Source organism: Mus caroli, unplaced genomic scaffold (genome assembly GCF_978045245.1).
Source record: "Mus caroli unplaced genomic scaffold, Mus_caroli_1 scaffold_8, whole genome shotgun sequence".
Taxonomy (NCBI): Eukaryota; Metazoa; Chordata; class Mammalia; order Rodentia; family Muridae; genus Mus; species Mus caroli.
The window spans coordinates 139990596-140062684 of record NW_028227263.1 but is presented as its reverse complement, the minus strand read 5'-3'; the positions used below and the strand labels follow the sequence as shown (position 1 = coordinate 140062684).

General features: G+C 40.5%; 1 protein-coding gene and 3 pseudogenes across 1 annotated transcript; 1 reads left to right on the top strand and 3 right to left on the bottom strand.

The window, feature by feature from the left end:
* Positions 1 to 4687: 4687 nt before the first annotated feature.
* Positions 4688 to 5599, bottom strand: LOC110288390 (vomeronasal type-1 receptor 4-like; annotated as a pseudogene).
* A 10942-nt stretch (positions 5600 to 16541) lies between these two features.
* LOC110287727 (vomeronasal type-1 receptor 4-like) lies at positions 16542 to 19531 on the bottom strand. The gene is made up of 2 exons (XM_085841080.1): positions 19350 to 19531; positions 16542 to 19235 (listed from the first exon to the last, which is right to left on the bottom strand). The coding sequence occupies exon 2, from the start codon at positions 18116 to 18118 to the stop codon at positions 17120 to 17122; it is 999 nt and encodes a 332-aa protein (XP_085697206.1). The 5' UTR covers positions 18119 to 19235; positions 19350 to 19531; the 3' UTR covers positions 16542 to 17119.
* A 194-nt stretch (positions 19532 to 19725) lies between these two features.
* LOC110287726 (small ribosomal subunit protein uS13 pseudogene) lies at positions 19726 to 23623 on the top strand (annotated as a pseudogene).
* A 23940-nt stretch (positions 23624 to 47563) lies between these two features.
* Positions 47564 to 48100, bottom strand: LOC110288363 (protein tyrosine phosphatase type IVA 1 pseudogene; annotated as a pseudogene).
* Positions 48101 to 72089: the final 23989 nt, after the last annotated feature.

Sequence of the window (72089 nt, the reverse complement as noted above, 5' to 3'; positions counted from 1 at the left end):
TCCATCCCACATACAGTCACCAAATCGGGATGCTACTGTGGATGCTGGAATGTGCTCACTGATGGGAGCCTGATATGGTAATCTCTCGAGATGCTCTGCCAGAGCCTGACAAATACATTGGGGGATGCTAGCATGCAACCATTGGACTGAGAGCAGCGTCCCCTATAGAGAAGTTGGAGAAGGAAATGAAGGAACTGAGTGGGTTTGCAGTCCCATAGGGGGAGCAACAGTGTCCACTAGCCAGACCCTCCTGGAACTCCCAGGGACTGGACCACCAACCAAAGAGTACACATGTAGGGACCTATGGCTATGGTCACAAATGAGGCAGAGGATGGCTTAGTAGCATGTCAGTGGGAGGAGCAGCCCTTGGGCCTGAGGATGTTAGATTCCCCATTGTAGGGGAATGCCAGGGCAGGAAGACTAAAGTGGGTGGGTGGGTGGGGGATCACCTTCACAGAGGCAGGGGAGATGGGATGGGATAGGTGGTTTCCAAAGGGGAGACCTGGAAAGGGGAAAACAAAATATAAATAAAGAAAGTATCCAATAAAGAATAAAAATAGTTAAAGGTCAATATGAACATCTAAAATGTCTTGAGTTAGAGATGACCACTGAGCAGTACTTCCTGTACCTCTGTGTGGGGCAACGGGCTATGCACAGACAGCCTGGTTTCTAGTCGAGGCTAGATCTTGAACCCCTGAACCCGTGATAATTCACCTAAATGGGACGGCAGGCGTTCGACCATGTCTGCCCTGGCTCTTGTGAAGTTGCAACTCCCAAAACCCCCACAGGAGAGGTGTGGCTATCAGCCCTGTAGAAACAGCACCAAGCCTTCCCACATGCAATAAGGTTTCCCCCAAGCTCTCAGTCCAAGCCAATGAGAGGTGCCTGCTGTCAAGCCCTGAATCACCTCCAGAAGTGTACATATATCCATGCAGGGAATTAAAGGTATGCAAGAACTATTCCTTCGTCTGAGTCTTTTGTTCCAAAAGCTGTCTGTAACACTTGGGAAGAGATCTCTGCTGAAGAGCTGCCTGAGGTCCCACCGCACCCCTCACTGGATTGTCGAATTTTCATCGGCCCAGCCTGAGACTGGACTCAGTTCAGAGAGGCTCTGAGATACCCAGTAACCTGGAAGGTATGGCAGAGAATTTGTCTCCCTGCCTGCACTCACTTCCCTTCGCTGGAACCTTCCCACCCGGCCTGGACAGAGATCTCACTGGAAAACCTCTGGTACCTAGGCCCACACCTCTGTATGTGCTCACTGTGGTTTTCAAGGTTTTAGACATTATAAGAATACAGGGAATGGTGTTTGAGGCCTTACCCTAAATCCCTGAATTCTGATCTACAGCCCTGTATGATCAGTTTTAGGGTGTGCATTCAGTAATCAATACCCATGTGACTGAGATTGGTGTTTGTGTGGTTTGTGAGGCAAATCCTGTACCACAACAGTCTGCCTTCAGATGTTATTTAGTCTTTTCCCCTCGCATCTTTTAAATATTCCTTCTTTGTTTAGTTTTTGATTATTATGCATGGAAGAGATTTTCTTCTCTGGTTCAGTTTATTGGTGTTCTATACATTTATTGTACCTTGATAAGGATTTTGTTCTTTAGGTTATAAAACTTTTTTTCTGTAATTTTTTGATAACACTTCAGGGCCTATAAAATTAACTTTTATTATCCTAGAAATAATTTCCATCTTGGGGGCTTACTGCCTCTATCTGCTAAGATGGGCCTAGTCCTTTAAGCTTTTAGGCTCCATATAATCTAATCTCGGCCTAGAATGATTTTAACTTTTGAGAATTACTGCTCAATAAACTCATCCTGTCTTATTCCTTCTCATCTCTGCCTCACTGATTCAACTCAGCTGTTCCAGCTCAAACTACCTTCCCAAGGAACTGATTCAAACTTGCTTCTCTCAGCCTCTCCTAAATTTCTGTTTGACCTCATACTAACTTTGGCAATATATCTAATCTTCTCTTTCCTTCTCTATCTCTGTTTCATTTTATTTTCACTTTTGTTCAGCTTGTTTTCTCTCTCTCTCTCTCTCTCTCTCTCTCTCTCTCTCTCTCTCTCTCTCTCTCTCTCTCTCTCTCTCTCTCTGAAACCTCTTTCTGTAAAGCCATTTCAGCAAAACTACCTCTTCTTTTTCTCTGCCCTGCCCATCAAGTAGCTCCTGATTGTTGTCTTTTCTCATGAGAATTGGGCACATCCTAATCTGTCAGATCGGTCTGATTTGTTTCTTTGTTTACCACCCAGTTGCACATCACATTCAAGCATGAGTGCTTCCTTCTACAAACTAAATTTACCTTCATTGTTAGGTACTTTAGGTGTGATCTAAGGGCAAGTCTGTATTATAGCCAGAGGGACTAAAGGTTTGTGCTAAGGTCTGAGTCACCCAATAATTAGAAAGCCAATCTCAGAGTTTACAGTGTGAACAAATGTCCTGCACAAGGGCCTTTAAGTTTGCATCTGTCACCTTACTCCATTCTTATAATCTTACTTTTGGTATTTTAATAGTATGCCATGTTTCCTAGATGTTTCATGTCAGGATTTATTTAGATTTAACATTTTCTTTGGAAAATGTATTCTTTTCTTTTATGGTGCCTTCAGAGAGTTCTGTTCTCTGTCCCAGTTCTTGTATTCTGTTGGCAAACCTTGCCTCTGTAGCTCCTGTACCACTTCTATATTTTCATTTACACATTTCCCTCTTTGGGGATTCTGTATTGGTTTTATTTCCACCTTCAGGTCTTGAACAGATTTATTCATTTCTTTCCTCTGCTTGTTTGTGTTTTTGTAGATTTCTTTAAGGGATTTATTTATTTCTGTATAGGACCTCTAAAATATTCACACAATGTCTTTCAAGGTCTTTTATTTGTGCTTTAGTTATGTTGGAATATTTGGCACCTGCTCTGGTAGGGTATCTAGGTACTAATGGAAACATTGTTCTTGCTGTTATGGATTTTGTTTTTATGCTGTCACCTAGGTATCTGGCACTGAAAAGATTGTAATTCTAGGTATTGATATCTGATCTTACCTATGTTTGGTGGGTATTTAGTTTATTTGTTTTGGTTGTCCTATCTGGATCTTAGGAATGCCTCCTGGAGTTGGAGGCTGATACAAAGCAAAGATTCAGGGAAGGTAATTTTGGAGATAAGTATTTGTGCGAACCTCTGCACAGGAGTACAGTGAGTCTGCAGCAGGTGTTCTGAAGCAGAGCTAAGAACAAGACCGGGTGACAATTCTACTTGGCAGAATGGAGGGAGATTGGAGATCTACGGTGAGCTTTCCTGCTAATTTGGTAGGAGTGGTCTGTGTGTTTCCAAAGAGTGTGTGCTGGGTTAGGATTTGGAACAAATTTTAAGGGCGCATGGACTGGTTAGAAGGGAAAGATGTGTATGATACACTGTAAATAGGGAAGTAGGAGGAAGGAAGATTGCAGCAGGTGTTGTGCTGCAGATCTGGGGATGAGACTCTGGGATTATATTTGGAGTAGCAGAAGGAGATATGAAGGAATTATTTATCCTACCAACTTCTAGGGCTACAGTCTACAATTATTTTATTTTTTATCACATAAAATATGAAAAAACTGAACTGCCATCAATTAAAATTTTAATATTATAAATTCTAATGTGTGCTAAAATAAGACAATAAGAATAGCATTAGGAGAATGGCAGAATAAAGAAGGAAATATAGGTAAAAGAGAAAATTATAATCTTAGGCTTGATTTTCAGTGTTGAAAAGTAAAAACTCATATGATAAGCACAAAAGATGAAGTTTCTATCCCTTCATTTACATTCTAACCTGAAGAAAGACTTTCTTGGGCATATTCAATGATCCCAGATTTGTGATGATCAAGCTATCACTAAGCAATATTTGTCCTAGTCCATATGCCAGCATGTGGGAAGAATATATGCAGAAATAAGACAGAAAGGGGATAATAAAATATCATTTCTTGTTCAGGTATCTTATGCTGCTCTAGGATAAGAACACATCCCTGTTTTCAAATAAAATTAATGTTGGCCAATTGACAATTACATATGGGATATTAACCGCATGGATTTGAGGTAACATTTCTAGAATTTCTTCAACTAAGAATAATTTTGTGGGCTGGTAAGATGGCTCAGTGGTTAAGAGCACTAACTGCTCTTCTGAAGGTCCCAAGTTCAAATCCCAGAAACCACATGGTGGCTCACAACCATCTGTTACGAAATCTGATGCCCTCTTCTGGACTATCTGAAGACAGCTATAGTGTACTTACATATAATAAATAAATAAATCTAAAAATAAAAAAAAGAAGAAGAATTTTTATGGACATTGGTAGAAACAAAAGATAAAAATTGTAGTGTATTTTATTCACTAACACATCAAAAATAACGCAATTATTTCCTAAATTAATTAGAATTTTTGGTGATTGGCTTTCTTTCTTTGTTCCTTTTTATATTCTCAGGGGGCAGGGAGCTGTGAGACAGGTTCTCGGCCTCACAGGCTCAGCTTTATATCCTGCTATAATATGAGATACTATAATTTGCCTGGGAATTTACCCAATTCAACCTTCATGGTGCTGAGATTACAGTCATGAGCTTCCATGCTTGGTTCATAAGGGAAGATGCTTAACATATTTTGGAGGAACAGAATATTGATGGATGATAGCAAAGCTATCACTTGTGTTTGTCATTTGGATGGTAATCTTAGCTTCTGAAGAGCAGAGAACAAGGATTATTAGGATCCCTAAAGATCAACAGGAAGGGAGAAATGGTGGGGAAGCTTGCATTTAAAATGTCCTTGATACATCTCAACAAGAGACGAGGGTCCACAAAAGAAATGTGAAAGAAAGTACAAAAACAATCTAGAAGATAAAAGCTCACAAACGTGACCACTAGCATCAGGATGGTGTGGGCTGCTCTGGTGACCAGAGGGTCCGTGGTTCTGATTGGAGGAGTGAATGTGTTGCATTCTGTGGTGGTGTCTGTTCAGGAGAATCGCCATGGAGATATTGTTCTAGATCATGATGCTGATGAATACTGTGTCGTGGGCAAACCTCAAGAAGCTCATGCCTACACTGAAACCAGAAGTGGAGCAGAACCATTTGTCTTTAAAATCAGTGTCATTGTGTGTTTTCTGTGGATCATTCACTTCCATTGGAATGTAAGCATTATGTAAGACACTGAAAATCCAGCAACTCTAACAAGAATTACTCACTATCTTGGGGATTCTTCCTCTGAGCAGGGCTCTGTTCCATTTACCAGGAAGAAGTATGACAAAGTGGTAGATACTCAAGACACAGCTGGAAGACAAGTTTGTGCTTCGAGCCACCAGGCAAATGAAGTACCAAAGTTTACATGAGAGGTCACTGGGGGCCTTCCATGCAAGAAGTACTGTACTGCTCTTTGGAATTGCCAAGAGGAGGAGATTGAATGCACTGGCCACAGCTAAGTTTGTTACTAAGACATGCATGGGTGTCAGTTGACAGTCAAAATTACAGGGAAATTATGGATGAACAGAAGGAAGTTTGCCACAGTACCAACCCCAACCTGACAAAGCAAAAATATATTTAGAGCCATTTCCTCCTTGGTTTTCAGGGTTTTATTATGGGACAGCATGGAGATGGCTTCATTAGACAATGGAATAATGATCAAGTTTGACAATCCTGTCTTCCATTGTCTCCTCAATTGTCCATGTCTTTGAACTGATTTGGAGTCTTTTTCCCCAAGAAGGATGGAACAACTATATGACACTGCAGGAGCTATGTCTGGAAGACAATTTGTAGACATTGATCTAGAATGACAATTTTACACTGAGTTTACTTTAAATTCCTTCATGAAGGTGATGTGTATATAATGCAACTCCATCTCTGTTGATCAACAACAGGACATAAATTTTATGGTCTCTGCATATTGATACATGAACATTTATAGACAGTAATGCATTTTTGCTTCATTAGCATTCAACATGTTTCCTCATGTTATAACAGTATATTAAGAAATACAAATTAGTTGTTGGAGAGTTGGTTCTGGAGCTAATGTCTTCTTCTCATGTTTGTGACACTGAATTCATATATTCCAATCATACAGGCAAGAAAAACAGTCATACATATGAAATAAAATGAGCACATCGTTAAAAATATAGCCTGGGCCTGGAGAAATGGTGCTGGCTGCTCTTCCAGAAGGACCTGGGTTCTATTTTCAGCATTCAAGTGGCAGATCATAACTGTCTGTAGCTCCAATACCAAGGTATCTGGCACCATCATTGTCATACATGCAGGCAAAACACCAATGTAATATGATTAAACATAAATAAATCTTTATAAATATAATACTAATTAAAAATAATACTTTATAAAAAATATGATTGAAGCAGCATGTCTCCCAAAAATAATCCATCTAATCTTAATATATCTTACACTACTCATCATAGTGGTTGAATATGACAGATTTAAGAAAACATCACTAGTGTTCTGTGCATATGGAAGAACCTTTATTTACACATATATCAACTATGTGGAAACAAATCCAAGGGATCCCAGCATATGAATGCATAAATTCCTGCATTTTATGATTTTCTAAGGTATCAGGTGCTGGACACTTGTGTTACTCATCTGTGGCTTCTCACCCACAATCACAACAAATAAGACATCATTAAAGTCTTTGAATTTATAGATTATTTGAACCTCAGATTTTGAAAGCTCATGTTAATCTGCAACTTACTTGGTTTATTTTGTTTTCCATAGGAACAATAAACCTCCATCCAAAACTAAAGTGCTATCCTCTCACATATAGAAGTTACATTAAGGAACATTTTCATCCGACCACCTCCCCAGCCAGAGGACAGGTGTCCATTTGGCCCGGAAGGTTTTTGCCTCAGGAACGGCAGGAGCCATCTTGGTTCTGGAACTCCAACGAAAAGTAGTCTGCACAGGTGAGAGTGTGCACACAGAAGTGGACAGCTTCTGGGAGAGGCGGGAGCCACAGAGCTTCTGAGGCAGCACCCTTTTCGGATTCCAGACATCCGACCACCTTCCGGTTCTCTGCAGCACCAGGGTTCCTGACCCGGGGAGTTTCAGAACACCCACAAGGACCCACTCAGGATCCCCCACGGGATCCTAAGACCTCTGGTGATTGGAAAACAGCATCTGCTCCAATCCAATCGCGTGGAACCTGAGACTGCATTAACTAGGGAAGCATATAACCCAGCCTGATTAGGGGCACAAGTCCCTTCCGGTCCAATCCAGCACAAGGTTTCCTTGTGCGCTGAGTTTCTGGACACCCCCAAATTCCTCACAGGACCCTGCATGGGATCTTAAGACCTCTGATGAGTGGAACACAATGTCTGCCAGGAGGCAGGCTCGAACACCAAATATCTGGGCACCTTCCCTGCAAGAGGAGAGCTTGCCTGCAGAGTACTCTGACCACTGAAACTAAGGATAGAGCTAGTCTCCCAGGTCTGCTGATAGAGGCTAACATAATCACCTGAGCAACAAGCTCTAACCAGAGACAACTATAACAACTAGCCCGAGAGATTACCAGATGACGAAAGGCAAATGTAAGAATCCTACTAACAGAAATTAAGACCGCTCACCATCATCCGAACGCAGCACTCCCACAGCACCTATTCCTGGTCACCCCAACACAACCGAAAAGCTAGACCCGGATTTAAAAGCATATTTCATGATGATGGTAGAGGACATCAAGAAGGACTTTATTAACTCATTTAAAGAAATACAGGACAACACTGCTAAAGAGTTACAAGTCCTTAAAGAAAAACAAGAAAACACAACCAAACAGGTAGAAGTCCTTAAAGAAAAACAGGAAAACACATCCAAACAGGTGATGGCAATGAACAAAACCATACTAGACCTAAAAAGGGAAGTAGACACAATAAAGAAACCCAAAATGAGGCAACGCTGGAGATAGAAAACCTAGGAAAGAAATCTGGAACCATAGATTCGAGCATCAGCAACAGAATACAAGAGATGGAAGAGAGAATTTCAGGTACAGAAGATTCCATAGAGAACATCGGCACAACAATTAAAGAAAATACAAAACGCAGAAGGATCCTAACTCAAAACATCCAGGAAATACAGGACACAATGAGAAGACCAAACCTACGGATAATAGGAGATGATGAGAATGAACATTTTCAACTCAAAGGGCCAGCGAATATCTTCAACAAAATTATACAAGAAAACTTCCCAAACCTAAAGAAAGAGATGCCCATGAACATACAAGAAGCCCACAGAACTCCAAATAGACTAGACCAGAAAAGAAATTCTTCTCGGCACATAATAATCAGAACAACAAATGCACTAAATAAAGATAGAATATTAAAAGCGGTAAGGGAGAAACATCAAGTAACATATAAAGGCAGGCCTATCAAAATTATACCAGACTTTTCACCAGAGACTATGAAAGCCAGAAGATCCTGGACAGATGTTATACAGACACTAAGAGAACACAAATGCCAGCCCAGGCTACTATACCTGGCCAAACTCTCAATTACCATAGATGGAGAAACCAAAGTATTCCACGACAAAAGCAAATTCATACATTGTCTTTCCACGAATCCAGCCCTTCAAAGGATAATAACAGAAAAAAAACCAATACAAGGACAGAAACCACGCCTTAGAAAAAGCAAGAAAGTAATCCTTCAACAAACCTAAAAGAAGACAGCCACAAGAACAGAATGCCAACTCTAACAACAAAAATAAAAGGAAGCAACAATTACTTTTCCTTAAAATCTCTTAATATCAATGGACTCAATTCCACAATAAAAAGACATAGACTAAAAGACTGGCTACACAAACATGACCCAACATTCTGCTGCTTACAGGAAACCCATCTCAGGGAAAAAGACAGACACTACCTCAGAGTGAAAGGCTGGAAAACAATTTTCCAAGCAAATGGTTTGAAGAAACAAGCTGGAGTAGCCATTCTAATATCGAATAAAATCGACTTCCAACCCAAAGTTATCAAAAAAGAAAAGGAGGGACACTTCATACTCACCAAAGGTAAAATCCTGCAAGAGGAACTCTCAATTCTGAATATCTATGCTCCAAATGCAAGGGCAGCCACATGCATTAAAGGCACTTTAGTAAAGCTCAAAGCACACATTGCACCTCACACAATAATAGTGGGAGACTTCAACACACCACATTCATCAATGGACAGATCATGGAAACAGAAACTAAACAGGGACACAGTGAAACTAACAAAAGTTATGAAACAAATGGACTTAACAGATATCTACAGAACATTTTATCCTAAAACAAAAGGATATACCTTCTATTCAGCACCTCACAGGACCTTCTCCAAAATTGACCATATAATTGGTCACAAAACAGGCCTCAACAGATACAAAAATATTGAAATTGTCCCATGCATCCTATCAGAGCACCATGGACTAAGGCTGATCTTCAATAACAACATAAATAATGGAAAGCCAACATTCACGTGAAAACTGAACAACACTCTTCTCAATGATACCTTGCTCAAGGAAGGAATAAAGAAATTAAAGACTTTTTAGAGTTTAATGAAAATGAAGCCACAACATACCCAAACCTATGGGACACAATGAAAGCATTTCTAAGAGGGAAACTCATAGCTCTGAATGCCTCCAAAAAGAAACTAGAGAGAGCACACACTAGCAGCTTTACAACACATCTAAAAGCTCTAGAAAAAAAGGAAGAAAATTCACCCAAGAGGAGTAGACGGCAGGAAATAATCAAACTCAGTGGTGAAATCAACCAAGTGGAAACAAGAAGAACTATTCAAAGATTTAACCAAACTCAGAGTTGGTTCTTCGAGAAAATCAACAAGATAGATAAACCCTTAGCTAGACTCACTAGAGGGCACAGGGACAACATCCTAATTAACAAAATCAGAAATGAAAAGGGAAACATAACAACAGATCCTGAAGAAATCCAAAACACCATCAGATCCTTCTACAAAAGGCTATACTCAACAAAACTGGACAACCTGGACGAAATGGACAAATTTCTAGACAGATACCAGGTACCAAAGTTAAATCAGGATAAAGTTGACGATCTAAACAGTCCCATATCCCCTAAGGAAATAGAAGCAGTCATTAATAGTCTCCCAGCCAAAAAAAAAAAAAAAAAGCCCAGGACCAGATGGGTTTAGTGCAGAGTTCTACCAGACCTTCAAAGAAGATCTAATTCCAGTTCTGCACAAACTATTCCACAAAATAGAAGTAGAGGGAACTCTACCCAACTCATTCTATGAAGCCACAATTACTCTGATACCTAAACCACAGAAAGATCCAACAAAGATAGAGAACTTGAGACCAATTTCCCTTATGAATATAGATGCAAAAATACTCAATAAAATTCTCGCTAACCGAATCCAAAGACACATTAAAGCAATCATCCATCCTGACCAAGTAGGTTTTATTCCAGGGATGCAGGGATGGTTTAATATACGGAAATCCATTGGCGTAATCCATTATATAAACAAACTCAAAGACCAAAGCCACATGATCATCTCGTTAGATGCTGAAAAAGCATTCGACATGATCCAACACCCATTCATGATAAAAGTCTTGGAAAGATCAGTAATTCAAGGCCCATACCTAACCATGATAAAAGCAATCTACAGCAAACCAGTAGCCAACATCAAAGTAAATGGTGAGAAGCTTGAGGCAATCCCTCTAAAATCAGGGACTAGACAAGGCTGCCCACTTTCTCCCTACCTATTCAACATAGTACTTGAAGTCCTAGCCAGAGCAATTCGACAAGAAAAGGAGATCAAGGGGATACAAATTGGAAAGAATGAAGTCAAAATATCACTTTTTGCAGATGATATGTTAATATATATAAGTCGCCCTAAAAAATTCCACCAGAGAACTCCTAAACCTGATAAACAGCTTCAGTGAAGTAGCTGGATATAAAATTAACTCAAACAAGTCAATGGCCTTTCTCTACACAAAGAATAAACAGGCTGAGAAAGAAATTAGGGAAACAACACCCTTCTCAATAATCACAAATAATATAAAATATCTTGGTGTGACTCTAACTAAGGAAGTGAAAGATCTGTATGATAAAAACTTCAAGTCTCTGAAGAAAGAAATTAAAGAAGATCTCAGAAGATGGAAAGATCTCCCATGCTCATGGATTGGCAGGATCAACATTTTAAAAATGGCTATCTTGCCAAAAGCAATCTACAAATTCAATGCAATCCCCATCAAAATTCCAAATCAATTCTTCACCGAATTAGAAAGAGCAATCTCCAAATTCATTTGGAATAACAAAAAACCTAGGATAGCAAAAACTCTTCTCAAGGATAAAAGAACCTCTGGTGGAATCACCATGCCTGACCTAAAGCTGTACTACAGAGGAATTGTGATAAAAACTGCATGGTACTGGTACAGTGACATACAAGTAGACCAATGGAATAGAATTGAAGACCCAGAAATGAACCCACACACCTATGGTCACTTGATCTTCGACAAGAGAGCTAAAACCATCCAGTGGAAGAAAGACAGCATTTTCAACAAATGGTGCTGGCACAACTGGTTGTTATCATGTAGAAGAATGTGAATTGATCCATTCCTATCTCCTTGTACTAAGGTCAAAACTAAGTGGATCAAAGAACTTCACATAAAACCAGAGACACTGGAACTTATAGAGGAGAAAGTGGGGGAAAGCCTCGAAAATATGGGCACAGAGGAAAAATTCCTGAATAGAACTGCAATGGCTTGTGCTGTAAGATCGAGGATTGACAAATGGGACCTCATGAAACTGCAAAGCTTCTGCAAGGCAAAAGACACCGTCAATAAGACAAAAAGGCCACCAACAGATTGGGAAAGGATCTTTACCTATCTTAAATCAGATAGGGGACTAATATCCAATATATATAAAGAACTCAGAAGTGGACTCCAGAAAATCAAATAACCCCATTAAAAATGGGGCTCAGAGCTAAACAAAGATTTCTCACCTGAGGAATACCGAATGGCTGAGAAACACCTGAAAAAATGTTCAACATCCTTAATCATCAGGGAAATGCAAATCAAAACAACCCTGAGATTCCATCTCACACCAGTCAGAATGGCTAAGATCAAAAATTCAGGTGACAGCAGATGCTGGTGAGGATGTGGAGAAAGAGTAACACTCCTCCATTGTTGGTGGGATTACAAGATTGTACAACCACTCTGGAAATCAGTCTGGTGGTTCCTCAGATAATTGGACATAGTACTACCGGAGGATCCAGCAATACCTCTCCTGGACATATATCCAGAAGATGTCCCAACTGGTAAGAAGGACACATGCTCCACTATGCTCATAGCAGCCTCATTTATAATAGCCAGAAGCTGGAAAGAACCCAGATGCCCCTCAACAGAGGAATGGATACAAAAAATGTGGTACATTTACACAATGGAGTACTACTCAGCTATTAAAAAGAATGAATTTATGAAATTTCTAGGCAAATGGTTGGACCTGGAGGGCATCATCCTGAGTGAGGTAACACAATTACAAAAGAACTCAAATGATATGTACTCACTAATAAGTGGATATTAGCCCAACAACTTAGTATACCCGAGATATAAGATACAATTTGTAAAACACATGAAACTGAAGAAGAACGAAGACCAAAGTGTGGACACTTTGCCCCTTCTTAGAATTGGAAACAATCACCCATGGAAGGAGTTACAGAGACAAAGTTTGGAGCTGAGACAAAAGGATGGACCATCTAGAGACTGCCATATCCAGGGATCCATCCCATAATTAGCCTCCAAACGATGACACCATTGCATACACTAGCAAGCGTTTGCTGAAAGGACCCTGATATAACTGTCTCTTGTGAGACTAGTCCGGGGCCTAGCAAACACAGAAGTGGATGCTCACAGTCAGCTATGGATGGATCACAGTGCCCCCAATGGAGGAGCTAGAGATAGTATCCAAGGAGCTAAAGAGATCTGCAACCCTGTAGGTGCAACAACATTATGAACTAACCAGTACCCCGGAGCTCTTGACTCTAGCTGCATATGTATCAAAAGATGGCCTAGTTGGCCATCACTGGAAAGAGAGGCCCATTGGACATGCAAACTTTATATGCCCCAGTACAGGGGAACGCCAGGGCCAAAAACTCAGAATGAGTGGGTAGGTAAATAGAGGGGAGGGTATGAGGGACTTTTGGGATAGCATTGGAAATGTAATTGAGGAAAATACGTAATAAATTTTTTTTAAAATAAGAAATGTAAATGAAGAAAATTCAAATAAATTAATAAATAATAAATAAATAAATAAATAAATAAATAAATAAATAAATAAATAAATTGAGTAAGGAACCAAAGAAATTCTCAAGTGAGGAATCTTGAATGGCCAAGAAGCATGTAAAGAAATGGTCAACAGAGTTACTCATCAGGGAGATGCAAATCAAAACAAACCTGAGATTCCACCTTATACCCATCAGAATGGCTAAGGTCAAAAACTAAGGTGACAGCAGATGCTGGCATGGTTGTGAAAAAAGAACAGTCCTCCATTTCTGTCGGGATTGCCAGCTGGTACAACCACTCTGGGCATCAGTCTGGTTGTTCCTCAGAAATTTTGAAATATTTCTACCTGAGGACCAAACTATACCACTCTTTTTCATATACCCAAAACATGCTCCAACATATAACATGGACACAAGCTCCATTATGTTTGTCATAGCCTTATTTATAAAACCCTGAACCTGGAAACAATCCAGATGTCCCTCAATGGAAGAATAAATACATAAAATTGGTATGTTTACACAATGGAGTAATATGCAGCTGTTAAAAACAATGACTTCATTGCCTTCACAAGAAAATGGATGGAACTAGAAAATATCCTGAGTGAGGTAACCCAGACACCAAATAATACAGATGGTATGTACTCACTGATAAGTGGATATTAGCCCAAATACTCATAATAAGAAGCCTTAGAAGGAGGAAGACAAAAGTGTGAATGCTTCAATCCTACTCAGAAGGGGGAACAAAATAATCACAGGAGGGAGAGGGAAAGAAGACAGGGAGGGAAAATGGGAGGCAAGATCAGGTTTGGGAGGAGATGAGTAGAAATACAGAGGGTCAGTAATTTGAACAGAGGTGCATAGCAGTGGGTAATGGGTCACTGGGGGTAACCACTAGAATATCCCAGATGCCTGGGAAGGAAGAGGTTCCCAGGACCCAAGGATGATGACATTAGCTAAAACACACAGCAAAGTGGAGGCAGAACCTGTAGAGACCATATCCAGTGGATAGGCATGGTCCCCAGTTAAGGGATGGGGCCACCCACCCATCTCAAAATGTTAACACAAAATTCCTGTCTAAAGGAAATACAGGGACAGAGAGTGGAGCAGAGACTGAAGAAAAAGCCATCCAGGGACTGCCCCACCTATGGTTCTATCCCGTCTGAAGTCACCAAACCCAGACACTATTGCTGATGCCAAGAATTGATCGCTCACAGGAGCCTGGTATAGCTGTCACCTGAGAAGCTCTACCAGCACCTGACCAATACAACCAATCTTTAGACTGAGCATGAGAACCCCAGTGGGAGAGTTAGGGGAAGGACTGAAGTAGTTGACAGGGATTACAACCCCATTTTAAGAACAATATCAACTAATACTAACCCTCCAAGCTCCCAAGGACCAACCAAAGTGAATACATGAAGGGACCCATGTCTCTAACTTCATATGTAGCAGAGGATTGCCTTATCTGGCATCAATGGGAAGGAAGGTCCTTTGTTCTGTGACAGCTCGATGCACCAGCATAAGTGGGTGCTAGCATGGTGAGGCAGGAATGAGTGGGAGGGTGCATGGGGGAGCACCTTCACAGAAGAGGGGATGCGATAGGGTATTTGTGGAGGGGAAACTGGGAAGGGGGACAACGTTTGAAATGTAAATAAATAAAATAACTAACAACAAAAAAAACCTCTTATGCCCTAGTAGATCAACAACCTTAGTGAAAAGGAGGATACACTAAATCTAAAAGAACAGAAAGCAGGAAATATCCTTGAACCCATCTGCTCAGAGCAGAAGGGAAGGACGGATGGTGATGGACTGTTAGTAGTTATAGCTAAGTTTTGCAAAAAGTCAATGAAAGATTCACTTAAAGCCTGAGATATCTTTGTAGATGATTCATCTCACCCCTGTTACTCAACTTTGTCTCAAACAGTTAAGTTTATTGTATTACATTGTTGTAGGATGGCATCATCAAGGGTAATCTATAACCTTAATTCAGAATATTTACCCCCACCTACTAAATGACACTTGACAATATCAATGCCTCTAGTCCTCTTTCATTTCCACATGATTAAAGACTCATCTTTCCACCATGTATGGCCAGTATAATGGAAAGCCGGGCTCTAAGGTGGTTGTCATCTAATCTCTTCAATCTTTTGGAATTATATGATTTTTGTGGTCCAGTTATTAATTATCTGATCTATATATGGTGAATGTCAGCCATATGTCACTTCTACTTCTTGCAATCTTTTTTAATCGTGTGCCTCTGTGGGCTGCCACTCATAACTCATACCCTAGTCAATCCTATTTATTTGGTGAAAATTCCCTTATCGAGGCTGGAAAAGCCATTTTAGGTTTTCTAACAAATTCAGACTATCTTTTGCAGTCTTGTTACAATATAGAGCTATAGGCTATTAATTTAATTCATTTGAAATTTCTTATTTTTGGATTTATTATGATTACTCAATTTTAAGTATATTATCTATTCATATTTTTCTTGTTATTTTTTGACAATTTACTTTTCTATTTGTATTATATCCTAATTATAGCCCTCCTTCTGTCCTTCCAGTCCGGTCATTACAAATTCCAACCCTGACCACCCCATCCCCTTCTCCTCAGAGAAGGGGAAGCCTCAGTCAGGTAGCACCCACCCTGGGCATCTAGTACCAGAACGACTAAGTACATCCTCTCCCACTGAGTCTAACCAGACCGAAAAAGTAGGGAAGAGGATCCTTCCATAAGTTAGGCTTATTCCCACCAACTCATAATTCAGTTATCCTATTTATACTAATCTAAGTTCAGCCACATGCCTGGTTATCCCTTCTCAATTTTGTAAGTCAGAATTCCTGAGTGTCTCAGAAGCAAATCTCCCTACACCAGACTCTTCCCCAGACTTCCTCTCTCTGTCCAGAAGTCCCACCTTACAAATCTGCTCTTTGATACAGGTCATAGGCTTTTTATTTTAACAAATTTATATTAATGTCAGGGGATGTGAACTGTCAGGGGATTCCATAGTGTCTCAAAATATCACCATGACTGCAGGCTTAAGAGCTCAGGTAACTACCCTAGCAGTATTTCTTGGCTGCTTTGTAATTGTTTATTTTTCCCTTTTGAGGAGAAAAAGTTAGGAGGTTTTTGCCAGTGCCTATGTGGATTGTTGGAGTTCAGGCAGAGGTTTGGGGACCTTCTACCAATACCAGGCAATACCATGGCTGGTTGATTTCAGTTGTCCTTTCAATACCTCTGAAACAGACTTGATTGCATAAATCAAAACAAAATAGAAAAATTAGACTGTGAGCTCTCAGATTATGGAGGTTAGGACTTTTGGGATAATGTCAAAGGTTGGGATGGACTCATCCAGTCCTGCTTGAACCAGATATTCTGTTGAATCCTCATTGTGTGCCAGTTTCTGCCCCAAGTCTGCTTCTGCCCTTGGGATATCATGGTACCACTGACCACCTGCTTTATTTGAAGGAATGAAGCTTAGACTGGTAGGTGGTTTAACAGGATCTCAGCCAATGTGACTGCAGGGTAAACAACCTTTCTGGAGACAATTTTTTAGTGAATTAGCTCTCTTTATTAGGGGGTGAATGAAGACAATTATAACTTGGTGTGTGGGGAGTGTTTTGGGATAAGTGTACATCATTGCCAGAGGCTGAGGTGCTTGAAATTCTTCAGTTGCGTGAAGAAAAACTTCAACTGATAGCTGGGTTTGTCTTAATAAGGGTATATATAGGAAGTTTAATGAAAAACCTGGCCACCAGGATTCATGAATATGTTAAGTGTGGAGGACGTGGAAGTTGTACAGTCTACATACAAGTGTATATCCAGACCCAGAAAGGAGAGAACAAGTATACTCCTTCCAGTCTCAGGCTTAGATTCTCAGGTCTTGGACCCATCTTGACCTCACTCTTGCTCCAGACTGGATATCCCAGTGACATGGCTTTGTAGCCCCACAATGAAGGGTACAGAACAAGGACCCCTGGGATCCCTAAAGATCAGAATTAAGGGAGAAATGGTGGGGAAGCTCAGAGTCAGAACTTCTTTGACATGCCTCAACCAGAAACGAGTGTTCACAAAAGAAATGTGAAAGAAAGTGCAAATGCAGTCTAGAAGATAAAAGCTCACAAATGTGACTACCAGCATCAGGACAGTATGGGCTGCTCTGGTCTCAGCACAGGTTCTGAACTTCTGACTAGTATTATGTATGCAGTGCATTCTCTGGTGGTGTCTGTTCAGGTGAAGCACTATGGAGACACTGGTCCAGATCATGGTGCTGATAAATATAATATCCTGGGCAAACCGTAAGAAGCTCATGCCAACATTGAAACCAGAAGTTGAGCAGACCCACTTACCTTTAGAATCAGTGCCATTATGTGTTTTCTGAGGACCACTAACATTCATTGGGATGTAAGCATTATTTAAGACACTGAACAACCAGCAACTGTAACAAGAATAGCTCACAACCTTGGGGGATATTTCTCTGAACATGACCCTAGCCCAGGTACCAGGAACAAGAGTGACAAACTGGTAGGTGCTGAGGACACAGGTGGAACACATGTTTGTGCTTCGAGCCACCATGTGAAAGAAGTATGCAAGTTTACATTTGAGGTCAGTTGGAGGCTTCCTTGGAGCCAAAACTGCCATATGGTTTGGAAATGTCAAGAAGAGGAGAATGAAGGTATTGGCCACAGCTAAGTTTGTTTGTATGATCTGAATGGGCTTCAGTTGTGAGTCAGTCAAAATTGGAGAGAAATTATGAAGAAACAGTAGGATGTTGCCCAGAATTCCAACCCCAGATTGGCAAAGCAAAAGAATCTGAAGAGCCACTTCTTCTTTTGTTCTAATGATTTTATTTTGAGACAACATGGAGATGGCTTCTTTGCACAATGGAGTAATGACCATGTAGGACAGTGCTGTCTTGCAGAGTCTTCCCAATTATTTGAGATTTTCAATTGTTTTGGAGTCTTTTTATGCCAAGAAAGGTTGCACTGCTTTTTCACATTACAGGAGTTTTCTGTGAAAAAAAAAAAAAACCCTATGGGGACATTAACCTAGAATATTAAGTTCACACTTATTTAATTAAACATGTTTACACTTATTTAACACATACAATGTGTTAAAAATACAGATTTGCTGCTGGAGATCTAGATGTTTTCCACTCCCATTTGTGGCACTGTTTTCATGTATTTTCAATCATCAAAGCAAGAAGAGCAGTCATATGCATAAAACAAATTTATATTCAAACGTATAATTATGAGATGCAGAGATAGCTCAGTGGCTAAAAGGACTGGCTACTCTTCCAGAGGACCCACATTCGATTGCCAGCATCAACATGACACCTCACAACTCTATGTTGTGAGGGATCTGGCACCTTCAGAATCATATGTATCATCAAAACACTAGCGCATAAAGTAAAAATATATAAAATGATATTTATTAATGATAATACAAATTTAGTATTCATACTTTATAAAAGAACTTGAATTAAGATCTTTATAAAGAATTTTATAAAGAATGTTCCCTCAAAATAATCCAACCTCTGTTGATATACTTTTATAGTACTCATCATAGTAATAGAATTCAAAATATTTCTGAAAAGGTCAATAGTTTTCTGTTCATAAAGAAGAACATTGATATACACATATATCATGTATTTTGGAAAAAACATCTGAGGGACACAGATTCACAAATTTCCAAATTTTAGCTCTTTTTCTAAGGAAAGGGTGCTGGAATTAGATTGGATAAATGTCCAGCTTTCTTCAACCACAATCCAAAGACATCACTATCATCTCTGTAAAAGTCTTTGCATACACAGATTACTTAAAACTCAGATTTTTAGAGGCTTCAGTGTAGTCTGCAAGTTACTTGGTTTATTTTGATTTCCATAGGAGCAATAAGTTTCTATCCAACAACTAAAAATTTGTCATATCACAATAGAGGTCACATTAGAGGACATTTTCAGATGAGTGCTGAGCCATGAATTAGACATTCATTTAGTCTACTGACCAAAGTAGGTGAACTGTAGAGACAAAAACAGATTCATTCTAATGATTAATACTGGTTTCAGAATACACTAGATTTTAGGAAGGAGAAGAGAACTTTAAGCAGAAACATAAAGCTGCAGGAATCTCACCTGCCCAGTCTCCACAAGGGTGGGGTTGTTCACAGGGACGAAGACCAACCAGTTCCTGAATAGTTACTGCAGAAACAGCTCCCATTTCCTTTCCCCTCAAAGATCTTCACTGTGTATCTGTTTCCTAAGACAGATCCAAAGAAATGACTTCCTGTCCATATTTTCTAGGAAGTACTGTGCAGATCGCTAAAGGGGGCCAGATATCAGAGCTTATAAAATGACAGTTTCTGGTCCTGACATCCTTCAGGGAGTCCATTACTGTGTCATCTGTGCTGTTATTGGGCATGTCTGTATGCAGATTCTGGAATACCTCTAAAAAGAATAAAAACACTTATCCCCAGTGTAAATCAACATATTTTCATTCTGGTAATCAATGATGATGCCCAAGACTCTGTTAGATTATAGTGAGTAGTTGAGCAGCAGTTAGAAAAAGTTTTCCTTGTTTTCTTTGGGGAAATCTAAATCTGAACTGGTGTTGTCATCAGGTGTGGAGAGGTGCACTACAGCGAAGATCAAGAGATTTGTTAGGTGTGTTTCCAGGGACTGTATTACACTGCATGCTTTCACTGTTGCAAAATTGTGCTGACATCAGAAAGCCCATCAACATGTATTCTGTACTCCTATACTTATTTCCCTGCTCAGAAACAACATTTTAGTTTGACAAATCAAGCAACAGAAGCCTGTGTTTACTCCATACATCCTTGGGTTATTCCAATGTCCATTTGCTTGAGGCAGGTCATGACTCATTTTCTGATATATGATGGAGGCTTATTAGAAGCATAATAGACTGTGATATTTTCTATAGAATTTTAAATGTAAAGAATCAATTTTGCACATACAGAGAAGGGTATGAACTGAGCAATCATTATCTAATAAAGAGAACCATCCCTGTTCATCCTGCTGTATTCACAATAGCCATGAAATAGAAACAGGTTAATTATCCATCAGTTGATGAATGGATAAGTATAATGTGGTATATTTATACAATGGGGATTATACCTCTATTAAGCAAAATGTAATTATGAAGGTTTTAGGTAAATGGATGGTTTGCCATGTGATACTGCACAAATTAAAAGAAACATGGCACATTTTCCCAAGTTTTTAGACATTAGTTTTGAATCTTGAGTTATGTGTGCTTCATTTGGAATACCTATATAAAGGTCAGGAGGGAAGTAAAAAACAGATGGTCAAGGGACTTTTGCCAGAACACAGTCATTTAAAGGAATAAAATAGATAATGGACCATGGACAGGACATTAACTAATATTTCTTGGGAAGATGGAAAGAAAGTATATACCGGAGAAGATGAAGAGAATTAATAAAAATAAAGAACTATTGTAAAGACTTTACTACTTTACAATTTAAAAAACATTGTTTATCTATACATGCATATATATACACATACATTTGTATGTATATCACCTATATATCATTTATATCTATACACATCTGCGTGTGTTTGTGTGTGTGTGTGTGTGTGTGTGTGTGTGTGTGTGTGTGTGTGTGTGTGTAAGAGAGAGAGAGAGATCTTACATTTTTTGTAGACACACATGGCAATTTCCTCTGAGACATGTAGGGTGTCTAGACAGGCACTGTAACATTGTAGATCTTTCATTGCAGTGTTCATTCCCACATCTCTCAAATATAGACATCATCTGTTCATGTCAGAGGACATTCAAAACCCTTTCCACTACTCTAATGTCACTGTGGACTGGGTTAGTGAGGTTAAAGGCTGGGCTGTCCCTGAGACTAGGGCTTACCTAAGGTAGCAAGCAGCAATCAGGAGTCAATGGAATACCCCTTTTTTTTTTAAATAACTAAAATCCAAACCTATAATATTATCTAAACCTCAAGAACTTTAGTTATTTCTTTCATTTACATGGTATCAGTGGAGAAATTAGTTCCTCAACTTGTCCTCTGATCCCCACATGGGTGCAATGGCACATGTATCTAAGTACACATGGTACATGCATCTAAAACACAATAAATAACGTATAAGATTTGAAACGTGTGTGATGGAGACAGTATAAAAATCTTCTGTTTAGGTGAAGAGAGTGGATAGGCTGGCAAAATTAGATAACAGGATAAAATCACCAGAAAATCTAAGATGGTGGATGTCAAGCAATTTGTTTTCTACATACTTGAGAGAATACAGTGTGGATCATTGGTTAAGAACTTCTGAGAATAGGTGCATGAGACCTGAATATCTATAATTTCTATAGAAATTCCAAAGTAGGTTGTGATTTGTATTGTGTGTCATGAGAGGACTGAATTGGTTTGGAGAGTCACACCTCCCTTCTCTCTGCAACATCAATAGAGGAAAATGGAACAGAAGGTAATTGTAACCACCTGTTAAGACAGGAGGGGCTCATAAATCTATAGTGTTCTTCCAGTGTTATTTAATTCTTTATATCACATTTTTTTTATTTTATGTGAGTACATTAATGTGTATTTATGCCATTGAAACTAGAATTTTGGGTGATCTCTTCATGGTAACCAAAATATAAAATAAAAATTGTGAGTTACTTCTTTGGATTTATACTTTAATTAGTAAAATTATTTAAGAATCTAACAAACTGAACAAAAAAATCATGTTATTAGAGTATCAAAGAAAACATGCCAAATTATACAAACTGTAAATGTAAACAGCTTCTCAATGACAGGGAATGAACAAACAATGGAAAAGAGCCATAACATTGCATTATACCACCATTGAATTCAGCTATGGAGGGGCAGACAGCCCTATGGTGGGATCAAGGATTGGAGAAAGTCTAATAAATGACAAGTGTTAAGGCAAGGAATTTTAAAGCAGAGATAGAGAGAATATTTCAGAGTATCATGGCTATCCCTGTATGATCCTGTTCTAGGAGTTGAGAATGTAGAAATAAACAGTACAGTTCTTGATCAAACAGATAAGTAGTCTGCTCATCATCTTCTTTTTATGACTTTATTTTTTACAGTCCAGTCTGCCTGTCCATAGTTCCTCATCACGTTCCTCCTCCCCTCTGTCTCCAGACCTCCCCACTCCTTAGGGCCTCAGGTCTCTTGAGAGTTAAGCATGTCTTCTCCCACTGAGGCCAGATCAAGCAATGCTCTGCTGTATGTAAGTCGGGAGTCTTGAACCAGCTCCTTTATGCTCCTTTATGCTTGGTGTCTGAGAGATCTCAGAGGTCTGGGTTAGGTGAGACTGCTGGTCTTCCTATGGGGCTGCCCTCCTCCTCAACTTCTTCCAACCTTTCTATGTTGAATAGACAGGGAGAGAGTGGGCAGCCTTGTCTTGTCCCTGATTTTGGTGGATTGCTCCAAATTTTGCTCCATTTAATATAATGTTACTTGTTGTTTTGGTGTATCGTGTGTTTATTGTGTTTGGGTATTTGCCTTGAATTCCTGATCTCTCCAAGACCTTTAAGATGAAGGGTGTTGGATTTTGTAGAAGGGGTTTTCAGCATATACTGAGATGATCATGTTATATTTTCTTTTAGTTTGTTTGTATAGTGGATTACATTGATGCGAATTTTATATGTTGAACCATCTCTGAAACCTTGAAGTGAAGCCTCCTTGATCATAGTAAATGATATGTTTGATGTATTCTTGGATTTGGTTTGCAGGAATTGTTTTTGAATTTTTTTGCTGAAGTTCATAAGTGAAACAGGTCTGAAGTTCTCTTTCATTGTTGGGTCTTTGTGTGGTTGTATTAGCAGAACTTTATTATTTAAATTTGGTTTTGACTCTTCCACAGGAGGCCTACACGCTGCCGTCTGTCCCACCGCCATATCTCTAGTGATTCCTGAGAAGTTCCAGCACATTTTGCGAGTACTCAACACCAGCATCGATGGGCGGCAGAAAATAGCCTTCGCCATCACTGCCTAAAAAAGGGCGTGGGGCGGAGATATGCTCATGTGGTGTTGAGGAAAGCAGATATTGATCTCACCAAGAGGGCTGGAGAACTCACGGAGGATGAGGTGGAGCGTGTGATCACCATCATGCAGAACCCATGACAGTACAAGATTCCAGACTGGTTCCTGAACAGACAGAAGGATGTGAAGGATGGGAAATACAGCCAGGTTCTGGCCAACGGTCTAGACAACAAGCTGCGTGAGGACCTGGAGTGGCTGAAAAAAATTCGAGCCCATAGAGGGCTGCGCCACTTTTGGGGCCTTCGTGTCTGCGGTCAACACACCAAGACCACTGACCGCACGGGCCGTACTGTGGTTGTATCCAAGAAGAAATGAGTCTCTGGGCCTTTGCTGTTAATAAATAGTTTATATACCTATGAAAAAATTTGGTTTTGTCATGGAATAACTTAGTTTTTTTTTTCCATCTATGGTAATTGAGAGTTTTACTGGGTATAGTAGCTTGGCCTGACATTTTTAGTGTCTTGGAGTCTGCATGACATCTGTCTAAGAAGCTTTTAGTGTTTCTCTTCATAAGTCTGGTTTAATTCTGATAGGTCTACCTTTATGTTATTTGACATTTGCCCATTACAGACTTTAATGTTCTTTATTTTTTCTATACATTTATTGTTCTTATTATTATATGGAAGGAGAATTTTCTTTACTGGTTCAATCTATTTGGTGTACTGTAGGCTTCTTGTACATTTATGGCTGTCTCTTTAGGTTAGGGAAGTTTTCTTCTATGATTTTGTTGAAGATGTTTTCTGGATCTTTGAACTAGAAATATTCACCCTCTTCTAGTCCTATTATTCTTAGACTAGATTGGTCATTTCCTTGTGTCCCAAATTTCCTCCATGGTTTGGGTTAGGAACTTTTTACACTTTGCGGTTTTTTGTTTTTTTTTTTTTTTTTTTGAATGATGTGTCTATATCTTCTAGGGTATCTTCTATACCTGAGATTCTCTATTCCATTTCTTGTATTCTGTTTGTGATAGTTGCATTTGTAGTTTCCCATCTCTTTCTTAGGTTTTTCCATCACAAGAGTAGCCTCTATTTATGATTCCCTTATTGTTCTTATTTCCATGTTTAGCACTCAAACTGTTTTGTTCAATTCTTTTACCTGTTTGACTGTATTTTCCTATATTTCTTTAAGGGATTTCTTTGTTTCCTCTTTACATGCTTATACCTGTTTGCCTGAGTTTTCCTGTATTTCTTTAAGTGAATTGTTTATAATCTCCTTAGTCTTCTGTTATCTTCATGAGATGGGATTTTAGGTCAGAATCTTGTTCTTCAGGTGTTTTAGGGTAGCCTGGTCTTACTGTGGTAGGAGACCTGGGTTCTACTGGTGTGAAATTAGATTAGATTCTGTTGCTTATGCACTTGCCTTTTGCCATATGGTTTTCTCTGGTGTTAACTGGCCTTGGTGTCTTGTACTGAAACAGGCCTCCTTGGAGTAAGATAGAGCTCTGTCATCTTGATTATAGTAGGCCTCCTAGGATACAGGCCTCCCTTGTCTCTTGTTAGAGTATGTCTCATATGTCCCTGATTAGGGAGGACATCCTGGGAAGTAGGCTATCTTTGGGGTTGATGTGGAGGTGCAGACTGTAAGGAACATTTGGCTCAGGTAGAGCTTGATAGGTCTCCCATCTGCTGGCTCTGGGTGTCCCAGCTGGTATGGTTAATGGGGCAGGGGTCTCACCTGTACTCCTGGTTAGGGCAGACCTCCTGAATGTGTAGACAGGTGGTCTCTCTCTTTCTCTTCCTCTCTCTATTTCCTCTCTCTCTCTCTCTCTCTCTCTCTCTCTCTCTCTCTCTCTCTGTGTGTGTGTGTGTGTGTGTGTGTGTGTGTGTGTGGTCTCTCTCTTTCTCTTCCTCTCTCTCTTTCTCTCTCTCTCTCTCTCTCTCTCTCTCTCTCTCTCTCTCTCTCTCTCTCTCTCTCTCTCTCTTTGTGTGTGTGTGTGTGTGTGTGTGTGTGTGTGTGTGTGTGTGTGTGTGTGTGGAGTGGCAGGCATGCTGATCTGCCATAGGTTCATGTGGAGGTGCAGACCTAAAGACAGTGGGGCTCAGGCAGAGCTGGATAGATTGTTGGGGGAAAGAGAAGTCAACCTGTAATGGTTCAGGAGTTGTCTAGTCTGATGGACGTGAAGGGAGGCACAGCAGAAAAATGGAGGGCCCCCTGGGATAGCACGGTGAGCAGGGTAGCTTGGCTTGTCCTGTACTACTCAGAGAGTCCTGGAGATGGATGGGGGAAGAGAATCTTAACCCTGAGGTTCAGGAGTCTGATGGAGGTGGAGGAGAGGCAGCAGGAGAATGGAACTCTATTGATGAATCTTGAATCTATAATTTATGTTACCTAGATATGTTATTTTCAGAGTTTTCTCATTTTGAGTTTTTTTTCTTTCTTTTTTTTTTTGGTTTTTTCAATTTTTTATTTGTTTGTTTGTTGGTTACTTTGTTTTTATTATGTATTTTCTTCATTTACATTTCCACTGCTATCCCAAAAGTCCCCCATACCCTCCTTCCCCCACTCCCCTACCCACCCACTCCCACTTCTTGGCGCTGGCATTCCCCTGTACTGAGGCATATACATTTTGCATGACCAATGCTCCTGGCTCTCTTTCCACTGATGGCCAACTAGGCCATCTCTGATACATATGCAGCTAGAGACATGAGCTCCGGGGGGTACTGGTTAGTTCATATTGTTGTTCCACCTATAGGGTTGCAGACCCCTTTAGCTCCTTGGGTACTTTCTCTAGCTCTTCAATTGGGGCCCTGTGATCCATCCAAAAGCTGACTGTAATCATCCACTTCTGTGTTTGCTAGGCCCCTGCTAATAAGGCTGATAAGGCTGATATGAACATAGTGGAGCATGTGCCCTTCTTACCAGTTAGAACATCTTCTGAATATATGCCCAGGAGAGGAATTGCAGGATCCACCGGTAGTACTATGTCCAATTTTCCGAGGGACCGCCAGACTGATTTCCAGAGTGGTTTTACAATCATGCAATCCCACCAACAAAGGAGGGGTGATCCTCTTTCTCCACATCCTCGCCAGCATCTGTTGTAACCTGAATTTTTTGTCTTAGCCATTCTGAAAGGAGTGAGGTGGAATCTCAGGGTTGCTTTGATTTACATTTCCCTGATGATTAAGGATGCTGAACATTTTTTCAGGTGCTTCTCGGCCATTCGGTATTCCTCAGGTGAGAATTCTTTGTTTAACTCTGAGCCCCATTTTTAATGGGGTTATTTGATTTTTCTGGAGACTATCTTCTTGAGTTCTTTCTATATGTTGGATATTAGTCTCCTATCTGATTTAGGATAGGTAAAGATCCTTTCCCAATCTCTTGCTGGCCTATTTGTCTTATTGACAGTATCTTTTGCCTTACAGAAGCTTTGCAATTTTATGAGGTCCCATTTGTCGATTCTCATTCTTACAGCACAAGCCATTGCTGTTCTATTCAGGAATTTTTTCCCTGTGCCCATATCTTCGACGCTTTTCCCCACTTTCTCCTCTGTAAGTTTCACTGTATCTCGTTTTATGTGGAGTTCCTTGATCCACTTATATTTGACCTTAGTACAAGGAGATAGGAATGGATCAATTCACATTCTTCTATATGTTAACCAAAAGTTGTGCCAGCACCATTTGTTGAAAATGCTGTCTTTCTTCCACTGGATGTTTTTAGCTCCCTTGTCAAAGATCAAGTGACCATAAGTGTGTGGGATCATTTCTGGGACTTAAATTCTATTCCATTGGTCTACTTGTCTGTCACTATACCAATACCATGCAGTTTTTATCACAATTGCTCTGTAGCACAGCTTGAGATCAGGCATGGTGATTCCACCAGAGATTCTTTTATACTTGAGAACAGTTTTTGCTATCCTAGGTTTTTTGTTATACCAGACGAATTTGCAGATTGCGCTCTCTAATTCGTTGAAGAATTGAGTTGGAATTTTGATGGGGATTGCATTGAATCTGTAGGTTGCTTTTGGCAAGATAGCCATTTTTACTATATTGATCCTGCCCATCCATGATCATGGGAGATCTTTCCATTTTCTTTTTTTTTTTTTTTTTTTTTTTTTTTTTTTTTTTTTAAGATTTATTTATTATATGTAAGTACACTGTAGCTGTCTTCAGACCCTCCAGAAGAGGGCTCCAGATCTCATTACAGATGGTTGTGAGCCACCATGTGGTTGCTGGGATTTGAACTCTGGACCTTCGGAAGAGCAGTCGGGTGCTCTTACCCACTGAGCCATCTCACCAGCCCATCTTTCCATTTTCTGAAGCCTGCTCTAATTTCTTTCTTCAGTGACTGGAAGTTCTTTTTTTTTTTTTTTTTTTTTTTGCGGCAAAAGCTTTATTGCTTACTTCTTCAGGAGGCAGAGGAGAAGAGAGGAAGTTCTTATCATACAGATCTTTCACTTCCTTAGTTAGAGTCACACCAAGGTATTTTATATTATTTGTGATTATTGAGAAGGGTGTTGTTTCCTTAATTTCTTTCTCAGCCTGTTTATCCTTTGTGTAGAGAAAGGCCATTGATTTGTTTGAGTTAATTTTATATCCAGCTACTTCACTGAAGCTGTTTATCAGGTTTAGGAGTTCTCTAGTGGAATTTTTAGGGTCACTTATATACACTATCATATCATCTGCAAAAAGTGATATTTTGACTTTTTCCTTTCCAATTTGTATCCCCTTGATCTCCTTTTGTTGTCGAATTGCTCTGGCTAGGACTTCAAGTACTATGTTGAATAGGTAGGGAAAAAGTGGGCAGCCTTGTCTAGTCCCTGATTTTAGTGGGAATGCTTCTACCTTCTCACCATTTACTTTGATGTTGGCTACTGGTTTGCTATAGATTACCTTTATCATGTTTAGGTATGACCCTTGAATTCCTGATCTTTCCAAGACTTTTAGCATGAATGGATGTTAGATTTTGTCAAATGCTTTCTCTGCATCTAACGAGATGATCATGTGGTTTTTGTCTTCAAGTTTGTCATATAGTGGATTATGTTGATGGATTTCTGTATATTAAACCATCACTGCATCCCTGGAATGAAACCTACTTGGTCAGGTTGGATGATTGTTTTGATGTTTTCTTGGATTCGGGTAGCGAGAATTTTATTGAGTATTTTTGCATTGATATTCATCAGGGAAGCTGGTTTGATGTTCTCTATCTTTGCTAGATCTTTCTGTGGTTTAGGTATCAGAATAATTGTGGCTTCATAGAATGAATTGGGTAGCGTACCTTCAGCTTATATTTTGTGGAATAGTTTGTGCAGAACTGGAATTAAATCTTCTTCAAAGGTCTGATAGAACTCTGCACTAAACCCATTTGGTCCTGGGCTTTTTTTTTGGTTGGGAGACTATTAATGACTGCTTCTGTTACTTTAGGGGATATAGGACTGTTTAGATCATTAACCTGATCCTGATTTAACTTTGGTACCTGGTATCTGTCTAGAAATTTGTCCATTTCATCCAGGTTCTCCAGTTTTGTTGAGTATAGCCTTTTGTAGAAGGATCTTATGGTGTTTTGGATTTCTTCAGGATCTGTTGTTATGTCTCCCTTTTCATTTCTGATTTTGTTAATTAGGATTCTATCCCTGTGCTCTCTAGTGAGTCTGGCTAAGGGTTTATCTATCTTGTTGATTTTCTCAAAGAACCAGCTCCTCCTTTGGTTGATTCTTTGACAAGTTCTTCTTGTTTCCACTTGGTTGATTTCGCCCCTGAGTTTGATTATTTCCTGCCATCTACTCCTCTTGGGTGAATTTTCTTCCTTTTGTTCTAGAGCTGTTATGTGTGCTGTCGAGCTGATAGTCTGTGCTCTCTCTAGTTTCTTTTTGGAGGCACTCAGAGCTATGCGTTTTCCTCTTAGAAATGCTTTCATTGTGTCCCATAAGTTTGGGTATGTTGTGACTTCATTTTCATTACACAATAAAAAGTCTTTAATTATTTCTTATCCTTCCTTGACCAAGGTATCATTGAGAAGAGTATTGTTCAATTTCCATGTGAAGTTGTCTTTCCATTGTTTATGTTGTTATTAAAGATCAACCTTAGTCCATGGTGCTGTGATAGGATGCATGGGACAATTTCAATATTTTTGTATCTGTTGAGGTCTGTTTTGTGACCACTTATATGGTCAATTTTGGAGAAGGTACCATGAGGTGCAGAGAAGAAGGTATATCCTTTTGTTTTAGGATAAAATGTTCTGTAGATATCTGTTAAATCCATTTGTTTCATAACTTCTGTTACTTTCACTGTGTCCCTGTTTAGTTTCTGTTTCCATGATCTTTCCATTGATGAAAGTGGTGTGTTGAACTCTCCCACTATTATTGTGTGAGGTGCAATGTGTGCTTTGAGCTTTACTAAAGTTTCTTTAATGAATGTGGCTGCCCTTGCATTTGGAGCATAGATATTCAGAATTGAGAGTTCCTCTTGGAAGATTTTACCTTTGATGAGTATGAAGTGTCCCTCCTTGTCTTTTTTTGATAACTTTGGGTTGGAAGTCAATTTTATTCGATATTAGAATGGCTACTCCAGTTTGTTTCTTTGGACCTTTTGCTTGGAAAATCGTTTTCCAGCCTTTCATTCTGAGGTAGTGTCTGTTTTTTTCTCTGCGATGGGTTTCTTGTAAGCAGCAAAATGTTGGGTCCTGTTTGTGTAGCCAGTCTGTTAGTCTATGTCTTTTTATTGGGGAATTGAGTCCATTGATATTAAGAGATATTAAGGAAAAGTAATTGTTGCTTCCTATTATTTTTGTTGTTAGAGTTGGCATTCTGTTCTTGTGGCTGTCTTCTTTTAGATTTGTTGAAGGATTACTTTCTTGCTTTTTCTAAGGCGTGGTTTCCGTCCTTGTATTGGTTTTTTTCTGTTATTATCCTTTGAAGGGCTGGATTTGTGGAAAGATAATGAGTGAATTTGGTTTTGTCATGGAATATGTTGGTTTCTCCATCTATCGTAATTGAGAGTTTGAATGGGTATAGTAACCTGGGTTGGCATTTAGTATCTGTATAACATCTGTCCAAGATCTTCTGGCTTTCATAGTCTCTGGTAAGAATTCTGGTGTAATTCTGATAGGCTTGCCTTTATATGTTGCTTTACCTTTTTCCCTCACTGCTTTTAATATTCTATCTTTATTTAGTGCATATTTTGTTCTGATTATTATGTGTCGGGTGGAATTTCTTTTCTGGTCCAGTCTATTTGGAGTTCTGTAGGCTTCTTGTATGTTCACGGGCATCTCTTTCTTTAGGTTTGGGAAGTTTTCTCCTATAATTTTGTTGAAGATATTTGCTGGTCCTTTAAGGTGAAAATCTTCATTCTCATCTACTCCTATTATCCATAGGTTTGGTCTTCTCATTGTGTCCTGGATTTCCTGCAGGTTTTGATTTAGGATTTTTTTGCATTTTGCATTTTCTTTGATTGTTGTGCCGATGTTCTCTATGGAATCTTCTGTACCTGAGATTCTCTCTTCCATCTCTTGTATTCTGTTGCTGATGCTGGCATCTATGATTCCAAATTTCTTTCCTAGGGTGTCAATCTCCAGCGTTGCCACACTTTGGGTTTTCTTTATTGTGTCTACTTCCCTTTTTAGGGTTAGTGTGGTTTTGTTCATTTCCATCACCTGTTTGGATATGCTTTCCTGTTTTTCTTTAAGGACTTCTACCTGTTTGGTTGTGTTTTCCTGTTTTTCTTTAAGGACTTCTAACTCTTTAGCAGTTTTCTCCTGTATTTCTTTAAGTGAGTTATTAAAGACCTTCCTGATGTCCTCTACCATCATCATGAGATATGCTTTTAAATCCGGGTCTAGGTTTTCAGGTGTGTTGGGGTGCCCAGGACTGGGTGAGGTGGAAGTGCTGCATTCTGATGATGGTGAGTGGTCTTGGTTTCTGTTAGTCAGATTCTTACATTTGCCTCTCACCATCTGGTAATCTCTAGCATTAGTTGTTATAGTTGTCTCTGGTTAGAGCTTGTTCCTCCGGTGATTCTGTTAGCCTCTATCAGCAGACCTGGGAGACTAGCTCTCTCCTGAGTTTCAGTGGTCTGAGCATTCTCTTCAGGCAAGCTCTCCTCTTGTAGGGAAGGTGCACAGGTATCTGGCATTTCGACCTGCCTCCTGGCAGAAGATGAAGGCCTGAAACAGGGCCTGTCCCAGAAGCTGTTAGCTTCTGTAGTCCACACTCTCACCTGCGCAGACTAGTCTCGGAGGGATCCAGGAACCAAGATGGCTTCCCCAGGTGCTCTGGCAAAGACCTCCTGAGCGGGGAGGACACCTGTCATCTGGCAGGGAAAGTGCCTGGAAGTCTGCAGCCCGCAACAGGGTCTGCCTCAGAAGCTGTCCTCTCAGGACCGTGGGGATGTCTGTCGACTCTGTGCCCAAGGTGACCCAGTGCTGGCGCTGACCGGAAGGGACTTGTGACTCTGGTCAGGCTGGGTTTTCTGTTTCCCTAATGATGGTCCCACGTGATTGGAATGAAACAGAAGATGTGTTCCACTCACCGATGGTCCTAAGATCGAGTGGAGAGTCCTCTAGGGACCTTGGGGGGGGGAGGGGGTCTGCCTACTCTGCACCCAAGGTGACCCGGTGCTGGCACTGACCGGAAGGGACTTGTGACCCTGATCAGGCCAGGTTTTCTGCTTCCCTAATGCTGGTCCCGTGCGATTGGAATGGAACAGAAGTTGTGTTCCACTCACTGGTGGTTCTGGTGGTTTCGAGGATGTGGAGAAAGAGGAACACTATTCCATTGTTGGTGGGATTGCAAGCTTGTACAACCACTCTGGAAATCAGTCTGGCAGTTCCTAAGAAAATTGGACATAGTACTACCGGAGGATCCTGCAATACCTCTCCTGGGCATATATCCAGAAGACGTCCCAACCGGTAAGAAGGACACATGCTCTACTATTGTCATAGAAGCCTTCTTTATAATAGCCAGAAGCTGGAAAGAACCCAGATGCCCCTCAACAGAGGAATGGATACAGAAAATGTGGTACATTTACACAATGGAGTACTACTCAGCTATTAAAAAGAATGAATTTATGAAATTCCTAGGCAAATGGATGGACCTGGAGGGCATCATCCTGAGTGAGGTAATCCAATCACAAAGGAACTCACACAATATGCACTCACTGATAAGTGGATATTAGCCCAAAACTTAGGATACCCAAGATATAAGATACAATTTGTAAAACACATGAAACTCAAGAAGAACTAAGACCAAAGTGTGGACACTTTGCCCCTTCTTAGAATTGGGAACAAAACACCCATGGAAGGAGTTACAGAGACAAAGTTTGGAGCTGAGACGAAAGGATGGACCATCTAGAGACTGCCATAGCCGGGGATCCATCCCATAATCAGCCTCCAAACGCTGACAACATTGCATACACTAGCAAGATTTTGCTGAAAGGACCCAGATATGGCTGTCATTTGTGAGGCTGTGCTGGGGCCTAGCAAACACAGAAGTGGATGCTCACAGTCAGCTATTGAATGGATCACAGGGCCCCCAATGGAGGAGCTAGAGAAAGTACCCAAGGAGCTAAAGGGAACTGCAACCCTATAGGTGGAACATCAATATGAATTAACCAGTACCCCTTCCCCCCAGAGCTCATGTTTATAGCTGCATATGTATCAGAAGATGGCCTAGTCTGCCATCGTTGGAAAGAGAGGCCCATCAGTCTTGCAAACTTTATATGCCTCAGTATAGGGGAATGCCAGGACCAAGAAGTGGGGGGGGGGCAAGTGGGCAGAGGGTATGGGGGGACTTTTGGGATAGCATTCGAAATGTAAATGTAGAAAATACCTAATTAAAAAATTTGTGACTCATAATATAACCAGTAACACCATCTGCAATAACGCTCATGTTCATTGCTGATGCATTCACGATAGCCATGAAATAGAAAACTTAAATGTCCATCAGGTGAAGAATGGATGATAATAATGTGGTACATTTATATTTTTAGTATAGTATTTATTTAACTGTTAACCAGAATCAAACCATGAACTTTGTAGGTAAATGAATAGTTGAGAAGCCATCAATCTGCATATAACAATACATATGTATATGCATATACAACTTAAGACAAACATTGCTTATTTTCCCATGTTTGTGGAAATTAGCTTTGAATTTTGTGTTATGTTTGTTTCATTTGGAATACCTGTATAGAGGTCAGGAGTTAAGTAAAATACATTAGATTAAAGGGTATTTTGCTAGGCCCACTCATTTACAGGATCAAACGGGGTAATTTAACATGAAAAGTTAAATTATTCTGGTAGTGAGGTGGAAAGACTATCTAGAGTAGGAGAGAGTTGTTAATAGTAAAGAGGCTTCATGGAAACCTACTGCTTTAGAATTTTAGAAACTACTTTTTATTATTTATTTATTTATTTATTTAATACTCCATATTTTATTCCCACCCCAGTCCACCCTCCTACATCCTATACCCCCTCCCCACCCCTTGTCTCCATGTGGATGTCCCCACCACCATGCCACCTGACTCTAAACTCCCTGGGGCCTCCAGTCTCTTGAGGGTTAGGTGCATCATCTTCGAATAAGCACAGACCCAGCAGTCCTCTGCTGTATGTGTGCTGGGGGCCCCATATCAGCTGGTGTATGCTGTGTTTGGTGGTCCACTGTTTGAGAGATCTCGGGGGGGTCAGATTAATTGAGACTGCTGGTCCTCCTACCAGATTGCCTTCCTCCTCAGCTTCTCTCAGTCTTTCCCTAATTCAACATGAGGGGTCAGCTGCTTCTGTCCATTGGTAGGGTGCAACTATCTGCCTGACTCTTTCAGCTGCTTATTGGGTCTTCTGGAGTGTTGTCATGGTAATAGCGTCAGGCCTTGGGACCTCCCCTTAAGCTGAATCCCATTTTGGGCCTGTCGCTAGACCTTCTTTTCCTTAGGCTCCTCTCCATTTCCATCCCTGTAATTCTTTCAGACAGGAACAATTATGGGTCAGAGTTGCAACTTTGGGATGGCAATCCTATCCCTCACTTGATGTCCTGTCTTCCTGCTGGAGGTGGGCTCTATAAGTTTTCTCTCCCTACTGTCAAACATTTCATCTAAGGTCCCTCCCTTTGAGTCCTGAGAGTCCCTCACCTCTCAGGTCTCTGGTACATTATGGAGCCCCCCCCAACTCCCATTTCCTGAGGTTACCTGTTTCCATTCTTTCTGCTGACCCTCAGAGCTTCAGTCCTTATCCCTCACCCAATATCAGGCTCATTGCCCCTAAACAGAAAATCAAAGCCATGTAGCCACCCCTACCTCCTCATATACCCTTGGAGGCAGTGCTGCTTAAACCCTGTGTTCTGCCCACTCTTCTCTCCTTTTCAAACCAGACTTACCCCACGGAGTTACAATGATAGGCAGACCACCATGCCATATCACAGCTTTTTCCTCTCTTCTTCCATGCACTTTCCTCTCACTGTCAAAATACACTCTCAAGGACTACACTACAAAAGGCAATAACATGTAACCTCTTGTCTTCTTCCCCTCATCCCTCTACCAATCAACAGTTTTACAATCTCTGTGATTCCTTTGTGAAGGCAATCATAATCATCATCATCATCATCATCATGCCAATTACACTTCCAGCTAACCCTGCTGCCTCCTCCTCTACTTATGACTCTAATATGGGCCTGGAATTCTAGGCATTCCCAGCAAACATTCACCCCACATGAGTTAATCTGTTAACTTAAATCAAAATATTCACCCCAGGTGAATATTTCTTACTGCAACACTGGCTGCTTGCAGGAGGCCTCCATATATGGAGGTTGCAGACATTGGGGTTTCTGGAGGGGAAACTGGGAAAGGGTATAACATTTGAAATGTAAATAAAATATCCAATAAAAAAACAGAATGGAATCAATTGTAAATCCCTGCCCCCTGCTGCCACCCCACCACACACCAAAACATATTGAATCCACTAGTCATGGTGTTACCATGCTACTCAAAGTTAAAACTCACTTTCAAAATTCCATCAGTGATATCTGGAAGAAATAATAGTTAATGGGAGTCATGAGTAAGCTCTACCCTAATGGCTACGCTAAATACCCTATAGCTGACCAACATGTTTCCTGACAGCTTGGCAATGCTTCCAACACTAACATCCTTCAACAGAAGGATCAAACCCAGAGGGCGGTCCAAGCCACTCTCTCCTAGCTCCAGTACATCCAATATACAGTCAACCTCCTTTTTCTAACCATCCACTCCTCTCAATACTTTTTCTGTGCTCTCTCGGCTGCTATTAGAGGCTGTTGCCATTAACATCTGGCTTCATGAACCCCTTGGGCTCCTACACACATGGAAGTTGTAAAATAATGTTCTTTAATTTAATTTTATTTGTAATTCATTTTTTACACTCCATATTCCATTCCACATCTACCCTCTGACTGCTCCACATTCCTCACCTCTCCCCACCCCATCTCCACGTGGATGCTCCCACTCCCCACTCCACCTGACCACTAAACTCCCTGGGGCCTCCAGTCTCTTGAGGGTTAGGTGCATCATGTCTGAATGAACACAGACCTGAAAGTCCTCTACTGTATACGTGTTGGGGGCCTCATAGAAGCTGATGTATGCTGTCTGTTTGGAGTTCCAATGTTTGAAAGATATCAGGGGTCCAGATTAATTAAGACTACTGGTCCTCCTACAGGATCGCCCTTATCTTCAGCTTCTTTAAGCCTTCTCTAATTCAACAACAAGGATCAGCTGCTTCTGTCCATTGATTGGGAGCAAATATCTGCATCTGACTCTTTCAGCTGCTTGTTGGGTCTTTCAGAGGGCAGTCATGATAGATCCCTTTTTGTGAGCTCTCCATAAGCCTCAGTAATAGAGTCAGGCCTTGAGACCTCCCCTTGATCTGGATCCCACTTTGGTCCTGTCACTAAACCTTCTTTTCCTCAGGCTCCTCTCCATTTCCATCCCTGTAATGCTTTCTGACAGAAACAATTATGGGTCAGAGGTGTGACTGTGGGATGGCAACCCCATCCCTCACTTGATATCCTGTCTTCCTGCTGGAGGTGGGATCTATAAGTTCCCTCTCCGTATTTCCAGGCATTTCATCAAAGGTCCTTCCCTATGAGTCCTGGGAGTCTCTCACCTCCCAGGTCTCTGGTGCATTCTGGGGGTCCCCTCCCCACCTCCTATTTCTTCAGGTTGCCTATTTACATTCTTTCTGCTGATCCTCAGGGCTTCAGTCCTTTTCCCTCACCCAATACCAGATCATGTTCCCCTCTATCCCCCACAACCCCCCACCCTGTCTACTTTCCCTCCCAAGTTCCTCCCTCCTTCCCCACTTATGATTGCTTTCTTCTGTCTCCCAAGTGAGACTGAGACATCCTCACTTGAGCACTTCTGCTTGCTGAGCCCTTTGAGTTCTGTGAACTGTATCTTGTATATTTGATTTATGAGGACATGTCTACTTCTCATCTGGAATTCTCCTGTATGCAAATGAGGGATTCACAACACTTCAGCCTCTGCCAACAATATAAACTTACCCCCAAGCCTCTACCCACTCTCCAAAGTTTGTATAGCCCTTGTTCACCCCAAAGCAAAAGATCTGGTTCACTCAAAACTGTCTCCAGAGAAGGCTATTTCCTGCAGTCACACCAGCCCAGATCCTGCTAACTCATCCAACCAGATAAGGTTCATTTCATCCAGTCCAGCCCAGTGCACAGTGGTGGTTGGATATGCTGAGGGCAGAAACAGACGCAGGCTGACACTAAAAATCACAATCCAAATGTTAAAAGCAGATGATAGCTTTGCTAAAAGCCATCAATATTCTATTGTTTAAAAATACATTGTACTACTGTACACTACTGTAATCTCAGTTTTATGGAAGTTGAGGTGGGTAGACTGACATGCAAGTCTACAGCTCTCTGCCACCTTAGAAAAGAATGAATGACAGGAGCCTGATATAGCTGTCTCATGAGAGGCTCTGCCAGTGCCTGGCAAATACAGAAGTGGATTCTCACAATCATCCATTGGATGGAGCACAGGGTCCCAAATGAAGGAGCCAGAGAAAGTACCCAGGGAGCTGAAGGGGTCTGAAGCCCCATAGGAGGAACATCAATATGAACTAACCAGTACCTCCAGAGCTCCTTGGAACTAAACCACCAATCAAACACATGGTGGAACTTGTGGCTCTAGCTATATATGTAGCAGAGGATGGCCTAGTCGGTCGTCAATGGGAAGAGAGGCCCTTGGTCCTGTGAAGGCTTTAGGCTCCAGTATAGGGGAATGCCAGGACCAGGAATGGGAGTGGGTGGGTTGGGAAGCAGGGGGAGGGAGAGGGGATAGGGGATTTTCAGAGAGGAAACTAGGAAAGGGGATAACATTTCAAATGTAAATAAAGAAAATATCTAAAAAAAAAAAAAGAAAAGAAAAAAGAAAGAAAAGAATAAACTCCAGTCACCAGAAAAATTAAATCATTTTAGGCAGTGATTGCTTTATTCTTGATGTGTTAGAGGATTAAATGCACTCCAAAAAAATGACATTCTTAATGATCTTGTTCTTCTACCAAAATGTCTGCCCATATGAAATTATTCCTAGGAGTTTGAGGGTAAGTTTATATCATTGAGGCTGAAGTGCCTGAAATCCTTCATTTGCATGAGGAATTCCAGATGCTAAGTAGACAGTCCTCAGATAGGAAGTCTGACCTGAAATCAGCAAAACTTTCAATCTCAATAATGGTAAAAGTAAAGCATTCCATAAAAAAACAAATTTAAGTAATATCTACTTATATATCCAGCCCTAAAGATGTTGAAAAATAATGTTCACTCTAAAGGAGTTAACTACATCCAAGAAAACACAAGGAATTAATAATTTCTGACCAGCAAAATCAAAATTACTTTAAGATGAAAAAAACAATAATTTTCTCATTAGAATGACTGAAACACTTCATAGAATACTTAAGAATTATATAAAACAATCCAGATGACTTACAACGTAGCACACGTTATCTGATTCTCTCAACAATAGCAGCCATGAACAGACAAACAAGTGTACATCTTCATAGAAAATCTGACTATAATATACACAGTATGAGGTCACTTCTGGTGGCCACATAATGATTATGAATGTATAAATTAGGTAATCATCAGGTGCTTTTGCTTCAGCTTTTCATCACAAGACTGAACATGAAGTCTACTGCCCAGCATATCACTGAGTTCCTTCTATAAACATTGTTCATATAGGAAAAGTCGTCCTTCCCGATCTAACTTTTAAAGACAATCCAGAGCCTACTCTGGTGAACAGCTTATGGTTAAAGTGTTTCAAACATATGTGAATGTTCTTCACCTTCAGATATATCAATTTCCAAAATAGAAACTGATGATAAGATGACCATCCTTCCAGAGGACAGAGGTGTCAATCTTTATAAAATTGTCAGCCATTAACTTGAACATGAAATTAATTAATTTCATTTACATTACAAACAGTTTCTTTTCTTTCCTCTCCTCCCATCACTCCTCTTCCCTCCCATGCCCCATTTATTATTCCTTTCATTCTCTTCAGAAAATGGGAGACATTCCACAGATGTCAATTAGCCTTGTCATATCAAGTTATAGTAATACTAGGTGCATCTTTCCTACTGAGGCTAGATGAAGGAAAAGGTCCCCAAATCAGGTAACAGTTTCAGAGGCAGCCTCTGCTCATGCTGTTATGAGTCCCACATTGAAACAAGCTATACAACTGTTAGATATGTGCAGAGTGCCTAGGTCAGTCCCCTGCATGCTGCCTTATTGGCAGTTCAGACTCTGTGAGCCCATATGGGCCATGGTTAGTTTATTCTGTAGGTTTTCATATGACGATCCTCTGCCTCCCACGATCCTTCCTCTTTCTTTAGGATACTCAAGATTCACCCAGTGTTTGGCCGTGGGCCTCTGCATCTGTTTCCATCAGTTGTGGGTTGAAGCTCCTGTGATGATGGTTATGCTAGGCTCCTGTCTGCAGGTATAGCAGAATACCATTAACACTGTCAGGAATGGACTTTCTCTTATGGCATAGGCCTAAGGTGAGTGCTTCAACGGAGCTTTTCTTTGATATTTATGTTGGATGTTATAATCATTTATTTGATAGTATTTTCCTATTCATACTCACTTAAAACTAAAAACATGACTATTATAGACCATTCTCTGGAATGTAAAAGGCAGAAAAGACTGTTGACTGATTTGTAATTTCTGTGGAGCTTTCTGAGGAATATACAAAGCCTTAGAATTAAACAATATTTACACAGATAAAGTTAATATAATACATTATGCTCCATATGTAGTTTGGGATTGACATTCTTCTTTAATTTAATTTTAATGTTACTGTGTCTCAAGGTATACATAAAGAAAATAAAATGAAAAGGAAAAAAAGCAGGATTATTAAATGTGCTTTTAAAAGTATAAGGATAAAAATATTTTTGGCAAATAAATGAGTTCTATATACAGGCTGAAAAACCTGGACATTAAAGAAAGCTGTCAAGGCTCAGCAAGTTATGAATATATGAGTAAATTATAAAAAGAATGTACAAGATAAGATGACAGTATGATGTCTCTGATCCTAAAATTTGCAAAGTCCCCACTCCCAAAGACTCATGTGTTTGGATGCTCGGCCCACAGAGAGTGGCATTATTCAGAGTCATGGCCTTGTTTGTGTAGATGCGGCCTGATTGGAGAAAGTTTGCCATTGTGGGAGTGGGCTTTAAGGTCACCTATTGTCAAGCTACACTCAGTGTGGCACACACACTCCTTCTGCTTATAGATCAAGAGTTAGGACTCAAAGCTCCTTCTTCAACACCGTGTCTTCCAGAATGCTGCCATACTCATGATGATAATGGACTAACCTTCCAAAACTTTAAGCTAGACACAGTTCAATGTTTTCCTTTATAAGAGTTTTCTCTCGTCATGTTTTCTCTTCATAGTGATAAAACCCTAAGTAATATAGTCATCCTTTTCTGAAGAGAAACAGAGGAAGTGGATGTGGGAGGGAAGGACAAGGAAGAGAGGAGGAAGGGAAAACAGTTTGGGATGTAAGAAAGATAAATTATAAGGTCAGAGTTCAATACACTGAAATGCATGGAGTTCTCTCAAAATACTGATCTGCCCTTGGTAACATTTACAAGGACTAGCTTGAAAGAACAAAATGTGTATCTGATCAGTGTGTATAGTTTAACTCATGTTCCAGCTTTATATAAGTACTACAGAGTAGCTTAAAAATACCAGACTTTGGATGGAAAGATGACTCAGCAGTTAAGAGCCCTGGAGGCCACAGATTCATCTCCCAACACCAACATAGTATCTCAAAGCCATATATGGCTCCAGACTCGGGGGATCCAGTGCCATCTTCTGACCTCTTAGAGCACAAACTTGCATGTGGTACATAGAAAATCAAATATTTAAGCACGAATAATCTCATACCTTAGTGGTTACCAGAAGAAGAGTGCTTATGATAAAACAGATTAAAATACCAGTATGAATAAGGTGAGAACAAAGACTTATGTCCCTGCACTACCTGCAGTAGTGAAGTAGTAGTGAGGGACCCACTTGTCTTCATGTTATAACTGTTTGCATTCCGCCTGTGCTCTAGTGCCTGACCCAAATCCCGTAATCTGTGGGCAGTACTATTGGAATCAAAGGATTGTGGGTTTCTTGGTTTTTTTTTTTGTTTGTTTTTTAAAGGATGTGTGTATGGGTGAACAGAAGACATTCCAATAGCCAAGTTGTCTACCCAATAACCAAGTTGTCTACCCACATTGGAAGCCACTATTGTGTGGAATATATGGTGGAGGCATGAGACAGAAAAAGAAGCAAAAATGTTTGAACCTTGTGAAGAGAGGCAGAACTAAAGAGAAATACCCTGATGTGAATAACCTTCCCTGCTACCTGAGGCATTGATGAAGTCCCAGATTATTTGGGGCCATGTATGAGTCCATGGTCGTGTAGCAGGAGGGGTCTGTGTTGATACCCGGGGCTCATATTGCCACCAAAGTCCATGTGGTCATGCTGGGTCTTGGCTGCTTCCCAGGACCATTTTGATGTCCAAGAGTTGTCTCTACTCCATACTGGCTGTGACACTCTGGAGATCTGACCCCACACTTCGCTGGCTATAGCATTTAGGAGAGTGGTTCATATACTGCCTAGGCAGCCTAGTAGAGTGACCTCTGGTAGCTGGAGTATGAGTGACCAAACCAAAAGTACTTGAGCTCAAGAGAGCTGTCCCTACTACAAATCAGCTGCAGCACTCAGAACAGCAAGGTTTGAATTTCTTCTGGGTAGATCTGGCCCTGGTGGCAAAGTTGCTGGTTTGCTAGCACCAAGTACATGAGGCCAGAAAGCTGTGCTGACCTTTGAAAGATTTTGCATTGGGCGGTCTAGCCAGGACATTGCTGGAGAGCTTGCCTTTGTGGTATGTGTGCAGTAGTGCTGGTAGCCTAACCATTACTGCTACCACTCAGGCCCAGATCCTAGGCATTGAGCTGGCCCACTGCAACAACTCTCTAATCTGTGAATTGCTGGAGTTCCTGAACAAACAAAGTCCTGAAGAAAGAAAGCTGCAGGATCTCCCAACACAGGGAAAAAACAGCATAACTGATAGAAGTCTTGGTGAGGATCCAGTATTGATAGTGTAGCAGAAGCAAGAGTCCTTGAACGTGACCAATGACTTTCTGCAATGAACATTTGCAAGTCAAGATCTGTGGACAGAAGTATATACTATGTGACACACCATGATGCACCACAGCTTCCACCAAAAAAAATAAAGATGTTTACTTTTGTTTATTTTTAAATTTTATTTAACTTTTGTTTTTTATCTTATTGGCAAGGGAGCTTAGAAGGGTGGAAAGCAGCCATCAAGGGACACAGAGATAGTTGAATTGGGCTGCTGATAAAAAAAAAATCAAGAAAACTTGGGAAACTATGAAAAGATCGAACTTATGAATAACAAAAATATAAGAAGGTTGATAAACCCAGACAAAAGCCCAGAAAATATTTTCAACTAAATCATAGAAGAAAATTTTGCTAACCTAAAGCCGGAAACAGCTATAAAATGCACAAAAACATACAGAACACTTGCACTATGCCATGCTTCCCTCCACAATGATAACAGAATGTACCTCTAAAACTTAGCCCCAATTAAATGTTTGCCTTTATAAGATTTGCAATGGCCGGGCATGGTGGTGCATGCCTTTAATCCCAGCACTTGGGAGGCAGAGGCAGGTGGATTTCAGAGTTCAAGGCCAGCCTGGTCTACAGAGTGAGTTCCAAGACAGCCAGGGCTACACAGAGAAACTCTGTCTCAAAACAAGAACAACAAAAAATTTGCCTTGGTCATTGTGTCTCTCACAGCAATGGAAACCCAGCTAAGACAGAAGTTGGCACCATCAGTGGGGCTCATTATCATCATCATGGAACAATGACATTATGAGGAAGACTTTTATTATGGAGGAGCCAAGAGTTTTACATCTTGACACAAAGTTAGCCAGAAGGAGACTCTCTTCTACACTTAGTGGAGCCTATGCATAGGCCCTCAATGCCCACTGATGTAGTGATGTATTTGCTCTGTCAAGCCCACACCTACACCAACAAGGCCACACCCCCTAATATTACCACTTACCATAGACCAAGCATATTCAAATCACCACAGTAATGGACTCTGAAGGATGTCATATCCAGAAACATTTTTTTTAATTTATTAAGTCTGGAATCCTGGACTCACCTGGGTCATCTGCACAGCACTACATAGAAAATAAAAGACAGTTAATCATTCTTTACTATGTATCTGCAAACAGATACATAGTAAGTGTTTTAAATGGGAGTATCACTCCAACATGTCCTTCTATGGGACTATGCTGAGGAGCTGGCCTTCATCTTGTGAGCATCCTCATCCTGACTGTGGCTAGGAAGGTGAAATTCTTCAAAACATAGACTTCTGCCTGAAGTTCTCCTCTCCTTTTACAGCTTATGTTGCCTTTTGTGTGGGGTCCTTGCAAGTGTCACAGCTGGCAGTACAACTATCCTGAAGCTAAGTGTGAAACTCAAGTCAGCGCCACTTTACCAGCCATTGGGTCAAACTCTTTTTGAGTCTCCGAAAATTGCTTAATTGTTTACATATTTAAACACAGCAAAATTTTGAAGGAAAGTATCCACTGACAATTATCACAAGAGTATATGGTAACAATGAAACTCCCTTGCAATGTACATCTATATATTAAAGGACCTATGAATTTTACCATGAGGGTTTTTCTGACTGATCAAACAGTGTTCAGGAATCTGGGTGTAGGTAGGTAGAACTTTTAATAAGCATAAAATGGAAGGGATCTGCAACCCTATAGTTGGAACAACAATATGAACTAATCAGTACCCCCAGAGCTTGTGTCTCTAGCTGCATATGTAGCAGAAGATGGCCTAGTCAGCCATCACTGAGAAGAGAGGTTTTGCAAACTTTATATGCCCCAGTACAGGGGAACGCCAGGGCCAAGAAGTATGAGTGAGTGAGTGAGTAGGGGAGCAGGGCTGCGGGGGAGGGTATAGGGGATTTTGGGGATAGCATTTGAAATGTAAATGAAGAAAATATCTGATAAAAATGTGGGAAAATGGGTTCCATTAATTGAGAATGCAAAATATACAAGACTTCTTCATAAGAATTGGTTCTAATACACTAAATGATGTCTACATTGTGTCCTATAAGGATTGGCTTGGTTTGGCAAATCATACCATTCTCTGCAACATCATGAGAGGAAAGTGAAACAGAAGACAATGGGAACCACGTGCTAAAATAGAGAAGCTCAGAAAACTGTGGTATATTTCCAGTACTATTTTATTCTTACTATTACACTTATTATTTTAAGTGAGTGTATTCACCCTGAGCCTCTCTATTATTAGAACTGCTTGAAGTTATAGACATTATGGTCTCATTCTCCTAGTTATGGAGTTCAAGGATCCACAGTGTATTCCTTGGAGATTCTAAAAGACAAACATCTAGATCCACTAATGTCTCTTGGTTTTATCCTACTGTCTAATTTTATCATCACTAGCATCAACAACTCTAGCCATCACACACTTCAAATTTTACTACTTTATTGAATGTCTCTCTCTAGCTCTCTGTCTGTCTGTTCCTATGTCTCTGTCTCTCTGCCTCTGTGTGTGTGTGTGTGTGTGTGTGTGTGTGTGTGTGTGTGTGTGTACTTAGATTCATGTGCCATGGCACCAAGTGTAGAGCAGAAGACAATTTGAGGCAATCAGTTCCCCACTTATACCATGTAAATAAAAAAATTATCTGAAGTGCTCAGGTTTAAAATGATAATATGAATTTTTGTTTTAGATATTTAAAAAATTTAGGGTAACCCACTGATGCCTATGTGCTATCACCTATGTAATTTGTACTCTCAGGGTGATCCCAGCCTTTGACATCACTTACCCAGTCCACAAAAATATTTGAGCTGGGAGCAGTATTTCTGTATGTCCCTTGCCCTGGGAAGATGATACCTGTATTTGAGAGATGTGGAAATCAACACTGGGATGAAAGATCTATAATGCCATTTTTCCTGGCTAGATAACCTATATGAGTCAGTATGAGTAATGAAATATGAAAAGTATATTGGGTCTCTCCTTCTCATTCTCCCTTCTCACTCACTCTCTCTCTCAACACAGGGACACACACAGAAGGAGAGAGGATATATAAACATAGATAGGAAGATGATAGATAGATAGATAGATAGATAGATAGATAGATAGATAGATAGATATAGAGATAGATAGATAGATAGATAGATAGATAGATAGATAGATAGATAGATAGATAGACATAGGTGATATAGACAAGCATAGATTTAGATATAGATTATGTAGATATATAGATGAAATAGATACAGATGAAGATGATATACATAGGTATAAGTAGAGATAGATAGGTATGAAATGTGTAATTTTCATACACATTTGTATGTAAAATTCTAAAGCAGTAGATATCCATGAAGCTTTTTACATTGTTCTTTAGTATTACTAACACTCCCCATATCTCTTCTCTATACAAACTTTCCATCCCTCCAACATACTTTAACTTTCCATGTTCCACTATCTGCTTTAATTTTTTAAAGAACTATGTTCTAGCAAAAGGCTCTTAACCAGATGTCCCTTACTTAACTCCTGATTTTTATATAGGTATTCAAAAAAAAACTAAACAAAACAAAACCATACATGACTCAAGAGTCAAAGTTAATGTCTACAAACTAGGGAAAATGGGCAATTTTTCTCTTAATGTATGGGTTACCATATGCGTACAATTGCATGCAGTACAATTGCTTCACAACTATCCATTTACCTAAAAATGTTATAATTCTATTTTGCTGAGCAGATGAATAATATCCTATAGTATAAATGTAACACATTATCAATTTATCACCTAATGGACATTTAAGCTGTTTCTATGTCATTGGCTATTGTGAATACAGCTTCAATGAACATGTGTGGTTCTCTATTTTAATTAATAACTGCCCTATACATATACTTGCCTGAACTTAAAGTATTGATACTTTTTTTGAAAGTTAAAATTTATTAAGCCATCATGTGCCAAATACTCAGGTTCAAATTAATTTAAAAACATATACAGGCATGTAATGAACTTAAAAATGAGAAAACTGGATGGGAAACTGTGCAGAGCTACGAGTGACTGATGGAACTGAACTAAAATCAAGGTCATCATCTGTTACAAACTGTTTCCCCTCAGTGCCCAACATTCAACTGACTCACAATTATCTAGACCTTTAAAGAGCAATTTTTAATAAAAAGCACTTGGCAAGCCTAACAATTTTTCCATAAATTGGAATGATAGTAACTGAATCCATCGTTTTCTACAAACTGATTTTAAGCAAAGTGACCTCAGTGACAAATGTGTTTTATCATTTATTTAGATGTTGAAGCTCTCGCACTAAGTTTTTACAAGCTGGTGAACACTGACAAACTATTTCTCCCACAGAACTACAACCACACATTCCCAGACAGAACTACAACCACACATTCCCAGACAGAACTACAACCACACATTCCCAGACAGAACTACAACCACACATTCCCAGACAGAACTACAACCACACATTCCCAGACAGAACTACAACCACACATTCCCAGACAGAACTACAACCACACATTCCCAGACAGAACTACAACCACACATTCCCAGACAGAACTACAACCACACATTCCCAGACAGAACTACAACCACACATTCCCAGACAGTATAAATATATGGTTGAACTAACATTAATACACATCACCATTTTATTGATTATATAATAAAACAAATGATCAAGTATTCAATTATTAAGTTACATAGCTCAAAAGGCGTGTAAAACATTTCTGCTCAGTTCACTAGCAGATCCCACTTTGGTTTTTTTGCAAGAGATTTGGAAGAGAAAAGGAAAGCCATCATTCAAACAAGCTGAAAAACTGCTGGTTAGTATGAAAAACACAAAAATTTCAGAAATTTTGATTAATAATTGGTTAGCTACAACAATGTATCTCTACGTCTTAAAAATATTTACTAAATTAAAGAGCATACACTACATGTCCTGCACAAGACAAAGGCAACATATTACTAAAAATATTTAATAGCCCCCTCTCATTTCTTTTTCTGGCTCTCCCTGTTAGGTTGCATCTCTGAATGCAAACATTAAATTAACTATAATGTCTGGAGACATTATTGAAGATGTGTGCTTCTGTAACAAAGTTAATTTTCAAACAGAGGTTTCCCAAAACAGAACAAAATGAGACAGAGACATTAAATAATCAGCGCAAGACTTAGTTTAAAAAAAAAAAAAAAAAAAAAAAAAAAGGATGGCTAAGCAAACCTGATGTATTCTGGTGTAAGTGTGGGAGATGTAAACAGAGTGAGCAGGCAGATAGCGAGAGAAGCCCTGCAGTGTTTGAATGACTGGAGGAATACACCATGGATGCTCTAGAGTTCTTAGTTCCTGCAATTTTGGTTCTGCTAGAAATATACAAGTATTGTGCTGAGTATTTTGGCACCTAATCCTTCTTAACTCCTTATAGTCTAATAATATTCTGGCACAGGAGTAGACTTAATGGCATAACTCAATACCTTATTTTAGGAAAGGTCAGTTGGAACAAATAATAAGCACATTTTAAATGCTGACAAACAAAAATCTTTTGCTAAGTGTCCAAACATCTTGATCTTAGCCCAAATATAGAGATTGCAATCCTGGCAAACTTGTGACCTGGTGAAACTGTTTTTCAATATTCCTGTGGAGCTTCAGTAGACTTATTAGGTAAGCCGACACATTGGGTAATAGGTATGACAAATCAGGTCCCATCTGAAGTTCCACTTCCAAGGCAATAGCATCAGGCACCCCAGGTTTCTTGAATACAACAGTTGTTTCTATGACCATTGGAATCCTTGAAGCGGAGCCGCATTATCGGACAGTATTTCTCCAGATACAAAGGTTGCTTGCTGTTAAAAGCTCCGCGCCGCTTTTGTCTTATGAATTGTACTGCATCTTCATATTTCATTCCACCTTCAATTAATGCTAGGGCAACAAGCACTGGAGCTCTGCCAAGGCGTGCAACACAATGGACAGCAATACGGCAACCAGGTTCTTCACAAAATTTAATCTTCACAAGACTTAACCAGTCATTGACAATCTGGTTGGATGGTGGTGCAGCATCATCAAAAGGCCAGTCAAGAACATGAATGTCTTCTTTCTCCTCAAGAGTAGTGTCGTAAGTTGTTTCACATACTCTTACTATTGTGATAACTCCATACTTCTTAAGCTCCTCTATAAATTTGTTTAAGGTCACATTGGTTGGATTGTGTGTAATAAGAAATCTCATGTTCTTGGATGTGACTTCCACAGGAGCAAGGTGGTTCATTAGAGCCATGTTTAGTTTTTAAAAAACACCCAAAAGGGTTATGAAATAATTTAAAAATTATTTGGAATACAGAAATGACTTAAAACAAAAACAAAAAAACAATCTGAAGTCTATTCCAGTATTCAATATACTCCACTTGAAATTCTCAGTATTTTGATTATGAATTGGGAGAAATGGGCAATGAAATGAACCTCCTAACAAGAAGCAGTGATTCTTCAATCCAGTATTTCTGAGGCAATACAAAGGAAGTGCACCGCACCGAGGTTTACCCCATTCAGGTCTGAGCCCTTGTAAAATATTCTTCAGATTTTAATTCAACACACCTGTATCCATGTTATCCACTCTTCAAGGGGTTTCTTGGTGGAGTAGTAATGAATTTCTACAGTTCACTTGTCTGCATAGAAGTCGTGCTGTGCCTGGCAGTAATCTCCACTGCCCTTCAGAAACTGCACAAATGTGTGAGCAAGAAAACCACAGAACTGAGGAATATGTCTACTCATTGAAGATTGTGGCCTAATCATACAGCCTGTCCCGAGGCGACAGGGCAGGTAGCAGTGGGCGTCTCTGGGCGGCGGCAGTGATGCAGGCAGCGGGGGCACCAGACGACCATGCAGTGAGCTGCCTGAGGAGCATCATCGAGGGGGCCGCAGCCCAGAGCCCATGCCGATACCTTTTTTTTTATTTTGTTTGTAATTCATTTTTTTACATTCCATATTCCATTCCTCGACCCTCCCCATCTACCCTCTGACTGCTCCACATCCCACACCTCCTCCTCACCCCATTCCATCTCCATATGGATGCCCCCACCCCCTACCACACCTGAACTCTAAATTCCCTGGGGCCTGCAGTCTCTTGAGGGTTAGGTGCATCATCTGAATGAACACAAACCTGGAAGTCCTCTACTGTGTGTTTGGGGCCTCATATCTGTCTGGTGGTCCAGTGTTTGAGAGACCTCCCCGGGGGGTAGGGGGAGTTCCAGATTCATTGTGACTGCTGGTCCTCCTACAGGATCGCCCTTCTCCTCAGCTTCTTTTAGCCTTCTCTAATTCAACAACAGGAGCCAGCTGCTTCTGTCCATTCATTGGCTGGGTGCAAATATCTACATCTGACTCTTATAGCTGCTTGTTGGGTCTTTCAGAGGACAGTCATGATAGATCCCTTTTTGTGTGTTCCATAGCCTCAGTAATAGTGTCAGGACTTGAGACCTCCCCTTGAGCTGGATCCCACTTTGGGCCTGTTGATACTTTTTAATAGACTTATTTATTATTTATAAAATGTTCTGTACTCCATGTATGTCTGCAGGCTAGAAGAGGGCACCAGATCTCACTATAGATGGTTGTGAGCCATCATGTGGTTGCTGTGAATTGAACTCAGGACCTCTAGAACAGAAGACAGTGCTGTTAACTTCTGAGCCATCTCCCCAGCCACAAAACATTGATTCTTTACATACAAAATTCTATAGAAAATAGCACAGTGTGTTATGTTTCTCATAAGGCTCCATGGGTATCTCTCAAAATGAGTCATGATCTATCTGGGAACTTAATGGTCAAAGATGGGGTAAAAACCCTCCCTAGATTGGTATTAAAAATGTTCCACAACACCTAGGTCAGTCCCATGTAAGCTCGCTGATTGGCAGTCCAGTCTTTGCAAGACCATGTGTCCCTAGATTACTTGTTTATGTAGGTTTTCATGTGGTTACACTCTGCCTCCTGCAATCCTTTATTCTCAGGATTCTACAAGCATTGCATAATATTTAACTATATATGTTTCACTGTATCTGTTTCCATCAGTTTTAGGGTGAGCCCTATTTCATGATAGTTATGCTAGCCTCCTGTCTGCAGATATATCAGAATATCTAGGTCCTGTGAAGGTTCTGTGCCCCAGTATAGGGGAATACCAGGGCCAGGAATGGGAGTGGATGGGTTGGGGAGCAGGGGTAGGGGATAGGGGATTTTTCAAGGGGAAACTAGGAAAGGGGATAACATTTGAAATGTAAGTAAAGAAAATATCTAATTAAAAAAGATATTTCTCCTACAGATTTGAACATGGTCATAGCTAGCATATTAATTTTTATATTGTGTTAATGTGTACATTAATAATGTAACTGATTACCTATATAAGATTATCTCAATAAATAATAATGTAAAAAAAAAAGCAGTGTTGGGGGCATGTGTCTCATATAAGTACAATAAGTGGGTGTTTCTTTGATATTTATGTTGGATGCTATAATCATCAATTTGATTATGTTTAACTGCACATCAGTCAAAAACACAAGCATTGGTCCTCAGGAAATACTTTGTCCAATTTTCAGAGGAACCACCAGACTGATTTTCAGAGTGGTTGTACCAGCTTGCAATCCCACCAGCAATGGAAGAGTGTTCCTCTTTCTCCACATTCTCACCAGCATCCGCTGTCACCTGAGTTTTTTATCTTTGGTACCAGCCATTCTGACTGGTGCAAGGTAGAATCACAAGGTTGTTTTGATGTGCATTTCACTGATGACTAAGGATGTCGAACATTTTTTTAAATACTTCTCAGCCCTTTGAGTTTCCTCAGTTGAGAATTCTGTTTAGCTCTTTAACCCATTTTTAATAGGGTTATTTGATTCTCTGGAGTCTAACTTCTTGAGTTCTTTGTTTATATTGGATATTAGCCCTCTATAGGATGTAGAATTGGTAAAGATCTTTTCCCAGTCTGTTGGTTGCCATTTTGTCTTATTAACAGTGTCCTTTGCCTTACAAAAGCTTTGCAATTTTATGAGGTCCCATTTCAATCCTACTAAAATCAGGGACTATACAAGGCTGCCCTCTCTCTCCCTATCTATTCAATATAGTACTTGAAGTTCTAATTAGAGCAACAAAAGGAGGTCAAAGGGATACAAATTGGAAAGGAAGAAGTCAAAATATCACTATTTGCAGATGATATGATAGTATACTTAAGGGACCGCAAAAACTCCACCATGGAAATCCTATAGCTGATAAACAACTTCAGCAAAGTGGCTGGATATAAAATTAACTCAAACAAATCAGTAGCCTTCCTCTACTCAAAGGATAAACAGGCTAAGAAAAAAATTAGGAAAATGACACCCTTCCCAATAGCCACTAACAGCATAAAATATCTTGGTGTGACTCTAACCAAACAAGTGAAAGATCTGTATGACAAGAACTTCAAGTCTCTGAAGAAAGAAATCTAAGAAGACCTGAGAAGATGGAACAATCTCCCATGCTCATGGATTGGCAGGATTGATATAGTAAAAATGGCCATTTTGCCAAAAGCAATCTACAAATTCAATACAATCCCCATCAAAATTCCAATTCAGTTCTTCATAGAGTTAGAAAGAGCAATTCTCAAATTCATTTAAATAACAAAAAACTCAGGATAGCAAAAACTATTCTCAAGAATAAAAGAATTTCTGGAGGAATCAGCATCCATGACTTCAAGCTGTACTACAGAGCAATAGTGATAAAAACTGCATGGCTTTGGTACAGTGACAGGCAGGTAGATCAATAGAGTAGAATTGAAGACCCAGAAATGAATCCACACACCTACGGTCATTTGATCTTTGACAATGGAGGTAAAACCATCCGGTGGACAAAAGACAGCATTGTCTTTTCTTTTCTTTCTGTTTTTGTTTGTTTGTTTCTTTGTTTAATTTTTGTGACTAGCCAAATTTTTCTTTTTATTAGATACTTTCTTTATTTACATTTCAAATCCCCTTTCCTAGTTTCCCCTCCAAAAACCCCTTATCTCTTCCCCCTCCCCCTACTCACTAACCCACCCACTCCTGCTTCCTACCCCTGGCATTCCCCTATACTAGGGCATAAAACCTTCACAGGACCAAGGGCCTCTCCTCCCATTGATGACCGACTAGGCCATCCTCTGTTACATATGCAGCTAGAGCCATGAGCCCCACCATGTGTTTTCTTTGGTTGGTGGTTTAGTCCCAGGGAGCTCTGAGGGTACTGGTTAGTTCATACTGTTGTCCCTCCTATGGAACTTCAAACCCCTTCAACTCCTTTCTCTAGCTCCTTCATTGGGGACCCTGTGCTCCATCCAATGGATGGCTGTGAGAATCCACTTCTTTATTTGTCAGGCATAGGCAGAGCCTCTCAGCAGACAGCTCTATCAGGCTCCTGTCAGCAAGCTCTTGTTGGCATCCATAAGAGTGTCTGGTTTTGGTGGTTATTTATGGGGTGGATCCCCAGGTGGGGCAGAAAAGACAGCATTTTCAACAAATGGTGCTGGTTCAACTGGCAGCTAGCATGTAGAAGAATGCAAATTGATCCATTCTTATCTCCCTGTACAAAGCTCAAGCCCAAGTGGATCAAGGACCTCCACATAAAACCAGATACACTGAATCTAATAGAAGAGAAAGAGGGGGAAAATCTCGAACACATGGGCACAGGGGAAAAGTTCCTGAACAGAACCCCAATGACTTATGCTCAACATATTAGTATCTATTAGCTGTTGTGTAATTGTTTGTTGTTGTTGTTGGTTTGTTTTCTTTTGTTTTGATTTGTTTCATTTGCATAGAAAAAGATAGGAGGTTTCTGCCAATGCCTAGGTAGGCTGGTAGGATTCAGGCAGAAGTTTGGGGACTTTCTAACACTGGAGAGTGCCATGGACAGATAATTTAAGATGTCCTTTCAGTGCATCTTAACCAAATCTGATTGTGTAAATCAAAAACAAAAGAAAATATAGACTGCTAGCCCTCAGATTATGAAGGCCTGGGGTCTTTAGGATGATGCCAGAGGTTGCTGTCCTGTTGAATGCTAATTGTGTGACAACTGCTAGCCCAGGCCTCCTTCTGCACTTTGGGTGTCCTGGTACCTGCTTTACTGGAAGGAATGAAGCTCAGCTGGGTAGGTGAGTTAGCAGAATCTAAGCCAGTGTGAGCACAGTAGAAAAGGCTGTCTCTGGAGACAGTTTTCAGTGAAATAGCTCTTCTTATTAGGTGTAAACAAAGGATATAAAAACCTTGAGGAGTCTGGAGGGTTTAGAGGTGAGTGCACATCATTGGCAGAGACTGAGGTACATGAAGTTTTCATTTGCATGAAGAAGAATTCCAGGTAGTAGCTGGACATTTCTTAATAAGGAGATAGAGAGTTTAACATAAAATCTTGACACAGGGGTATATGACTACCTCAAAGGTGGCAGAGATGGGGGTTGTACAAGCTATGTATGTGAGTACATCCAGTTCCAGAGCAAAGAAGGAACAGTTCTACTCCAGCCAGTACTGTGATTCTCAGCGTTTGGAGATGTCCTGATCTCATTCTTTTTTTATATTGGGTATTTATTTCAATTACATTTCCAATGCTATCCCCAAAAGTACCCCACACGCTCCCTCACCCACTCCCCTACCCACCCACTTCCACTTCTTGGCCCTGTCGTTCCCTTGTACTGAGGCATATAAAGTTTGCACGACCAATGGAACTCTCTTTCCACTGATGGCCGACTAGGCCATCTTCTGATTCATATGCAGCTAGAGACACAAGCTCCAGGGAGGGTATTGGTTAGTTCATATTGTTGTTCCACCTACAGGATTGCAGATCCCTTCAGCTCCTTGAGTACTTTCCCTAGCTCCTCCATTGGGGGCCGTGTGATCCATCCAATAGCTGACTGTGAGCATCCACTTCTGTATTTGCCAGGCCCCAGCATAGTCTCACAAGAGACAGCCATATCTTGGTCCTTTTAGCAAAATCTTGCTATTGTATGCAATGGTGTCAGCGTTTGAAAGCTGATTATGGGATGGATCCCCGGATATGGCAGTCTCTAGATCTTTTAGTCTCAGCTCCAAACTTTGTCTCTGTAACTCCTTCCATGGGTGTTTTGTTCCCAATTCTAAGAAGGGGCAAAGTGTCCACACTTTGGTCTTCGTTCTTCTTCAGTTTCATGTGTTTTACAAATTGTATCTTATATCTTGGGTATCCTAAGTTTCTGGGCTAATATCCACTTATCAGTGAGTACATATTGTGTGAGTTCCTTTGTAATTGTGTTACCTCACTCAAGATGATGCCCTCCAGGTCCATCCATTTGACTAGAAATTTCATAAATTCATTCTTTTTAATAGCTGAGTAGTACTCCATTGTGTAAAGGTACCACATTTTTTGTATCCATTCTTCTGTTGAGGGGCATCTGGGTTCTTTCCAGCTTCTGGCTATTATAAATAAGGCTGCTATAGTGGAGCATGTGTCCTTCTTACCAGTTGGAACATCTTCTGGATATATGCCCAGGAGAGGTATTGCAGAATTCTCTGGTAGTACTATGTCCAGTTTTCTGAGGAACCGCCAGACTGATTTTCAGAGTGATTGTACAAGCTTGCAATCCCACCAACAATGAAGGAGTGTTCCTCTTTCTCCACATCCTCACCAGCATCTGCTGTCAACTGAATTTTTGATCTTAGCCATTCTGACTGGTGTGAGGTGGAATCTCAGGGTTGTTTTGATTTGCACTTCCCTGATGATTAAGGATGTTGAACATTTTTTCAGGTGCTTCTCAGCCATTCGGTATTCCTCAGGTGAGAATTCTTTGTTTAGCTCTGAGCCCCATTTTTAATGGGGTTATTTGATATTCTGGAGTCCACCTTCTTGAGTTCTTTATATATATTGGATATTAGTCCCCTATCTGATTTAGGATAGGTAAAGATCCTTTCCCAATCTGTTGGTGGCCTTTTTGTCTTATTGACGGTGTCTTTTGCCTTGCAGAAGCTTTGCAATTTTATTAGGTCCTATTTGTCGATTCTCGATCTTACAGCACAAGCCATTGCTGTTCTATTCAGGAATTTTCCCCTGTACCCATATCTTCGAGGTTTTTCCCTACTTTCTCCTCAATAAGTTTCAGTGTCTCTGGTTTTATGTGGAGTTCCTTAATCCACTTAGATTTGACCTTAGTACAAGGAGATAGGAATGGATAAATTCGCAATCTTCTACATGATAACCGCCAGTTGTGCCAGCACCATTTGTTGAAGATGCTGTCTTTTTTCCACTGGATGGTTTTTGCTCCCTTCCTGACCTCCTTCTTGTTCCAAGCTGGCACCAGAAATTACATGACTTTCCAGGCACACAATGAAGAACACAGAACAAGGACCCTTAGGATCCCAAAGATCAACAGTAAGGGAGAAATGGTGGGAAAGCTTAGAGTCAGAAGTTCTATTACATGCCTCAACCAGAGACAAGATCCCACAAAGGAAATATGAAATAAAATTCAAATACAATATAAAATATATAAGCTCACAAATGTGACTACCAGCATCAGGTTGGTGTGGGCTGCTCTGGTCTCAGCATGGCCTCTGTTGTTGTGATTGGGATTATGTATGTTGTGCATTCTCTGGTGGTGTCTATTTAGGTCACCATGGAGACACTGGTCTAGGCCATGATGCCAATGAATATGATATCATGGGAAAACCTCAAAAAATTCATGTCTACACTGACCCCAGAGGTGTGGCCCACACCCACATGCCCTTAGAATCAGAGTCATTTCTGTGGTCATTCCCACATCTCTCAAATATAGATCTCATGTATCCAGGACAGAGGATTTTCAAAATCCTGCTCAGTGCTTCAATATCTATGTGTGAGGTCATAGTCTGCTCTTTCTCTGAGACTAGGGATTACCTATGGTAGCAGCACTGGGAAAGCACTGGGATGCTGTAAGTTTTTTTAATAACAAAAAAGATATACAAAATACAATATTGTCTAAAACCCAAGAACTTCAGTTATTTCTTTCATTTATAAGGTATAAGTGGGGAAATGAGTTCCTCAACTTGTCCTCTGCCCTCCACATGGGTGCAATAGCACATGCATCTAAGTATACATGGCACATACATCTAAATACACACACAAATAAAGCAGTACGATTGGAAACATGCAAGATAGAGACAGCTTAAGAACATCTTTTTAAGTGAAGAGAGTGGTTGAGTGGTTGGTAGTAAAATTAAATTACAGGATAAAGTCACCAGAGAATCTAAGATGGTGGATATCAAGCAGTGTGTCTTCTACATACTCCATAGAATATACTGAGGATTCTTGGCTAAGCACTTCTAAGAATAGGTGCATGAGACCTGAATATCTATAATTTCAATAGCAGTTGCCAAACAGGATGTGATGTGCACTGTGTCCTGAGAGGACTGAATTGATTTGGAGAGTCACATCCTCCTCCTCTCTGCAACATCAAGAGACAATAAGACAGAAGGCAATTGGAAATATATGTTAGGATATAGATTCCTATAAATTTATAATGTACTTCCAGTAGTATTTATTATTTTCTGTATTCGGGTGTGTCTATGCCATTATAACTAGAATTTGGGGTGATCTCTTAATTAGTAACCATATTATAAAATGAACATTGTGAGTTACTTCTTTGGAAGTAACACCCCATCTCCACATAGATGTCCCCACCTTCCACCCCATCTGACCTCTAAACTCTCTGGGGCCTCCAGTCTCTTGAGGGTTAGGTGCATAATCTCTGAATGAACACAGACCTGGAAGTCCTCTACTGTATGTGTGTTGGGGACCTCATATCAGCTGGTGTATGCTGTTTGGTGGTCCACTGTTTGAAAGATCTCGGGAGTCCAGATTAATTAAGACTACTGGTCCTCCTATAGGATCACCCTTCTCCTCAAACTGGTACAACCACTCTGGAAATCAATCTGGAGGTTCCTCAGAAAATTGGAAATAGATCTACCTGAAGACCCAGCTATTCCACTCTTGAGAATATACCCAAAGATGGCCCACCATGCCATGTGGGCACATGTTCAATTATGTTCATAGCAGCCTTATTTATGATAGCCAGAAGCTGGAAACAACCTTGATGTCCCATGACTGAAGAATGGATAGAGAAATGTGGTTTATTTACACAATGGAATACTACTCAGCTATTAAGAACGAGGACATCCTGACTTGTGCAGGCAAATAGATGAAACTAGAAAATATCGTCCTAAGTGAGGCAACTCAGACACAAAAGGACATGCATGGTATGTACTAACTAATAAGTGGATACTAACTAAAAAAAAAAAAAAAAAAGCATACAGAATACACAAGATACAGTCCACAGAACTCGAAAGGTTCAACAAGCTGAAGTGCCCAAGTAAAGACACCTCAGTCCCACTTGGGAGAGAGAAGAAAGCAGTCACAAGTGGAGAGGGAGGGAGGGACTTGGGAGGGAAAGCAGATGGTGAGGGGGGAACCTGATCTGGTATTGGGGGAAGGAAAAGGACTGAAGCCCTAAGGGCCTGCAGAAAGAATGTATACAGAAAATAGTAGGTTTGGGGACCTCCCCACCAAAATGCACCAGAGACTGGGGAGATGAGAGACTCCCAGGACCCACAGGGAGGAACCTTTAATGAAATGCCCGAAAATAGGGAGAGGGAGCTTATAGAGCCCACTTCCAGCAGGAAGACAGAGCATCAAGTGAGGGATGGGGTTGCCATCCCGCAGTCACACCTGTGACTCATAATTGTTTCTGTCAGAAAGAATTACAGGGATGGAAATGGAGAGGAGTCTGAGGAAAAGAAGGTCCAGAGACAGGCCCAAAGTGGGATCCAGGTCAAGGGGAGGTCCCAAGATCTGACAATATTACTGAGGCTATGGAGCGCTCACAAAAATGGATCTATCATAACTGCCCTTTGAAAGACCCAACAAACAGTTGAAAGAGTCAGATGCAGATATTTGCACCCAACCAATGGACAGAAGCTGCTGACCCTGTTGTTGAATTAGGGAAGGCTGGAGGAATTTGAGGATAAGGGAAGCAGTCTTAGAACAGAGGTAGAAATAAGAATACCTCAGAACAGCATGGATATCCTCTGTAAGATCCTTGCTATAGGGTTAAGAATGTGAAATGAAAACGTAAAGTGTTTGATCAAGCAGATAATTAATCTGCCCATCTCTGTAACATAACTTATGGTGAGGCCAACTTCCAATGGGTGGCTCTTCCTTCTGGAGACACAATTCCTTAGCCAAGTGATTGGTCCATGTAACTTTAAAGTAATTACTCCAAGCAAATCAAAGATCTTACTCTCTTAGATAAAAGAATTTTCGTTTTCTTAGACCTTACTGTTATTATGATATTCTCTTTCTAATTGGAAACCAAAAATCATTTAAGACAACATCAGGGATTTAAAAATCCAACCACTTCTGGCATCTTTGATCTCTGAAATGAATATATTGCCCAAAGACCCACAGGAATGCCTGGCTGTTAGCAAAGAAAGAAATTCCTTCTGCCACATAATAATCAAAACATTAAGTGTACAGAACAACAACAGAGAATATTAAAATCTGTAAGGGAAAGGCCATGGGAAACTTCTGTAGCTCTTCTAATATATAATAAAATAGACTTTCAATTCAAAGTAATCAAAAGATATGGTGAAGGACACTTCATGTTCATCAAAGGAAAGATCCACCACAAAGATGACATATTAATTCTGAATAATTATGCTCCAAATGCAAGGGCATTTAGGAATCTATATTCCTAAAAGAAATATTATTAAGCTAAAATTCATATATCCAACCCCACACATTAATGGTGAGAGACTTCACACCACACTTCCACTAACAGAAAGGTCATTGAAACAAAAAATAAATATAGAAATAATGAAACTAAAGAGATTATGTATCAAATGGTCCTAACATATATTTATAGAATATTTCATCTAAACACAGAAGAATATACCTTCTTCTCAGCACCATATGCTGCCTACTTCAAATTTGACTATGTACTCAGCCACAAAACAAGCCTCAAAAATAGAAGATTTGTTAGAAAATTAGATAGAAAAAATAACCCCTTGAATCTTACCATATCACTATGGATTAAAACCGGACTTCAACAGAAACAACAGAAATCCTGCAAGCTCTTGGAAACAGACCAACTATTCAATGACCACTGAATCAAAAAGAAAAAAATCAAAGCTATTCTAGAATTCAATAAAAAGGAAGACATGGCATATCCAAACTTATGGGACACAATGAAGGCAGTGCTAAGAGGAAATTTCATAGCACTAAGTGCCTTCATAAAGAAATTGGTCAGTTCTTATTTTAATGATTTAAAAGTACACATGGAAGCTCTGAAAGGAGGAGGAGGAGGAGGAGGAGGAAGAGGAGGAGGAGGAAGAAGAAGAAGAAGAAGAAGAAGAAGAAGAAGAAGAAGAAGAAGAAGAAGAAGAAGAAGAAGAAGAAGAAGAAGAAGAGGAAGAAGAAGAAGAAGAAAACATTCCCAAGAGGAGTCAATGGCAGGAAATAAACTCAGGGCTGAAATCAGTCAATTAGAAACAAAGAGAATAATACAAAGAATCAATGCAAAAAATATAAAGAATCTTTCCTTTAAAAAGACCATGAACATGTCATCTAGAGTCTAGTATTTTCCATGTGTGGCCCAATACATTTTAGTCTGACAAATATGTTAACTGAATCCACTGTGTCCTCCTTGATTCTTTGGGTGATCACATTGCTTACATGTTTGCATGCAGATCACTATTTCATTTGAGACACCCTTGGTGTCTAATAAGGTGCTTCATAGACTGTATCTTTTTAATTGAGTCTGTTGTGTACAGACACAATCCTGGACTTAGCAGCAAGGCTATAAATTGAATAACCATTCAGAAATATAAAGAAACCTTCATATTCACTGTTGCTCTATTCACAATTTTTAGGGATTAAAACAGCATAGAGCTTCGTTAACTCATGAATGAATAATGACATTGTGGTACAGTCACACATAAATGTGTAAGGATTCCCAGTATTCTAGAAAACTTTTCATCGCTCATCAGCAAAGTCCTCCAGGGGACTGTGGGTTGTCTAAACAGGTACTGTGCCACCATAGACTTTACATTAGTGTTCACACCGAAAACTCACAAATGCAGATCCAATCTTCCAGAGACAGACCCCATTTGACGTCCTGCTCACTGCACAGAGCACTCAGAGAATTTTGATTCTGAGAGCAAATGCTGGCTTCTCATGCATTACTTTGGCTGACAGCACTTGACAATCAGTGGAAATTCCTATGGCAGTTTCTTAAATAGCTAAAAATGAGACTACCATATGGTCTGAAACCTGAGGACCTCAGATTCTTTGACTTACAAGGTAGAAGTGGGCAACTGACTCCCTCAAGTCCTTCTCTGAACTCCACATGCACGTCGTGGCACATGTGTATGTGTATATATACACACTAAATAAAGTATTAAAACTTTGAAAAGCACAAGATGAAGAGTCTGAAGAACAGCTGTTTATATGAAAATATAATTGTAGCTAATGGAGGAAAAATTAGATGGTAGGATACAATAACCATTGGATCTATAATGTCCAGTGTCAGGCCCAAGCAGTCTTCTGAAGAGAGGATAAAGTGAGGATATTTGGATAAAACATGACCCAACAGCTGTGTGATTTCAGGATATCTATAATTTCAGTAACAGTTCCAAAGAAGTATATGATATCCACAGCATGTGGAGTTAATGACTTGGTGTGGAAAGCTCTCCAGTCTTGGATCATGAGAGGATATGCAATAAACGTCAATGGGAGCGAAAGACTAAGACAGACTCACAAATCATCAGTGTACCTTAAGTAATATTCGATTTTTTTCTCTTTTATTGAAAATAAATCCATGCCTCATTCAATATATACTAATTTCAGCTTTACTTCCTTCCATTTTTCCCTTTCTCCACCCCTCCAGATCCACTCCTTTCTGTGTCTCATTAGAAAAGAACAGGCCTCTAAAAATAACAACCAAAGATAACAAAATAAAATATAGTAAGATAAATAGAATCCATCACATTGAATCTAGACAAGGCAACACAGATGAAGTTAAAGGGACCCAGGAATAGACACAAGAATCAGAGATCCACTCATTCACATACTCTGAAGTCCCATAAAAATACTGGACTGAAGTCTATGATAAATACTCAGATGATCTGGAGGAGACCCAGTTGGACCCCAATGGAGGAGTTAGAGGAAGGACTGAAGGACCTGAAGGGGATTGCAACCCCACAGGAAGAACAACAATATCAACCAACCAGACTCCCCAGAGCTCCCAAGGACTAAACCACCAACCAAAGAGTACACATGGTGGGTCCATGGCTCCAGCTGCATATGTAGCAGAGGATGACCTTCTCTGGCACCAATGGGAGTGGAGTTCCTTGGTCCTGTGAAGGCTCAATGCCCCAGTGTAGGGAAATGCTAGGGCAGTGAGGCAGAAGTGGGTGGGTGGGTTGGGGGGGGGAGCACTCTCATAGAGGCAGAGGGGAGGGGGATGGATAGGGGATGATATAAGTGAAAGTATCAAATAATGGGAGAGGTAGAGCCCCAATGACCATCTCTTCTCACCAAAAGAAGTTTCCAGTTCTGGGATTAGGTTATATCTAACTGACTTGTTCAGAGCTGTCCTGTGAGAATCCCCAAACAACTTGGGCTATTTTCAGGACTATAGCTTGCTGACAGCAAAGACCATCTCCAAAAAGAACTAAGCAACTCAATGAACATGGAGAAGTCAAGCTGATATGCCTACATAGAGCCTTTAGCCCTATGTTCTATTGCCTTTGGTACAGGAAAGTACTCTGCCTGCTACCAAAAGAAAAACATAAACACCAAGTTTGCTACAAACCCTCCAATCTACCATGATGCCCTGCCTGCAAGATACGCTAGTGCAATAGTGTCAGAATGTTTGCAGGAATAACCAATCAGTATCTGATTTGACCTAAGGCATACTCCACAAGAAGGAACCCATACCCAACTCTGATACCTGAGACTGGATATCCAAGGGTCCTAGCATAAAACCAAATAATACTAGTCCCAAAGAAAGAAGTAGCAATAAAATTAATCCTAATATCATTCTGCTATACTCACAGATCAGCACTTTGGTCAGCCATCACCAAAGAAAATTCCTCCTGCAGCAGATGGGAAAAATACAGAGACCCGCAGCCAGACATAATGAAGAGAGTGAGAGAGCTTGAAACACTCAGCCTAAATCTATTGTCTTTGTTAAACCCCGGGAAGCTTGTGGAAGTGGAAGTATAAAGAGTGTAATAGCCAGCAGGATTGAAGGACAAGAAGAAAACAAGGCCCTCTTAATCACCAGGAGCAAAGACCATATGAGCTCACAGACACTGAAGCAGCAAGCTCAGGGCCCACACGGGTTTGCCCCAGGTCCTCTGCATATACATTATGACTTCCAATTTAGGATTTTTATTGGATTCCTGAGGTTCCTTTTGGGCACTTTTCCTTCTCTTTGTTTATCTTATCCAACTTTGATGTGATAGGTTTTTATTTTAATCACATCACATTTCAGTTGCCATACCTTACTATTTATTACCTCTTAGAAGTCTGGTTTTTGGGAAAGGGAATAACATTTGAAATATAAACAAATAAAATTTTCAATTTAAAAAAAAAAACAAGTCTAGTTTTTTTTCCTAGTGGGAGAAAGAGGGTGGATCCAGGTGGAGGAGAATGGTGGGAGGAAGATGTGGAAGAAAGACCATGATCAGGATGTTATGTGAAGAAAACAACAAAAACCTCTTTTCAATAAAAGAAAAGAAAGTAGAAGACATTATTTATATTAAGGGAAATGATAGGAAAAAGGCAGCATGTTTCAGGGAGGAGGGTGGTGGGAGGAAGATGTGGAGTAAGAAAGGTGGTGGGTGAAATGTGTGGCAGGGAGAAGGATGGTGGGAGGAAGATGTGGAAGGAGGAAAGTGATGAGAGGAAGACAGACAAAACAAAGTGTTATGACATGTGTAAAAAATGTAATCGTGAATCCTGCTATTTGAATGCTAACTAAAATTTTTACACTAAAGGGCAGAGGGGGGAGGCTGAGAAGTTAAGAGTTCTTGCTGCTCTTGCAGAGGACTAGGATTCAGCTCTCAAAATCCATCTCAGGTCCCTCACAACCATCTGTAACAGCAGTTCCAGAGGATTCAATGCTGTCTTCTAGCCTCTGCAGGCACACACATGAGAGTGTTCAAACACCCCCATACAGAAAGAAAGAGATTGAAAGGAGAGATTGGAAACTGATGGATGTGGATCCCAGCCATTTCTACATGATACCCCATGTGTCAGAATGCTCTTGGGGCTCACTTCTGTGACTGTGCACCTGGATTCCTTGGAGACAACTGTGAACTCCACTTTGATGAACGTGCCAGTCAGCCACATCTCCATGGAGATCTGTGTGTGGATGGAAGAAACAGCTAATACTGTGACTGCATGGGGAGCAGATTTACAGGAACACTCTGTGAGGCTTTAATACCTCATTGTTAGTCAAAGCCTTGTCACAATGATAGAACATGTGAAGACACTGTTGACACCTATATTTGTCATTGCTGGCCTGGATAAATAGGTACCCTGTGTGAGACTGACATAAATGAATGCAGAAGCAACCCCTGCCAATTTGGGGTGGGGCGGTGTGCTGAGCCATCCTCAGAGGATAAATAGGACACGTTGTAGGCCTGCCTTCTTACCTTGGAGTCTCAGGCTATGTTTGTATCTGTCAGCGTGGATTCATAGTCGCAACCCTAGAATAATTGTCCTCTGAGGGGCTCCACCCAGCAGCTGACTGAAACAGATGTAAAAACCCACAGCCAAACATGAGACCAAGCCCAGAAAGTCTTATGGAAGAGTTGGGGGAGGGATTGGGGAACCTGGAGGGGACAGGAACTCCACAGAAAACCATCAGAATCAACTATCTTATACCCTTGGGAGTTCCAAGAGACAAACTATCAACCAAAGAGCATACAAGGGCTGGACCTAGGCCCCTGCACATATTTAGCAGATGTGCAGCTTTGTCTTCATGCAGGTCTCCCAACAACTAGAGTGGGGGCCTATCCTAACTCTGTTGCCTGCCTGTGGATCCTGTTACTCTAACTGGTCTGCTTTGTCTGGCCTCAGTGGGAGAGGATGTGCCTAGTGCTATAGTAACTTGAGGTGCCTGAGTGGGTTGGTACCCAGGAGATACTTCCCTTTTTTCAGAGGTGAAAGAGACGGGTGAGGAGCACTGAGAAAAAAGGAGGGCAGTTGTGGGAGGGGGGCTGAGATTGGGATGTAAAGTGAATAAACAAACAAACAAACAAACTTAAAATCCAGGAGAGACGTCTCCATCGTTAAGAGCACTTGTTGTTCTAACAGAGAAACAAGATTTGATTCTTAGCATTCATATGGCAGCTCACAACCATATGAATCCCAGATCCCAGGGGATCAATCACCCTTGACTGATCTCTGAAGACCCTGAATTCATGTAGTACATAAACATATAGGCAGGTAAAACATCCATTCACATAAAATTTTTAAAACTGAAAAAATTTTAAGAGACACTAAAAAAAGTTAGGGGAGAAGCAATAAAAGAGAAGGCAAGGCAGTGTGGGAGGAGATATGTTTACCATACTATGGGCCTGCATACTGTGCTAGTCAGGGTTATCTACAGGCACAGACTATACGGAATGTCTCTCTACGTTGAGGGAATTTATTGTGATGATTTACAGTCTAGTCCAACTAACCTAACTAGCTGTGAATGGAAAGTCCAAGAATCTAGTAGTTGCTCAGTCCCACAAGGCTACTTGTTTCCACTGGTCTTCTGTGGAAGTAAATTCCAACAGATGTGCTGGTAAATAAATGCATGTGGCGAAGAAGAGTGAATCTTCCTTCTTCCAATGTCCTTATGTAGGTCTCCCTCAGAAGGTGTGGCCCAGATTAAAGGTGTGTACTACCATGCCTGGATCTGGGACTTGTTTTGTCCCAGGCTGACCTTGAACTCAGAGATCACCTTACCTTAGTTTCCTGGAATTAAAGGCTTGTACTACCTTGCCTTGGCCCAAGCTTTTCATAGCCACTTTGCCTCAAGATCTCCATGCCAAGATCCTGGTCAGAAACTTGTCTTCCAGCTTCAAGATCTGGATCACAGGTGAGCCCTCCAATTCTGGATTGTATTTCATTCCAGATGTAGACAAGTTGACAACCAGGAACAGCCATTACACATACAAATGTCTCTTAGTAACACAGCCATGTACAATGGATGTACACAATGAAAATTATTTTAATAATCAAAGAATGTAAGTGAGCAAATAAACAAATAGAAATATTAATAGTGATTAAGTAAAATAAAAACTGAGGAATTGGGGTGCAGCTCAGTATAGTGCTTGCCCAGTATGCAAGAGGTCCTGAGTTCAAGCTCCAAGTGTTGCATAAATCAGGAACAGTGGTGTACATCCTCTGCAATCCCAGGGATGGTGCTGTACACCTGCAAGCCCAGCACTTAATGAGAGAAAGGGGAATCAGGAGTTCAAAGTCATCTTTAGCTCTGCAGAAACCTCAAGACCAACCTGAGCCACATGAGAGACTTTCTTGAATCAATTTTTAAGTAAATAAAATTGGAAATGAACAAACATAAACCCAAAATATTTTAAAAGATCAACATAATACATCTAGCTAAACTGAAATGAAGGGAAAATATGGAAATATGGAAAGTAAAGAAAGGAAGACAGAGATTACATGGACTCTGGGGCATTAGTAAAGGAGCATGGCTAGAAATTGTATATACAGCAAAAAATTAGGAGAAATGGGTTAGGAGTTAAGAGCACTGATATTCTTCCAGAAAACCTGAATTCAATTCCCAGCACCCCCAGGGCAGCTCACACCTGCCTGGAACTCCAGTTCTGGGTGACTGGATGCCCTCTCACAGACATACATATAAGCAAAATACCAATGCACATAAAATAAAACCAAGAAATCATCTTTAAACATCAAAGAGTTAGAGTTAAAGAGTGTAGTTAAGTTTCTATCGAAGACCCAGGATCATCCTTCTACAGCCATGACCCCTTTAGCCAGAGTCATTTGATTTTAAGAGTCCTGATACCTGGGGTTCGGAGGAGTCTCCCACTTCTCAGATGAAAAGGGGAGGGGCAAACGGGGGGGAAGCTGTGGGAGGGTGGAGCCTGGGAGGAGGAGCGGGGCTGATATTGGTATGTAAGTGAATACATTTTAGGAAAAGTATTCTGATCTTTTGTAAACATTATATTTACAAAATGAGATTCTAGATTTGTTCCCTTTCTCTTTGGACTCTATTAGCCTGTATATGAAAGTATTATCTTTATTTTTTTTTCCTACTCAGGGTTCCCAGTCTGATAATCATTTGGATGAAATTTTCATAATATCAGAAAGTTTCCAGACTGTATTGCTTTATTTAATTTTTCTATTTTCCTCTGCATTCATTTTTTTATTTTAATATTGTGTTTGTGCACATACAAGTGCATGTATTTGTGTGTGTGTGTGTGTGTGTGTGTGTAGTGTGTTAAGTTCACAATTTTGTAATGGGTCACATTCACAGCTATCCCTAAATGCAAGTGGTCTTTAGGCCACAGGCTAGACACGCCTCCATGGCCACAGTCACTCCTTACAGAGATCAGAATAAAAAAGAACACTGTCACACTTATGCATTTCTAAACTAGACTAGGCACCTCAGAAGTCTTTCTCATTGTAGGTTTTCACAACATCTCCTGATTGAAAAATGGTCCACACTGGCTGTAATATCAGAACTCCTGGAGCATCAGGCAAGAATCTCGCAGCAAGAGATCTGGAGGGCACAAGGAATGTATGTCCACATCCAATCTCAATTTCACATAGCTAGAGATGCCATAAACTACATTAGGGAATCAGCTATGTCATCACCCGATGAGGTTCTATGTAAATCTGAGATGTCACAAATCCTTGTGGAGGGCCACCAAGATGGTTCCTTTGGTAAAGGTGCTTGCCATCAAGCCTGATGACCTGAATTCAATTTCTGGGGCCAACACATTGAAGGAGAGCACTGACTCCTGGAAATTACTATCTCTTACACACTGAATAAAGAAATAAAAGTTTTCTTAAAGTAAATAAATATTTGTGGAATGTGTGGTATCATGTGGTAGAGAAGGTGTTGTCATACTTCCTAGACCTGTGTTAACTTGTGGGTCTTGATCCCTTGGGGAGGTTGAATGGCCTATTCACAGGGGTCAGATATCAAATATCCAGCCCATCAGATACTTACATGATAATTAATAACAGTAGTAAAGTTGCAGTTATGAAGTAGGAATGAAAATCATGTTATGGTTGGGGGTCACCACAACATGAAGAACTGCATGAAAGGACAGCAGCATCACTAAGGTTGAGAACACTGATCTAGATCCTTAACCCAGGATTCAGCATTCTAGAATCACCCGGCATCTGTAACCATCACTGAGGACCCGTTCCCACCTGCAGCTATTCACTGACATCAGCCAAGGGTTTGGAGTACCCTCGGTGACTGCGACTCCTGATGGTCTGCTCAGTAGACTCAAAAGAGAAAAACAGAAAAGATGTAACATCTCTCTGTACTCCCAGGTTTTTGTATTCCTAAGTCGTTGTAAACTAGAAAATGACTCAATAAAGAGAGATCCAAAAACAAAGCACCAAAAACCTCATGCTGAAGAAGAGCTCATTTAAAATGATACCTTTTCTGTTTTTGTGTACGCGTGTGCATGCGTGCATGTGTGTGTATGAATCCCCATGTCTATGTGTGGCAGTCAGAAGACAGCTTAGGAGAGTCAGTTCTCTACTGCCACCAAGTGAATCCCCAGGATCAGACTCAGGCTCTCAGGCTTTGCAGTGACTTCTTTTGGGGGGGGGGGAGGTTGGCATGCCACAACAATGACAACACTGGACCAGACTGGGCAGGGCACAGGGTGGAGTTCTAGCTCCATGATGGAGCAGTTGGGCGACATGCTCAAGGACCACACTTGTGTTCCACACCCAGCCAGCCATGCTTTAAAAAATATTTTAAAAAGAAATCAATATATATGGGTATGGCAGCTTTGATCAATATAAAGTTGATATAAAAACCTATCAGGGGAGGGGATAGGGGATTTTCAGAGGGAAAACTAGGAAAGGGGATAACATTTGAAATGTAAATAAATAAAATATCTGCCGGGTGGTGGTGGCACACGCCTTTAATCCCAGCACTTGGGAGGCAGAGGCAGGCGAATTTCTGAATTTGAGGCCAGCCTGGTCTACAGAGTGAGTTCCAGGACAGCCAGGGCTACACATAGAAACCCTGTCTCGAAAAAAATGAAAGAAAGAAAGAAAGAAAGAAAGAAAGAAAGAAAGAAAGAAAGAAAGAAAGAAAGAAAAAATATCTAATAAAAAAATCAAAATACCCTGACCATCTCCCCATAATATATATAAATATTATATATATACTTATATATATTTACATTGATCTTCCATGTCCATTTGAAGCTGCCCAATGGATAGGTGAGACTCAAATAAGATGGAACCTTGTAGTTTTCCCATAAAACACACCTACAGAAGTTTAATCTATACATTAGGCATAACAAATTTTTTTTAAGATTTATTTATTATTATATCTAAGTACACTGTCTTCAGATGCACCAGAAGACGTCAGATCTCATTACAGATGGTTGTGAGCCACCATGTGGTTGCTGGGATTTGAACTCAGGACCTTCGGAAGAGCAGTCAGTGCTTTTAACCACTGAGCCATCTCTCCAGCCCAACAAATTATTATTAATAATAATAACTTATAGTAAATTAGAGCAGCATTAACTATACATGTAAATGTCAATTAATACTAGTGAGTTCTTTATTTCTGGGATTTACCACTTAATTTTTTATTATGTTTATTACGTTTATGAATACATCTATAAATTGTGTGAGTGGATCAGAGGACAACTTTCAGGAGTAAGTTTTCTCCTTCCACCATGTCAAGTACAACCAGCTGAGCCTTCTCACTGATGGCCCCTCCCCCACTTAATTTTTTCAAATATTGCCAAATTTTGACAGTGGGCAGCCTAAGCCAGGAAAAAGAAGAGCCTTGGTAATCATAGTTAGAACTTGAAGTTTTGCCACAAGTGTTGTACACGCCTGTAGTCCTAGCACTCAGAAGGCTGAGGCAGGAAGAGCCCGAGTTCAAGGCCTGCCTGGACTTTATAGTGGGAACGAGCAGAGACAAAGAGACTGCCTACCCTCATTTATACGCTCCTCTTAAATGCTAGATAGTGATGGAACAAATAAAATAACAACACGCGAAGAAGATGAAGGGATCCATCTCAGCTTCCCATCCATCTCTTCAGGTAGATGCTGGTCAGGGAGATGCTGGAGGGATTCCGTACAGTCAGAAACCTCCGGAGATCCCGTATCCGGAGTGCATCCGGAATCCTACACCAAGATTCACTGCAATATCTGCTATCTGTAGATACCAGGAACTGAGGGCTCAAGGCCACACCCAACCTCTGACATCAATCACATCCTTCTTCCTTTCTCCAAAAGCACCCCCGCCCCCTGAACCAATGAGAGGAAGTGACGCATTGGCCAATCACATGGCACCATAGACCTTTCTGCCCAGTTCCAGCTGCCATGTATTAAGGACTAACCTGGAAGCCCTGGGGCGGTGAGTCAGCAAATGTTCGGCTTTTTTTTCTCCTGTATGCATTTATTTTCTTTATTATTTGAGGAGGGTGTATGCGCGCTTCATTTTTCTTCCTTTTTTCCTCCCTCGTGTCTTGACACACCAGAACCAGTTTGCATCCTGTGTCTTGGTTGTTTGGACTTACTTTTTAGCAGGGTAGCCAAGACACTTTGCGGAACTTACAATTTAACTATTTGATTTGGGGGGGGAGGGGAACAAAAATTACTAATAGACTGAATCCTCTAACGCTTGCTCCGGCTGGATCCACAGACAATCCTTGCTGACTTTATCTGGCTTTTTCCTACTTCGAAGTAAGTAGAGGGACCACAAGAGATTGTTAGCTGGAGACCTCAGAGGAGCGGGTGCTCGTGAGGCCTCGCAGATACAAAGAGAAAATAAATAACGTGTAGGCATCGTGAAGGTTGGATACCTGAGCATGTAGAGGGTAGAAATATATTTATATAATTATATTCATGTTTGTGAGGCCGAAAATCAGGAGAACCCACAGAGAAGTAGGCAGATGTGGACACATTGTGTATTTGTGTTTAAGCCCTTTGAGCCAGTTCACCGCCTAGAGCAAAGATCTTTTGATGTTCCGTTTCCAGGGTATAATCCTTTGAAGACTGGCCTTTTGTCTTTTTTCTTGATTGTTAGGTAAATGCAAAGACTGCCCTTGCATATCAATAAAAGGGGTCTCTACTGGAGTGTTGAGGTGTGGCGCCCCCCCCACACACAAATATATCAAAGTCCTGCCTCTAATACCTCAAAAGGTGGCAAGAAGAGATTGATGTAGATTTAATTTAGTCGTTCTAAGGAGACTAAAACAAGGGATGAATGATATGATAATCAAGGCAGATATTGGAGTTAAATAGCTACAAGGAAAAGACAAGATTTTCAGCAAATCTGGGGCTTCGAAGGGGCAGGCCAGGGGTTCCCTGATGGAGGGTGTGAAGCCACTGATCCCCTACCTCAGAAAGTGTGAGGCAATTCAATTCTTAGAGGTTTTGGTGTTTTTGGAGTTGGTTGGGTTTTTTTGAGACAGTGTCTCAAGGACTGTAAGCTAGCTGAAAAACCACTGTGTATACAAGGGTGACTTTGAACTTCTAATCCCCCCTGGTTTCACCTCCCAGGTTCTGGTATTATAGGTATGCACCACCACATCTGATTTTCTGTGTTGCTAGGATGGAACCCAGGGCTCTGTACACACTAAGCTGGCAGGCATGCTGCCAGTCAACCCATATCCCTAACGATTTCTGTAGTTTTAAAGCACTTAGTTGTGTCACTTTGTAACAGGGACCCCTGCAAATTTATCTGTAATATTTACCACAACTAACTCAGGGTTTATGTTCTGGAAATATAAATGATGTTTTTCAGAACCACAGTATATCAAAGCCAGGAAATTAGCAGTAGCAGGATACTGTTGGCCAACATAAAAACTTCAATATTTACCCTGGTATGGTGTCGCACCAAAACCAGGTAAAATAATAATGAATGAAAAAAAGAGAGTCAAAGTCAGTAGATTGTTTGAGAGGCCCCAAAAGGTCTAATTAAAAAATACATAAATAAACAAGCAAATAAATAAGAAGGTAGTCATGGTATTACAGGACGAATACCATTTCAGAATCAGGAGGCAGAGGCAGGCTCTATGAGTTCAAGGCCAGCCTGGTCAACACAGCAAGTTCCAGGACAGGCAGGGCTACACAGAGAAACCCTGTCTCAAAAACAAAACAAAACAAACAAACAAAAAGCTAAAGAAGCCTGGGAGTGGTGGGACATGCTTAACCCCAGTACTCAGGAGGAAAAGACAGTGGGGTCTCTGAGTTCCAGGCCAGCCTGCTCCTGTTCTGCGAGTTACAGAACATCAGGGTTACACAGAAAAACCCTGTCTCAAAACTAACAACAAAAACTACTTAATGATTCAAGTGTATTGTTTTTAGGTGGTTGGGTGTGTTTCCATAAGAGTTTTTACATTAAACATTTGTTAACACTTCCTGTGTCTCAAACAATTGGGTTCTGGAACAAGTTTGTGTGCTTGCTCATCCTTCCAACCTCCCGACACGAGAGAGAGAGAGAGAGAGAGAGAGAGAGAGAGAGAGAGTAAATAATTTCTGGAGGAACAAAATGACTTTCTTTTGACCCAACTTACTGGTGAAGAAGTTGGAATCTAAAGTCTTGGGGAGGAATTTGTTTCACTGGTCAAGTTCGCCTTCAACCTTTCCCTTAGCGGTTGAAGGTTAATTTGGTGGAAAGCACACTTGCCTAACCTGCTCAAAGCCCTGGGTTTGATTTCCAAAGCTGGACCCAAAAGCCCTTTAAATACGTGAAGGATGTCATCTTCAAGAGCCAGTATATGTGGAGTAAACTATCCGTTTGATTGGGTTGAGAGTTGTGACTGTCCCTGCTTTTAATGCCTGCAGGGTATGTGGTGAGGTTTCTGGATGCTAACTAATGCTTCTTATTCGTTTGTTGTTCTCTTTTCCATGGTTGATTGGTTTTGTTGTTGTTATCGTTGTTGTTTGGTTGGGGATGTTTTGTTGTTGTTGTTTCATTTTTGTTTTGAGACAAGGTCTCACTTTGTAGCCCTGGCCTGCTTCATATT

Bases quoted from the DNA above. Each gene is read 5' to 3' on its own strand.
- LOC110287727 (XM_085841080.1), bottom strand. From the start codon at position 18,118: ATGGTCATTACTCCATTGTGCAAAGAAGCCATCTCCATGTTGTCTCAA.